At 43.7% G+C, this 72,089-nt stretch overlaps 3 protein-coding genes across 3 annotated transcripts in view; all 3 read left to right on the top strand.

Annotated features, from left to right (window-relative positions):
* LOC114641623 (zona pellucida sperm-binding protein 4-like) overlaps positions 1 to 4,343 on the top strand; it is an 8,836-nt gene extending 4,493 nt beyond the window's left edge. Inside the window, exons 2-10 of the mRNA XM_028790659.2 lie at positions 444 to 637; positions 2,388 to 2,479; positions 2,552 to 2,710; positions 2,784 to 2,971; positions 3,230 to 3,327; positions 3,402 to 3,529; positions 3,675 to 3,864; positions 3,940 to 4,087; positions 4,260 to 4,343. Coding sequence (XP_028646492.2) covers positions 444 to 637; positions 2,388 to 2,479; positions 2,552 to 2,710; positions 2,784 to 2,971; positions 3,230 to 3,327; positions 3,402 to 3,529; positions 3,675 to 3,864; positions 3,940 to 4,087; positions 4,260 to 4,343 — 1,281 coding nt within the window. The remainder of the gene's footprint in view (positions 1 to 443; positions 638 to 2,387; positions 2,480 to 2,551; positions 2,711 to 2,783; positions 2,972 to 3,229; positions 3,328 to 3,401; positions 3,530 to 3,674; positions 3,865 to 3,939; positions 4,088 to 4,259) is intronic.
* Positions 4,344 to 12,247: 7,904 nt separating this feature from the next.
* On the top strand, positions 12,248 to 33,579 carry LOC114641556 (gastrula zinc finger protein XlCGF26.1-like). Its single transcript, XM_028790593.2, has 3 exons — positions 12,248 to 12,354; positions 26,598 to 27,114; positions 30,162 to 33,579. Exons 2-3 carry the CDS (start codon positions 26,730 to 26,732, stop codon positions 31,721 to 31,723), a joined length of 1,947 nt encoding a protein of 648 aa, XP_028646426.2. The 5' UTR covers positions 12,248 to 12,354; positions 26,598 to 26,729; the 3' UTR covers positions 31,724 to 33,579.
* A 25,512-nt stretch (positions 33,580 to 59,091) lies between these two features.
* Positions 59,092 to 68,394, top strand: LOC114641622 (oocyte zinc finger protein XlCOF6-like). Its single transcript, XM_051927422.1, has 3 exons — positions 59,092 to 59,180; positions 63,405 to 63,914; positions 65,544 to 68,394. The coding sequence occupies exons 2-3, from the start codon at positions 63,509 to 63,511 to the stop codon at positions 67,226 to 67,228; spliced, it is 2,091 nt and encodes a 696-aa protein (XP_051783382.1). The 5' UTR covers positions 59,092 to 59,180; positions 63,405 to 63,508; the 3' UTR covers positions 67,229 to 68,394.
* Positions 68,395 to 72,089: the final 3,695 nt, after the last annotated feature.

Here is a 72,089-nt window from a genome sequence, read left to right as displayed (position 1 = left end):
AATTCCGCATTTCACCAGGGGTGGAAGGCCAGAGGGACCTGAACAACGTGACGGATCCGCCATCTTAAGCAACATTAGAGTTCAAAAATCCCCTTTATTCCCCTCAGCTAATGAGAATGTCAGAATAACTGGAGACACTGCATGCTGATACACTGGTGCGCTACTGGATACGTAAAAATGCCCGTTAATCGTTAGGATTCGCCGTTGTCCGGAAACGCACGCTTAACACCGTCGTTTCTGGGCGTAGGCTGCCCAGGCAAGGGACAAGAGTGCCCACTAGTGGTCAGGGCGCATTACTGCAGCCATCAATAGAGATTTCTATGTTTATTTTGTTTAGAAAAAATTGTCCGGACCAGAAAACGAAGACATGTTTCTGTTCTGCGGCTCAGCATGGCCCGCACTGTCTGCACTCTGCACAACACAATCTGTCTGCTGCTTCATAGACTTGTGCAGGTAGCGTGCCAGGCATCTCGTGCGACGTGCGCGTGACCGTGAAGCAGAGACGCAGTGAGCCGCGGCCGGGACCAGGCGTCAGGATTCGCCCCCTGGTCTTCCCACGTGACGCTCAGCCTGCCACACAGACACACAACTGGGTCCGAGTCCCCTCCTCCTCATCTCCAAGTGTGGCGGGCGAAGGGTAAGTGACGGTCAACCAAGGTGCAGTGAGCGACTAAGTCCTGGCAGCTTCCACACCCGTCATTGTTCCTCGGGTTGGGAGGAACTAAGGTGAGACCGAGAGTGAGCCTAAGGAGAGGAGGACATGGAGGCAAGAGCACTGGCACTGGCAGGGACACTGTGACCACGACACCAGGAATTTGTGAACAATACAAACACTGTGGGGGGACATTATGCAGGGTCATGTTATAGCGCCACGCAAGCACAGTGCCAGTTGTCCATAAAGACCCTGGTGGTGATGCTGCAATGACCAGTCAGACTGTGATGGGAAAGCACTGGCACAAGAAATTGATATTTCCTAACGCTAACATATCCACACTGGAACAGTCATCTTTCTTACAAGAAACTATTTACATGAAATACATCCAAATACGTGGAGAGCCCTCAAAGCTGCATCCACCAGGAGCTTCTGCAGAGAGAAACGTCTCGAAAGTGAAGCTCATAAAAAATAACTTGAGGTCTACGATGTCACAAGATGTTACAGTCGTCTCAATGGCCTTCAGTGATGAGCATCGCCAGAGACGCGTCTAGAAATGTGCGATATGATATGGTGAGGTGAGGTCAGGGATGATTTTGCTGCCAGAAAGTCAAGGCGTGTCCTACTTTAAAAAGAATTTTATTTATAATGTTAAGTCCCTCCGTTTAACAGCGACGTGTTTCTAATATTATTTATTTGGTGTGCTTCTCTTTTCTGTATAAAGTGTGTACATCAGTTATTTACATGCAAATTGGTTCTATTCTGTTAATTTATTGTACTGTATACGTTATGAATGTTTTTATACATACACAATTTACATGCAAAAAAGTTCTATCCATCCATCATCCAACCTGCTATATCCTAACTTCAGGGTCACGGGGGTCTGCTGGAGCCAATCCCAGCCAACACAGGGCGCAAGGCAGTAAACAAACCCCGGGCATGGCGCCAGCCCACCGCAGGGCACACACACACCAGAGACAATTTAGAATCGCCAATGCACCTCACCTGCATGTTTTTGGACTGTGGGAGGAAACCCACGCAAACACGGGGAGAACATGCAAACTCCACGCAGGGAGGACCCAGGAAGCAAACCTGGGTCTCCTAACGAGGCAGCAGCGCCACCCACTGCGCCACCGTGCTGCCCTCAAAAAAGTTATATTATTAATGTTATTTTATTTACATTTATTTTGTTTGAATTAAATAAGTGATAATCCGTGTTAGTAGCATATTATGTGTGTGTTGGGGGTTAGTTACAAATTTTAGTTTAAAAACGGCCCTGAGGGCATCCTTGTTAAAAATTGAATTTCAAATAAAACAATTAATCTATACATTCTACTCATTTATTTTCAAATATTCATAAATCATATTAACACGTTTTGTATTTTGTAAGGACCCTCAGCCAGACCTTCTTAATCTCGGTGTATTTTTGTATTTACATAAAGAGTCATTCTCAAACTGTCTTTCTTACAAAGCCCGTACACTAGTTGTCACGTTTCTCCTCTTCTTTTCTTCCTTGATGTTTCCTGATTTCCCTCAGACACATCGCCCCGCAGAGCGGTCACTTCTACACGGTCTTCGTTCGGACGGATCAGTCAGATGTCGTGACGTGCTGATTGGTCAATAAAGCCGCACGAGCAGAAGAAGTGACGCTGATTTCCCGCGCTCCCTTCTCGCGCGAGTAGCGCCGTTGGTTGCCGATTTTAATTCCTCTGTGTATCTTGTATTGTGGTTTGAGCCTCTCCTGTTCTCTTTACGGCTCCCAGTATGTCGTGATCATTGCCTTTGGATCTCGATCAAATGTGAAAACCTACACGTGCCCAAAGCCAGGTATGCTTTTCTTCTGGGTTGGCACCCCGAGTGTCTCTCCCATCTTCAAAATGGTCTTTTTGCCCATCGCAGCTGCCCGATCTGTGAGTGTTGCTGAGAGATGTGCAGTTACAGCCAGTGAGAAGCTCCCTTGTGGAGGGTCTTCATCCATCACTCAAGCTGACTGTGAAGCCAACAACTGTTGCTACGATTTGAGCAGCAGCACCAGTCCATGCTACTATGCCAATGATGGTGAGTGGTTTGGGGGGTGTGAGTGAACAAAGGTGGCTGCTACTGGATATTCATGCTTGTTTGCTTTGGCCAGTGACTGTGCAGTGCACCCTGGATGGCCAGTTTGTGGTGGTGGTGTCTGAGAATGTGACCCTTCCTCCCCTGGATCTGGGGTCCCTCCAGTTGGTGGACAGCAGTTACCCCAGCTGCAACCCTGTGACCAGCCTGTCCAGCTTTGTTATGTACCAGTTTCCAGTCAGTGCCTGTGGCAGCACAGTTCAGGTGAGACTCCATCTGGGGATGTTCAGTAGCTAGAGAGCAAACTATTAGATCACTTAACAGATATTGTCAGTTTAAATCTGAACAGTCCTCATTTAGTCTAATCGCCAAAGCAGAGAGATCTCTTAATTTTGTTTTAAAATTAAATACACCTAACCCAAACCTCATCCCTTTAACAAAGTACAATATTTGTTGGTCACCTAAAGGTGATGAATCACTGCTGGCTGCCAAATAAGGGTGGTTGTAATGTTCCTGTTTCAGCTGTCTGGTGGCAATGTGACCTACCAGAACACCATGTCTGCTGCCATCACTGTGAGGAGTGGTCCAGAGGGCTCCATCACCAGGGACAGTGTCTACAAGTAAGGCTTCTGCACCTGCTTCCTCTAACCCTAAATGTGCTCTACCTGCTATGATGTGGTGTTTCTCTCCTCAGGTTGTTCTTCCAGTGCACCTACTCGGGAAGCCAGGATGTGCAAGTGGAGGCTGAGGTGTATACTGTGGCACCACCTCTTCCAGTAGTAGAGCAAGGGCCATTTGACTTGGAATTAGTCATTGCTACAGGTAGTCCAGGGGGTGGGGTCCCTGTGGGATTTGACAGACTTAACAAAAGGTATCAGTTGTCCCAAAGTGTGGACTTCACACTGAGGATCATTTCTGGTCAAGCTGGAATTCAGGCCTAGAATTTTGCCCTCCTTTCCATTCCCAGATTCCTCCTATGGCTCCTGCTATGTGGATGCTGACTACCCAGTGACCAAAACTCTGAGGGATCCTGTGGCTGTGGAAGTGCACATTGTGAACAGGACTGACCCGAACCTTGTGCTGACTCGTGGGGACTGCTGGGTCACCCCAGGACCTTCTGCTTCCAGCCAGCCCCAGTGGAGCCTTCTGGTGAATGGGTAGGTGCTCCCCCAATTGTGCGTGGGGAGTAGTGGATGGCTGCTCAGTGCTAACTGGGGGTCTGCATTTCCCAGGTGTCCATACACAGGGGACAACTATTTGACCAGCTTGGTGACGGTGGACAGCACCTCTGGAGTGGCCTACCCAAGTCATTACAGGAGATTTGTGTTTGAGATGTTTGCTTTTGTGGATCCTGCAGCTCAGCAAGCCTTGGCTGAAAAGGTGGGAATACTGTGGTTTCTTAAATCTTGTGGTTCATGAAATTCTCCTGGCCCTCCATTTTTGAAGAGTAGCAGATTCCATCATCCTGTGATACAACGGAGTTGTAGGTGTCTGGTTTTGAGTCTTCTTGGAAGTGTTTCCACCCTCCTGTGCTTCCCCTTTATCTCTGTAGATCTTCATCTACTGTGTTGCTGCTGCCTGCTATCCCTCTGCCACAGACCCCTGTAGTCAGAGCTGCCCTGCAAGAAGTGAGTAGTCTACTTCAAACACCTTGACCAGAGAAGCTGTTGTAATAGATAATGTTCTACCAAGCCACTAGACAAGTATGGAGTCAGTCATTTTAACGAGGAGTGTAAGCAGTTGGTTTTCTTAAGATGGCTTCTATTGACTAATTTGAACTAATCCTCCTTCTCTTGTACGCAGGATCTGGCAGAGCTGCGGAAAAGATCGCCGAAATGGCTTCAAGGAGGAGTGTACTCCTTCACAGTGGTGCAGTTGTGGTGATGGCTGACAGTGTGCCAACATCCATGTTGGAGCAGCAAGGTATACAGTCTTTGTCCCAATTCCAAATTTTAGACCATAATGCTGCTTGGGTGTTTGGTTGATCCTTTGTCTTAATCCTTCACTGTATTTCTTGGGGAGTAAATGTCCTTTGTTTTCCTCCGACAGCCCCTCTTCCCACTGGATACCTGGTTCTGGGAGCTGCAGCTGCCCTGTTGATGGTGATGCTGGTTTTGGCTGTGCTTGCCATGAGGAGGTTCAACTGGCAAAAAGTGAATCTGAAATTTTAATCTTTGCTACTTTGACTGGCAGTCTTTTTTTTTTTTTTCTTGAATGTCAACAAGATCCATCTTGGGTAGAGGGAGAAATTCAAGAGGGTATAAAGTTAAGGTAGCAGCTCAAAGGGGTGTGGCTGGAGTTGGGCCTTCTACGCAGCAACATCTACCATTACTGATCACTCGCGATGGTCCTACTTTGATAGGTGCAGATATCCCCAGTGCATCATACCCTGCTCATCCTGGTTGCTAACTATTTGCTCTCCTTGGCATTTCTCCAGAAGTGTTCAAACCAATGATGTTTTATAGTGCCAATGGCTATTTGGAGTGAACTGAAGGATTTCTCTAATTTTAAGTGCACTTATTTCAAAGTAGGAAGTTCCTTTTAATATCTGACATGCCTTATGGACACAGTAGTATTTCAGCAGTGCCATTAAGGTTACTGGATTAACAGAAAATGCAGAATAATAAAATTAGACAGGTGCATAAATGTGGGCGCCCCCACACAGATATGACATTAATACTTAGTTGAGCCTCATTTTGTAAATCTAACAGCCTCTAGACGCTGTCCTCATATAGCATTTGAGTGTCTGGATTCTAGATGGAGGTATTGTTCACCATTCTTCATACAAAATCTCCATCAGTTCAATTTGATGGACAGCCTGCTTCAAGTATCCCATAGGTTTTCGATGATCAAGTCAGCGGACTGTGACGGCCATTCCAGAACATTGTACTTCTCCCTCTGCATGAATGCCTTTGCCTTTGTAGATTTCCAACGGTTTTGGGTTATTGTCTTGTTGGAATATCTAACCCCTGCGTAACTTTGACTGATGCTTGATCATTATCCTAAAGAATTTGATATTGGGATGAATTCCTCTGACCCTCAACTTTAACAAGGGCCCCAGTCCCTGAACTAGACACACAGCGTGATGGAACTGCCACCACATTTGACCGGAGGTAGCCGATGTTTTTCTTGGAATGTGGTGTTCTTCTTCCACCACACAAAGCGCTTCTTGTTCTGACCCTATAGCTCCATTTTTGTCTCATCAGGCCAAAGCACTTTGTTCCTAAATGAATGTCTTGTCTAAATGAGCATTGGCATACAACAAGCGGCTGTTTGTGGCATGAGTGCAGAAAGGGCATCTTTCTCCTCACCCTGCCATACAGATGTTCTTTGGGCTAATTGTGCTGAATTGTAGAACAATGTCCAGATCCATCGTCCGCAGCAAGATGTTCTTGCAGGTCTGTGGAGGTGATCTGTGGGTTGTCTGTCACCATTCTCACAATCCTGCTCATATGCCGCTCCTGTATTTTTCTTGGCCTGCCAGACCTGCTGGATTTAATAGCAACTGTGCCTGTGGCCTTCCATTTCCTGATTCCATTCCTTACAGTTGAAACTGACAGTTTAAATCTCTGAGATGGCTTTTTGTAGCCTTCCCCTAAACCAGGAGACTCAACAATCTTTGTTTTCAGATCTTTGGAGAGTTGCTTTGAGGATCCCATGCTGTCTGTCACTCTTCAGAGGAGAGTCAAAGGGAAGGAAGCACAACTTGTAATTGACCACCTTAAATACCTTTATATCTTAGGATTGGACACACCTGTCTATGAAGTTCAAGGCGTGACGAGCTCACCACACCAAGTAAGCAGCATTGACAAGTGACAGGCATTCAAATCAGCAAAATGACCAGGGGACGACCCACATTTGTGTACAGCCAGTTTTTCGCATTTCATTCCGTACAACTAAATACTGCGTCACTAAAAATCTTTGTTCAGAAAACACCGCAGCACTCGGATGTTCCTAGGAAATGAAAGACAGACCACTTTTTTGTTGAAAGTAAATTTATTATGCAGGCTGAGAGGGGTTCCCAAACTCTTTCATATGACTAAATCCCACTACTGCCACCAATGTGTGATCTGCCCCAGTTATAGTTCAAATCTTTATATTGGATAAAGAAGTGACTAGCATGTCTGTCATGAGGAGGCTAGTCATGGTCCAAAATCTCTCTTCCTTGGAATTCTTTTTAGCTTTGCTTGTGATTGCTGCACCCATAACCCACACTTGGAAGAGCAGCAGAACAGCAAGTCTAGCAAAGATGTCCACCTGTACCTTTCCTTGCCCCCTTCCTCCAACTCTTCATGCAGGATTGTAAGCTATTACTAGGCCAACTGAGACTATTTCTGCAGTATGTCCTGGGTCTTCCCCTATCTTCCTGTTAGGAGGCACCTAATCTAATGTCTGAACCACCTCAACTGCCTCCCTTTTTCAGGTGGAGGAGCAGCGGCTCTACTTTGAGCCCCTGATCTCTAAGGTGGAGACCTGACACCCTCGGAGGGAAGGTCCTTTCTGCCATGTGTATCCCTAATCTTGCTCTTTTGGTTACTACCCACATCTTGGTTCCATACATGAAAGTAGAAATTGTAGGTAAATCAGTAAAGTGAGATCTCTCCCTTTTAGCTTCACTCCCTCCTCCAAGCCTGGCCCATAGGATGTCTTCATGACTGCAGCTGCTGCTCCTCCTATCTGCCTGTCAATCCCCCCAACTCCTGAACAACTTCCTTAAACTCTTGAGGTAATGCCTTATCCTTAGCCAGGAGAGGGCACTCCACCATTTTCAAGTCGTGATCCATGCTCTCTTGAAGGTGATGATCCTCCTATTCACCCACTGCACACTCCACAGCCAATTGTCACAATGCAGGTCTAATGTCACAGCCCGATGAAGACAACAGGACCACACCATCCTCACAAATAAGACATGTGATCTACTCCTTGGCTCTGCTTAGAATTGCTGTCCTTGCAAATTTATGATGAGGATTGGTGACAAAGGGCAGCCCTGGTGGCGTCCCACTCCCACTCCAGACAAGTCTGAGTGGCTTCTCAAAAGTGCAAACTAAGCTCTGGCCGTACAGGATACAATAGCCATTCACCCATAGATCTGGGACCCCCATTTTCTGGAAGCACCCCCTCCAGGAGTCCCCAAGTTTATTATTATATTTCCCCTTTGCCTAGGGGTAAGTGTACTCTTCAGGTTCATTTGCTGTGTTGTTCTTCTGTCGCACCTTAAGATTAACCCCTAAACTGCCACATACTTTGGGGTTAATGCACCCCCTGGACTCCAAATACTTTTTTTCTGCACTTTTTCAGTAAACGTCACAATTCACAAAGAAAGAGTGCAATTTAAATGGAACACATTTGTTGTTTCATGCAAAGAGCATCACAATTACTGCCACACTGATCATTTTACACCCTGCTAATGAATTGTAAAAACTGTTTTATACACTACTGGAACAATGTGTAAGAGGTGCAACTGCCACCATTGATGTAATTCAGTAAATCACTGAGCCAACTGCGCTGGAACTGGCCGCACACAAGCACACAGAGGTAAACGCTGATGCCTGCAGGCTAGTCTAGTGCAGCGGCTGAATCTCAGGGACAGTGGTGCTGCGATGCTGTAGGGGGCACCAGAGGTCATGAACTGGCTGCTCAACGAATGGACGGCACGGACTGATCAGCTCTGGCGGGCTGGCAAATTGCACTGGGAAGTGACTGTGGCCAGTTCTGGCAGTTTAAGGGTTAAGACACACATACATATATGCAGTGCATCCAGAAAGTATTCCCAGCGCGTCACTGTGTCCACATTTTGTTATGTTACAGCCTTATTCCAAAATGGATTAAATTCATTTTTTTCCTCAGAATTCTACACACAACACCCCATAATGACAACGTGAAAAACATTTACTTGAGGTTTTTGCAAATTTATTAAAAATAAAAAAATTGAGAAAGCACATGTCCATAAGTATTCACAGCCTTTGCCATGAAGCTCCAAATTGAGCTCAGGTGCCTCCTGTTTCCCCTGATCATCCTTGAGATGTTTCTGCAGCTTCATTGGAGTCCACCTGTGGTAAATTCAGTTGACTGGACATGATTTGGAAAGGCACACACCTGTCTATAGAAGGTCCCACAGTTGACAGTTCATGTCAGAGCACAAACCAAGCATGAAGTCAAAGGAACTGTCTGTAGACCTCTGAGACAGGATTGTCTCGAGCCACAAATCTGGGGAAGGTTACAGAAAAATTTCTGCTGCTTTGAAGGTCCCAATGAGCACAGTGGCCTCCATCATCCGTAAGTGGAAGAAGTTCGAAACCACCAGGACTCTTCCTAGAGCTGGCCGGCCATCTAAACTGAGCGATCGGGAAAGAAGGGCCTTAGTCAGGGAGATGACCAAGAACCTGATGGTCACTCTGTCAGAGCTGCAGAGGTCCTCTGTGGAGAGAGGAGAACATTCCAGAAGGACAACCATCTCTGCAGCAATCCACCAATCAGGCCTGTATGGTAGAGTGGCCAGACGGAAGCCACTCCTTAGTAAAAGGCACATGGCAGCCCACCTGGAGTTTGACAAAAGGCACCTGAAGGACTCTCAGACCATGAGAAAGAAAATTCTCTGGTCTGATGAGACAAAGATTGAACTCTTTGGTGTGAATGCCAGGCGTCACATTTGGAGGAAACCAGGCATCGCTCATCACCAGGCCAATACCATCCCTACAGTGAAGCATGGTGGTGGCAGCATCATGCTGTGGGACTGGGAGACTAGTCAGGATAAAGGGAAAGATGACTGCAGCAATGTACAGAGACATCCTGGATGAAAACCTGCTCCAGAGCGCTCTTGACCTCAGACTGGGGCGACGGTTCATCTTTCAGCAGGACAACGACCCTAAGCACACAGCCAAGATATCAAAGGAGTGGCTTCAGGACAACTCTGTGAATGTCCTTTATTCGCCCAGCCAGAGCCCAGACTTGAATCCGATTGAACATCTCTGGAGAGATCTTAAAATGGCTGTGCACCGACGCTTCCCATCCAACCTGATGGAGCTTGAGAGGTGCTGCAAAGAGAAATGGGCGAAACTTTCCCCAGCTTTTCCTTGACCCTGCCTTGTCTCCCATCATGCTTCACTGTTGGAATGGCATATAGTGCAGGTGATCAGTGGTGCTTGGTTTCCTCCAGACGTGATGCTTTAAATTGAGAACAAACAGGTCAATATTGGTTTCATTGAAAAAGAGAATCTTGTTTCTTATGCTCTGAGGGTCCATTAGCTGCCTGTTTGCAAACTCCAAGTGTGGTCTGGTCACACTGCCATAAAGCCAAGACTAGTGGCGGTTGTCCTTCTCCATCCAGCTCCTCTAGAGCTAAGACAGAGTGACCATCAAGATGTTGGCCAGCTCTCTTAATCTCTTCACAATTGCTCAGTGGTTGTTATAAAGTTCTCCCATTTAAGAATGATGGAGGCCAGTGTGCTCTTGGGATCCTTCTCCAGATCTTTTGACATTTTCACATTTCAGCTTTTGAGCTTTTCAAGAAAATTCTTGGAATACCAGGGCTTGGTTTTTGCTCACCTGGTGGACCTTCTACAGGCATGTGTGTGCATTTATTAGTCAGTGCAATCCGCTGATGTGACCACAGGTGGACATCTCACTGATGACCATTGAAATGGGACGCACCTCAGGCAAGGCTGAGGGCCTAAATGTCAATGGGATATTTCAGGTTTCTTTTTATTTTTTAAATAAAGTTGCTAAAATGTTCAGCATCCTACTTTCACTTTATCATTCCTCGGTGTTGAGTGTTGCTTGATGAGGGGATAAAAAAATGAATTGAAGCAATTTTAGCAGAAAGGTGCAAAAGAACAAAAATGTGAGAAAAGTGAGGGTGGCTGAAGACTTTCTGAAGACGGACGCTCTACGTATTAAGCAACTCCTCGTCCTCAAACTCATTTTCATACTTTACACTTTCGACACACTCCTACTGGATGATTTGTTTCCTGAAAGTCCTCAGTGCTGGTGTGTTACAGAAAGGATGTGTAGCGTTGGTCATAACGGCCCTCGGTTTTGTCTTCATTCTCTCCTTTGCTACGACCTCCAGGTGGTGTCCAGCATGCATCCCATAACTAAGGCTGCCCATTTGAATTAGTGCGTTGCCTTGGTGGGCCTCTCTTGAAGTCAAGTTGCCACTTTACATTTACTTTGGCTTAGCAGGCACTTTTATCCAAAGTGACTTCCAAATGAGGTCAACCTAATCAAGTCTGTGGACTGTTAGGGGGCAAGTGTGACAAGACAAGGGTACGAAACCAATCGCATCATCATCAGTGGAGAACTCACAGTCCTTGTCTTCTTCGATTATGAAGACCTAACTGCTATTAGTTAGACAAAAATTCACCAAAGATGAGGGTCTTCAAATGCTCCTTAAAAACACCAAGAGTGTCAGAATTTTGGATGGAGGTGGGCTGCTCATTCCACTATTCAGGAGCTGCACATGCACAGAGATACCACAAAGAGGTGGCATCAGCAGGTGCTATTCACTAGCAGAAGTATGCCGAGAAGGAGCCGAGGACCTCCATCTTATATAGAGCCCCTGAGTACTCTATTGGACAGCAGCCATGATTTGAACTGAATACGTGTCAATAGATAGTCCCAAAGTATTGATGTGGGAGGAGTGACGTGGGTCCAGACCAGATGTGTAACTGCATTTTGGATCATCAGAAGCAGCTTGGTGACACAGGCCAGCAGAGATAGTTGTAGTCATCTAGACATGATGAGACCAAAGCCTGGAGCAGATGTTGTGCCCTGTGTTCTGTCAGATACGGTCTGATGTTGACGATGTTGTGTGGATGGAATCTGCAAGACCGAAAACCATAGCAGCATGGTCGGTGCAGGACCGCTGGTCATCGCAGATACAGAAGAACTGGAAAGGATGTCACTGTGCACGTTACAGGAGTGCAGTGTCCAAAGAGTCTGCTCGGCCCTTTCTTCACCAGTTCCTCTGTGCAGCTGATGTGGACCCCCAAGTTCTTGTATATTGACAGGTTGGGTGAATGAAATCAACTCAAGGCACTGCCAGGAAGGTCCAGGCGGTTAGTGAGAAGGCCGGGAGTAACGGAATCAGACGCTTCACGCAGACGAAACAGAAGAAGATCTGATCTGCTGTCTGTGTGAGGCTCGTTTTTAGGCCGAGTTACGCTTTTCCGTTTATTTATTATTCAGACTCAGAGCGCTGTGACAAGTTGTCAGGTAAAACGCAATTACAGACTTTACAAAACTACAGACAATAGAATTAGTACACATTAAGGCACAGACACCCCTCTAACACACACACACACACAAAGTCATGTGAAAAGACAGTTTTCCCTCTGGCATTGATAAACTATTTTAAATCAAATCAAAATAAACGACAAGTAGTGTGAAACTAAAGAGGATGGAGGAGGTCGGCAAGCGCTTAAGTTATTCTCACTCCGTGCAGTAGATGGCAGTAATGCACCGATTTATTTATTTTTTTCTTCATACTCAGAGACTCCACTTCGAGTCGCGGTTTGATGACGTTTTTATTGTTCGATTCCACCAGCGGATGGTTCCGACTGTCCAGGTGAGGCGCGTGCCTGAGCTTTACGAGACAAAGACAAGCAAAGGAGAAGCGGCGACTGTCGAGCGCAGACGGGAATTACCAGGTAGGAGAGAAGAGCGTTATGAGGATGAGGGTGGGCAGCGATCTCGGGGGACACACAAAGACAAACAGCGAGGGTGGCGGAAATTCTGCCGCCTGCGGAGATCCATTGGTGTTAGTGGAGTTGAACTGCATTTGTGTCCGTCGTACGCTTTCACTCGCCCGTTCACGTCCAGATAATTCAACAACTAATCAACGGGTAGACATTACCAGGCTCCATTTACGTGAATCAGTTTCGACCACTTTGTTCTCCAGTATGTTTTAACAAATCTGTGCCTTGACGTGTATTTATTTACTGTTTCGTAATGTGCTAATTGCCATAAGAATTTGTCCCAGCGCTGTGCTCCTGCACTCGGTGAAGTGCGCCTTACAGAAATAAACGGAGCTGAATTGTAATAAAGTGAGGCCGCGGTGTGCGCCGCTCGTCCGCCCTGTTGTGTCTTCAAAGTGCAGCGTTTCTCACTTGCTAGAATGCTCTTTATTTTTTAAGTCTCGAAAACGCAACAATCGAAAGTGCCCGCAATTCTCACGCATGCGCAAAACACACATGCGCTCACTTTCCATGCGCGCATGCAATTACCATTACAAACATCATGTTATCTAACACGCCCGTCCCGAATTCAATTGACAAAAACAAAGAGTGGAGTTTCACAGAGCGTTTCCGCGAATATTCAATACAATGAGAGCAGTCGGATATTTTTGTCGAGATACGTCAAACAGATGCGTGCTCACGTCATCGGTACAGAAGACTTAAAATCAAGTACAGTATATACGTCGGAGGTTCGATCCCCGTAAAGGAAAGCAACAAGAGCGTATACCACAATGTTATATGCAATGTGCGCATACCAGCAACCTAAGTGTTTGAAATGGGAGGAAAAAAGACAGCGGGGGGCTCCGCAGTTTATCAGCACAAGTCCAGCCTCCGATTTTCGAAGCTGATACGATTGCTGATTTCGACTCCGCGAGGTGAATCGAGTGCGATTGTGACACAAAGCACGAACGTCCGAGCGGTAATCCACCGCGACCCAGCACCACTATAAACAGTAGCAATTCGCGACTCCCACTCTTTAAAACATTGGCTCTGTAATGGAACTTTTCGGGGTTTCGCAGACCCTATGCTTGATGAAGTAACGCTGAATAGTGAGAAGGGCTCTTTGCATATGAAGTTGGTTCTTTGGGCTTTAAACAGCTTCGCAGACAAAGCAGAAATGTTTTAATGTTACGGTAGGCTGCCTCAGTAGGACCATCTGAACTGTGAGACCGAGTGATTGTACCCACTTTGGTATTTCACACATCTTGGATCAGTTCCTGACTATTTATGGTGTCTGTTAACGGACATACTCTAAATAAATAAAAGGGTTCAATTCAGAACCTTCATGTGGATGGTTCTTTTGGAAACCAAAAAGAAAAAAAGGTTCCCGTGCGCGACATCGCTCTGAAGAACGCACCTTTCATTTTAAGAGCACACCGGCGACACAAAAGCGGTCCGCAATTCCGTAATTGAGAAACACCGATAATAGGTTTCACAAAAAGCGCACAAAATGTTATTGGACTGGGAAAAGATGCATTTCTCCTGTTTGCTTTTAATTAGCCTTACCAGGCGCCCCGTACTTCTCGGGGCAGTCACGTGTTTCATTTCCCAGTTATCATTAATGTTTTAAATCCTTAGTTGTTCCATAATTGGGAGTCATTTGTCATTTCATCTACAGAGGAGTAGGCCCGTCTTTTTAGAAGGACCCCCCTTTGAGCCAACATCCTTCAATGGGTTGTAAATCACATTTCTATTTAACCCTTTAACCGCCAACTCCCTAAATATTCCCCACGCCAGGCGAAATCTGAACAATTTTAGTTTTTTTACTTTTTTACATTTTTTTTACATTTTTTACATTTATTCAAGCAGTATTGACCACTAAATGTTGTGCAAGTTGCCAGTGTATACACGAAATCTATAAATGTAACCTGAATTCTCAGCTAAGCAAAACATCTTGATACCAAACCGTGCCCTTTTCAATGGTAGATACTGTCGAAACTGTAAGCGGCCCTTCCACGACAATAAACTTTCATCAACTGCAACTGACGGTCCTGGCATGTAGGGCAACTGAAATGCTTCAAATAAATGATCAATCAAAGGACGTAGCTTGAACAAGTGGTCGCGGTTTGGATCTTTCTTATCTGGCTCGTTTCTGTTGTCATTCAAATGAAAGAATTTCAGCAGCAAAGAGAATCGGTTACGTGTCATGACAGCTGCAAAAATAGGTGTTGCATACATAGGATCTGTAGACCAGTACATCTCAATATCTGGTTTTCTGATTATTCCCATCAACATCAAAATCCCAATGAATTTTTTCATTTCGTTTACATCAGTGTCAAACCAAGCACGAACACGGGAATGTGGAGGTAAATTGGGATTTTTCTCAATAAACTGTGCTGCATACAGATTTGTCTGATGAACAAAATGTCTAATCAAATCAGGTGACACAAACAGCTCATAAAACTGCTCAGCAGTGTAATTGTTTACATCAACAATAAAGCCACACGTTGCCTCAAACGAATGCAGAAAAGGTAGTTCACCACGGGCAGCAGCCCAGCTGAGATGCTGGGGATACACCCACTCATCGCCGTCATCCGATGCGTCTTCATTCACAATATCATGCAGCGCACGTTGCTGCTCATCACTGTCACTAAAATCTTCTTCAGAACTGCTACAATCATGATCAGAACTGTCCAAAATCGCCTGCAAAGCCTCACTTGAAGTCAGTTTACGTTTCGCCATATTCACAGCTGTTACATGCGAATCACGTCACATGACCGGCCAAAACAACCACAGACTTGTCGAAATACAACGTAGTAATAATACCCACGCCAAACCGTCAGTTATACTACTTGCCAGGCATTCATATAACCACAGGCAAATGTGCCGGATAATTCCGGCAGTATGGCGTTAGCATTAAAACAACGGTGCCGGATATATCCGGCAGAGGGCGGTGAAGGGGTTAAAAACGGGCAATAGCGCAACAATCGGGTATTCTGTATTGGGAACTGCACAGGCGTCAGACAACGCGCTGATATCTGAGAAAGCCCAGCTAAATGACCCCCTGGAGTCGTGCCTGGGCTAAGCCCCCTCCCCAATATTAACATGTCAGTCACCCTATGAGCGTGACTGACATGCAGAGTGAGAAGTGGGGGCAATTCATCAGGCAGAACTTTGGTGTAACTTTTTTTGTACCATTATCTATACTAATAAAAGGCAAAGCACTCACTCACTGACTGACTGACTGACTCATCACTAATTCTCCAACTTCCCATGTAGGTGGAAGGCTGAAATTTGGCAGGCTCATTCCTTACAGCTTACTTACAAAAGTTAGGCATGTTTCATTTCGAAATTCAAAGCGTAACGGTCATAACTGGAACCTCTTTTTTGTCCATATACAGTAATGGAGGAGGCGGAGTCGCGTATCGTGACATCACGCCTCCCACGTAATCACATGAACTGAAAACAAGGAAGTGCCCCAAAGAGCGCTGAAGAAAACATTCATTACACAATTGAGAAGGCACAAGAGAGCGGCTCACGTGAACTGACTGAATGCAGCACGAGTGATCACTTCGATACTGCGGAAACAAAGCACGGTGTAAAACGTAAGTTTAAATTAAGTTTATAGAAACGCTACCACTGCCGTTTGCAATACCATATTCGCGAGATACAAGTTTAATGAGAAGACACGAGGTATAAACGAGACTTTGGATGACTTTGTAACGGATTAAAAATTGCTGTAGCGAGAAACTTTTAAGTGCCGGGTCTTAGCTAACAGCACGTAGAACATAGCACGTTGGACACAAAGCACCGTGTAAACCTAAAGTTTAAATTAAGTTCATAGACCTACAAAAGGTTGCCATTAATTTGAGGCAAGATTGCTTTTCTCCTGTACAACTATACGTTGCATTCTCAAGAGTAAGCTTGCATGGCTTGGTCATATTACAACCGGAGTGCTGAACTGACAATGTGGTATACAAACAGAACTATAACAATAGTAATAAGCGAACAAAAAAACAGCGAAGAACTCGTGGATTAAATAAAAAGGCTGCTTCTGTTGGCGAAGCAACGAAAAAGGAAGACCTTATATGGCGTTTGTTTATAAAACAGCGGAGAGGCTGTGTGAAGTCAGCTTCACAAAAAAACAGATCCTTAACAAATTGTTATTGGGATATTTTCCCTCAGTTTAAAAAGGTTTTCTTTTCTTCTTAATAAAAATTTAAAAGCAGTACTTCGCGGGGATTTAGATCTATCTATCTATCTATCTATCTATCTATCTATCTATCTATCTATCTATCTATCTATCTATCTATCTATCTATCTATCTATCTATCTATCTATCTATCTATCTATCTATCTATCTATCTATCTATCTATCTATGTCTATATATATAGATATGTAGATATGTATATATATATGTGTCTGTATGTGTGTGTATATATATATTGTGTATGTGTATATGTAGATATGTATGTGTGTATATGTATGTGTATATATATGTTGATATGTGTATATATATGTGGATGTATATATGTATATATATGTGTATATGTAGATATGTATATATGTTTATGTATATATATATGTTTACATAGCCTCTTTAACACACTACTTCTCCGCTGCGAAGCGCGGGTATTTTGCTAGTGAAATAATAAAGTTGAACCCTAAGAGTTACATTGTTGTTAGCATTATTTTTATTGTTATTAATTCTGTGGGAAAAGATACAGAGGAGGTTGAATTGTTGGTCTTATTTGGCTGATAACTTCGCCCAAAGCAACTTATAACATTTGAGATACAACTGATTCCATTTCTGCAGGTCAAGTGACTTGCATAGTGGTGTCAGTAGTGGGATCTGAATCCACAATCTCAGGGTTTGAAACCCAAAGCCCAGCACACTACCTATGTATCTGTCTAGGTATTACACAGGGCCTTTTCTACCTACCGTATTGTCTCTTAACACACTGACAAAAAAGTATAACCTCCAATCAACTTAAAATAATTAAGGTAATGATTCACACTTAATATTTTCAATCTGAGCCAATTGTGGGAGATGGCCCGGACACTGACAGGTAGACATTGTTGCAAAACACCACACATTTATTTACAACTATTATTTACACAAGTGACACCGCACACAACCCAATACTCCCCTAAAGTCCAGGCCTCACACGATTCCTCTCTCTCTCTCTCTCTCTCTCTCTCTCTCTCTCTCTCTCTCTCTCTCTCTCTCTCTCTTCCTGGTCCGCCTCCACTCCTCTCCTCCTGAGCTCCGTCTTTCTTCCTCCCGACTCCAGCCATCGAATGGAGGGAGGCAGCCCCTTTTAAACCTACCCAGATGTGCTCCAGATGCCTCCCAATGAGTCGCAATGTGTCCCTGGTCGTCTTCCTCCCAGGTGTGGCGGAAGTGCTGAGTGCCAGGGCTCCTCAGGCATTGGGGTGCCCCCTGGCGGGACCACGGGCCCCTATAGGGTTGAGCTTCCAAGCCCCTTTCACGTGGTCCCCAAAGCAACCAGGGCGGTCGCCCCCTTGTGGTCTGGAGGAGGCGTAATCCCTCCTCCGGTCCTTCTGGGCGTCCCAGCTGGGTACCACCCCCAGCCTCTTACCACACAATATCGTTCTTTTCTTTATCTTATTGAACCCACAATTTTTAAGTTGAGGCAAATCATTTAGAGTGATTGGGTGTAAATCACTTGTTTTATACTGAAGTAAATCTATTTTTTAAGTTGTTACAATTTAAAATGGTTTATAGGTCGTAACCTGTTTTTATGTTATTAGAAATAGATAGATAGATAGATAGATACTTTATTAATCCCAAGGGGAAATTCCCATACTCCAGCAGTAGCATACTGATAAAGAACAATATTAAATTAAAGATTGATAACAATGCAGGTATACAGACAGACAATAACTTTGTATAATGTTAACATTTCCGCCCCCCCCCCCCCCCCCCCGGGGGGTGAGTTGAAGAGTCACATAGTGTGATGTATGAATGATCTCCTCAGTCTGTCAGTGGAGCAGGACGGTGACAGCAGTCTGACGCTGAAGCTGCTCTTCTGTCTGGAGATGATCCTGTTTATGGATGCAGTGGATTCTCCATAATTGACAGGAGTCTGCTCAGCGCCCGTCGCTCTGCCACAGATGTTAAACTGTCCAGCTCCATGCCTACAATAGAGCCTGCCTTCCTCACCAGTTTGTCCAGGCGTGAGGCGTCCTTCCTCTTAATGCTGCCTCCCCAGCACACCACCGCGTAGAAGAGGGCGCTCGCCACAACCGTCTGATAGAACATCTGCAGCATCTTATTGCAGATGTTGAAGGACGCCAGCCTTCTAAGGAAGTATAACCGGCTCTGTCCTTTCTTGTACAACGCATCAGTATTGGCAGTACAGTCTAATTTATCATCCAGCTGCACTCCCAGGTATTTATAGGTCTGCACCATCTGCACACAGTCACCTCTGATGATCACGGGGTCCATGAGGGGCCTGGTCCTCCTAAAATCCACCACCAGCTCTTTGGTTTTGCTTGTGTTCAGGTGTAGGTGGTTTCAGTCGCACCATTTAACAAAGCTTAACAAAAATATGAACAGAACACATTCCAATGCTGTACTTTTTACATTGATTTAAAAATCTAGTGCAACTACACAAGCATTTTGCAGTGTAAATCTTAAATATACAACAAAAAATTATTAAACGTTCCTGCAGCTTTCTTGAAAGTGTGTTTTATTACGAGTTCTTGTACTTAAAATGAACAGTTGAGAAACAGGGTTACTTACCAGAAATCCTCCGTTATAAAAGTCTGCTGCTGAAAATGACCAGAGCTGTACAGCCACGTCCACTCCGCTCGGGAAACTGTTCTTCTTTTCTGGCAGTTGGAAAGTCAGCACACTGGAAAGTTCTACCGGAAGAAAATACAAACGGCACCTCGCACACAGCACATGGGCAACCTGAAATATTAGGATAACTGAAATAGGATTTTTATGTTTATTCCCTCCACCATAACTTAATTTGGTACAATTTTTTTTGTTTTACTTTGATTGAGATCTGAAACCAAATATTTCAAGCTACACCACTATGTGAGTAATCTTAAGTTGCTTGAAAGAGAAAATTTACGTTGAATGAACAACATCAATGTTATACTTTTTTTTGGTGCATTGGACTGATGCTTTTTCTCAAATGGTTACATTCCCTTTGCTTCATCCCAAGGGAAATTACAACAACTTTTATCCAGTTGGTGCACAGACAGGTGAAGTGACTTGACCACAGTGTCACTAGTGAGCCCACAGCCTCGGGTTTGAAGTCCAAATCCTTATCCCCTGCATCCCACTACTAGCCTTACATACCCATTTAGTGTCGTTTCCATTTATTTATTTTAAAAACTGTGAGACATACTGGAGTGGTGCTAGACAATTTATGAAGGTAAACATGTAATGTAATGAATGTGAAGAGTATAGGGTGGTCCAGTTCTAATTATGCAACTTTTAATGCAATGCAAGCCAAAAGAATTGTTCGTCTCCCTGCCATTTTGGACTGCAGGGCAGGTGCTGCCATCTATCAGCAATACAAATATTTTTTTTGTGAATTCTCTATGTAATAAACTTAATAAGTTATAGCATAAGGAGAATTGCATAATTAGATCTGGACCACCCTGTACAGTCCACCAGTCATTGACGGGGTGAACAGCAGAGAATGAGCTTTTCAGAGCTTTAATGTAAGCTTACAGTGCATCCGGAAAGTATTCCCAGCGCATCACTATTTCCACATTTTGTTATGTTACAGCCTTATTCCAAAACGGATTAAATTCATTTTTTTTCCTCAGAATTCTACACACAACACCCCATAATGACAACATGAAAAAAGTTTACTTGAGGTTTTTGCAAATTTATTAAAAATAAACAAATTGATAAAGCACATGTCCATAAGTATTCACAGCCTTTGCCATGAAGCTCCAAATTGAGCTCAGGTCCATCCTGTTTCCCCTGATCATCCTTGAGATGTTTCTGCAGCTTCATTGGAGTCCACCTGTGGTAAATTCAGTTGACTGGACATGATTTGGAAAGGCACACACCTGTCTATAGAAGGTCCCACAGTTGACAGTTTATGTCAGAGCACAAACCAAGCATGAAGTCAAAGGAATTGTCTGTAGACCTCCGACACAGGATTGTCTCGAGGCACAAATCTGGGGAAGGTTACAGAAAAATGTCTGCTGCTTTGAAGGTCCCAATGAGCACAGTGGCCTCCATCATCTGTAAGTGGAAGAAGTTCGAAACCACCAGGACTCTTCCTAGAGCTGGCCGGCCATCTAAACTGAGCGATTGGAGGAGAAGGGTCTTAGTCAGGGAGGTGACCAAGAACCTGATGGTCACTCTGTCAGAGCTCCAGAGGTCCTCTGTGGAGAGAGGAGAACCTTCCAGAAGGACAACCATCTCTGCAGCAATCCACCAATCAGGCCTGTATGGTAGAGTGGCCAGACGGAAGCCACTCCTTAGTAAAAGGCACATGGCAGCCTGCCTGGAGTTTGCCAAAAGGTACCTGAAGGACTCTCAGACCATGAGAAAGAAAATTCTCTGGTCTGATGAGACAAAGATTGAACTCTTTGGTGTGAATGCCAGGCGTCACGTTTGGAGGAAACCAGGCACCGCTCATCACCAGGCCAATACCATCCGAACAGTGAAGCATGGTGGTGGCAGCATCATGATGTGGGGATGGGAGACTAGTCAGGATAAAGGGAAAGATGACTGCAGCAATGTACCGAGACATCCTGGATGAAAACCTGCTCCAGAGCACTCTTGACCTCAGACTGGGGCGATGGTTCATCTTTCAGCAGGACAACGACCCTAAGCACACAGCCAAGATATCAAAGGAGTGGCTTCAGGACAACTCTGTGAATGTCCTTGAGTGGCCCAGCCAGAGCCCAGACTTGAATCTGATTGAACATCTCTGGAGAGATCTTAAAATGGCTGTGCACCGACGCTTCCCATCCAACCTGATGGAGCTTGAGAGGTGCTGCAAAGAGGAATGGGCGAAACTGGCCAAGGATAGGTGTGCCAAGCTTGTGGCATCATATTCAACAAGACTTGAGGCTGGAATTGCTGCCAAAGGGGCATCGACAAAGTATTGAGCAAAGGCCGTGAATACTTATGGACATGGGATTTCTCAGTTTTTTTTACTTTTAATAAATTTGCAAAAACCTCAACTAAACTTTTTTCACGTTGTCATTATGGGGTGTTGTGTGTAGAATTCTGAGGAAAAAAATGAATTTAATCCGTTTTGGAATAAGGCTGTAACATAACAAAATGTGGAGAAAGTGATGTGCTGGGTATACTTTCTGGATGCACTGTATTTGAGAGACGCTTAGACTTTGAGTTCACTGCTTAAGGCCGATGTACTTCAAAGTTTACCGTTGCTCTTGTGCTGGTCCTTACAGTTTACTTTGCCACCTCTGTGTCTACTGTGCCAGCGGCTTACAGACTCAGTCCTGGGGACCCCAGGTTTTTGTTCCGCCCCCGCCCTTTCTGTTTTTAGTTTGGCTTCTTTCCTCATTAAATCTGCTGTTTGTTTCCAAATTTTGGTGTCAATGCAGAAATTACAGAACTAAGCTTGATTAATTTTTAAATCAAAACATACTAAGCAGTTATATGGGTACCAGCAAAGCTAACCGTCTAGGACGACTGGGATTATCTAAAATGAGCAAAGTAGACCTCACGGTTAATGACTGCAGTGCACCACATGTTGGAATTTAATTTGTAACACATCTATATATATATATATATATATATATATATATATATATATAATTCACTAAGGCACGCAAGACAGAGCCAGAGCCCCGCCCACCAACAATTCACTAAGACGGAGCCACGCCCGCTAACTCACAGAGACCCGCCCACCAACTCTAAGACCATGGGATACCCCTCACAAACTGTTTTACACGCTGCATACAGCGATGCAGATCCGTGACAAACATGCATCTTCTTAGATGGTCCTGCCGTGTCCACCCTCGCTCTTGAAGCATACACACTGCCTGGTCATGTGCCCGCCCACTCGCAAGCGCTCACCAAACACCACCCCAGTATCTTTTGTCTCTGCTACAGTCCACATGCACCTCTGAGACACGTTGACTTTTCATTGTTCTTTTCGGTTTCCACTGCTTTTGTATATATAATCCACCACGTCGCCTGACCATGGGAAACGAACGACAGAGCCCTGCCCGTCACCTCTAACCCTACACCCGGGACATCAGGAATGCCCTCCCACGTCCACTTTTACTTTTGAGGCACTGCTTGCTCTTGTGCCCGCCCCCCCACACCTCACCAAACACATCCTCACTCTCTTTGGTCTGTGCTACAGTCCACATTCACCTGTGAGCCACGTTGACTGTTCATTTGACTGCCATGGCCACCGCTTCGCAAAGCTGAAACTTGACTCCCTCCTGCTAAATAGTTACGTGACCCCCGAGCGGTCGGCGTCCAACTTCTTAGCGTGACAAGTGGCTTTCAGCCACGTGAGATTGAGCAATAACAGGTCTGTGATGCCCTTAGATGTCCGGTGCTGCACACGCGCTACACTGAATTTGTTAATTTCCCCCTGGGATTAATAAAGTATCTATCTATCTATCTATCTATCTATCTATCTATCTATCTATCTATCTATCTATCTATCTATCTATCTATCTATCTATCTATCTGTCAGTATATAGTGCCTTTCATATCTATCTATCTATCTATCTATCTATCTATCTATCTATCTATCTATCTATCTATCTATCTATCTATCTATCTATCTATCTATCTATCTATCTAATCTATCTATCTATCTATCAGTATATAGTGCCTTTCATATCTATCTATCTATCTATCTATCTATCTATCTATCTATCTATCTATCTATCTATCTATCTATCTATCTATCTATCTATCTATCTATCTCTATCTGTCAGTATATAGTGCCTTTCATATCTATCTATCTATCTATCTATCTATCTATCTATCTATCTATCTATCTATCTATCTATCTATCTATCTATCTATCTATCTATCTATCTATCTATCTATCTCTATCTGTCAGTATATAGTGCCTTTCATATCTATCTATCTATCTATCTATCTATCTATCTATCTATCTATCTATCTATCTATCTATCTATCTATCTATCTATCTATCTATCTATCTATCTATCTATCTATCTATCTATCTATCTGTCAGTATATAGTGCCTTTCATATCTATCTATCTATCTATCTATCTGAATGGACCAGCGGGTGTCTACCCGGTGCCAAGAGGCATGGGTAAGCCGTTGAACCGCATTCGTGATGGAGACCGGGGCTTGCAATTGTTCCCCATGAATGAGGAATTCCCAGTAAGTGCAGGTCATACACTCGCACTGATTACATCCCTGCCCTTTGTACACACCGCTTGGATGGTTTAGTGAGGTCCTCGGATCGGCCCTGCCGCAGTCGCTCGCGGCCTCTGGCGGAACACCAAGAAGACAATCGAACTTGACTTATCTAGAGGAAGACAAGTCGTAACAAGGTTTACGTAGGTGATCGCTGCAGGTGGAAGTCCCATTTTACTTACTGTATGTTGTCAAGCAGAGTTGTGTTGCAGTGCAGCAGTCTATTGGCCAGTGAAAGCGCTCTGTAGAAGTGGTCCTTTGTTACAGTTCTGCCTCTGTCCAATCATGATGTCCCGTGACCGCTATCAATCTTTGATTACCAGTACAGCAAATAGTTCTGAGCAGGCATCAACCACAGCACCAACTGTGGTCACCGCTGCTCTTGTGAAATGAATAGAGATAAACGCAATCAACTCGGAGAGGGAGAGGCAAGTTCGTTGTACCGTGTGAACATCACTGACAGAATATAACTGAATAATAAAAAAAAGAGCTAACTTTACATCCATCCATTTTCCAACCCGCTGAATCCGAACACAGATTCACGGGGGGTCTGCTGGAGCCAATCCCAGCCAACACAGGGCACAAGGCAGGAATCAATCCCGGGCAGGGTGCCAACCCACCGCAGGTCACACTCAAACACACCCACACACTAGGGCCAATTCAGAATCACCAATCCACCTAACCTGCATGTCTTTGGACTGTGGGAGGAAACCCATGCAGACACGGGGAGAACATGCAAACTCCACGCAGGGAGGACCCGGGAAGCGAACCCGGGTCCCCAGGTCTCCCAACTGCGAGGCAGCAGCGCTACCCACTGCGCCACCATGCCGCCCTAACTTTTACAAGTAACCAATATTTACACCAGGTGTTACAGACCCGTCGTTGGACGGTTAGGACCTGAAACCTCTCGGGCCCACTTCCCCACCCTCTCTCCGGAGAGGCGGGGGGGAATGGATGTCCTTCCCATCTCCCCCCTCCGCGCCCGACCACTGTCCAGCCCCATCCCTCGCTCTGGGAGGTGAGGGGTGCAGCAGCGGTCCTCCAGTTGTCAGTCACGGATAACTCTCTCCAGAAATGCATCTTTTCATTCACTGACAGTCGTATCCTCAAACCCACACCATTTGGACAACTGTGTCTTTCAGGAAGTGTTCACCCATCAATACATAATTATGTGGCGTATGCTACGCCGTGGGTTGGCTGGTATAGTAATAAAATGCATGGGATTTTTCACTAATTGTATTACTGCAAAGGTTTGTGAAGTGCCATTTGTTGGAATTACTAATGCAAAGCATACATCTCTGCTATATGTAATTTAATATGGGATTCATAAGTGTTCACATTTGTGATGTGCCATCTGTTGGATTGACGGATAAATAGCAGCTGGACAGACACACTGATGCTTCTCTTTTTAGTAAGGTGGACTAGCTGTGCAAGGTAAGACGAGATGAACCCTAAGAATCCAATGTTGACTTCGGCATTAATGTGAGCAGTGCACCATCTACTGGAATGTGTTTTATGCATGTTTTTACCTCTATACATTATATAAGAGTATTACAAATGTTTTGTTTTTTTTGATGTGCCATCTGTTGGAAAGACAAATTCGATGCACATTTTGCATTTTGAATATTACATTTTATTACTACATGTAGCTCATAAAGTTTTTATGACATAGACCTCTGATTATGCTGAGGTCTAAACTGATTACTTAATAATATAGCCAGTGTGTCTGTGTGTATATTTACTGTATGTGTTTTTAATGTATATATGTGTGCGTGTGCATGCATATTCTCACACAGGCCTACATAGAGGAATTCCTGTACCTACATACTGGATCCATAGATAAAGATCTCATAACTGTCCTTCTTCCTATTCATGCGCATAGATGGAATATATTAAGGGTGGTGAGATCTGGAAACCTTGAGAGTCTTTGCAGTCGCTTCCCAAATGACCAAAGACTTGGAGGATGCTTTAGTTATGTGGTTGCAATGTCTCTGTGTTTCCAACATATGCTGCAACATACATTTATCATCCCTTGCATTGCATTTTTTATTCCAACAGATGGCGCCTCACAAGTATTAACACTTCTTTTATGAATCTCTTACCGGGTGGCATATTACAGAGCCACAAGCATTGCTTTTATCATTCCAACAGGTGGCGCATCACAAACATTTGTTGTAATTCATTTTATTACTGCAAATGTTTGTGGTGTGCCATCTGTTGGACTTACAAATGCAATGCATCTCATTACTAGTTGTGTTACAAAGTACATTCCAACAGATGGTGCATTGCAATCACTGCCACTCAATACGCTACGGTTGACATTGATGTTTTAGATTTCAATCCGTCTTGCACGAGTATCACAGCCAGTGACTAATTAAATATACAAGGTCATTTCTTTCTGGCTGGCAGTTGCACTTTGCTGGGCATAGTTGGCATGAACATTTGTGTTGCTCTGTCTGTTAGAATGTATTATGTCATGCATGTAGTTGGTTGTGAAATGTCCAAATAGCCTATAGCTGCTGGAATAGCACACTTCCAATTGAGTTTCAAAGAAGCCTGCATTTTCCATCTTTTACTCTTTCTCTGTTCTCAGCTTTGTCTAAATTAGTAGGATTATATCTGCTTATCATAAAGGCTTTCACTCCAAATCTGCTGACGTGTTAGGGGGACAGGGATTGTTTACAGCACTTCATATCTGTCATAAAGATGGAGTTCGTAGTTCTTTGAGGTTGGTTAAAAAAAACTGGAAGCTATCCCTGAATTGTGCTCAAGTTATTTTTGATGACATTATGAAATAATTTAAATAAATATTTGTTTTATTTTGACAGGTAGAAAGGAGCCTCTTTCCCAGTTGACATGGTGATGCAGTGAAGTGTCTAATAGCCTCCATGTGAGAAGGGAATCTTTAGAAGAGAAGAGAAGACACTTGGTAGTATAGTGAGAAGCGTTTCCCACAGAGCATGGCCTCTGCCAAAGAGGACAGCATGGATCAACGAGTGGCCCGCATTAAAGAAGAGGACTGTGAGTGGGATGCACCCGAGGATTTGTGCGTGAAGCTGGAAGAGTGTGAAGGAAGAATTTCCGGTGTTAAAGAGGAGGAGTCCAAGGGGGAGATCGTCCGGGTTAAAGTGGAGGATTCAAACGAGTTCTCGGCGAGTCCTGAACTGCAAACGTATGACGCTGAGCATATTTTCAAACTGGAGTCTCATTACAGTTCAGGGCCCCAGCTCACTAATAAGGCAGAACCTGTGGAAGTGAAATCTGAGCTCTCGGAGTTTGAGGAGAAAGTGACTGAAGGAAACGGGAGAGAAGAAGAGCAGCAGCCATCTAGGAGTGTTGGAAAAAGTAAGTAATGTGATGACAATTAAAAGAAACTGAAGCTGAGGATGTTTGCAGATTTTGAAGGTGGCTGTCATGGTGTTTTAGATATAAGAGTGGGATAAACGTTTGATTGAATTCAAATAGAGACCTGACGCTCTGTTGAATGACAATCAACAACAGCAACGTCCAGCATGTCATTTGTCACCTGCACAGAGCAGTGCAGCATTTCACCAAATAACAAAGCTGATGTGCTCCATACTTGATTATCAGCAGCAGACGTACCATCAGTGGAATACGAGCACACACCGGGGTGAAGGTGGTGACGCTGCTGTCACTTGGCTCATTCTGTCTGCCGCCCACCGCCACCCGCACCCTCCACACGTTCACTCCATGCCATTCTACACTCGCTCACCTGCCTCGTCCACCGCCTGCACATCTCCATGGAGGTTAGTAATGACCCGATCTGCCTCACTGGTTTATAGTAATAATGAGATCATTTATAGCACACGTGAAATTGTGATGCACTCACGTCAAATGATTTCCCATTATGCCGTACACATATATTGATGTTTTATTATTTCATTTTTTTCTCCCAGGATTTTCTGTCCTTATTTGAGTTTTTAAATATAAGGCTTTGATACATTATGTTGGCTTTAGGTTTTGACAGCTTGGTAAGATTTTGAGAGTTTCATTTTATTGAACTTTTTCAGTTACAACACTGATCTGCTTATAGTTTGACATGAAGGAGTTCCTGTTGGTCAATGACAATTTATATCCTTTGAGATTTATCATTTTATAACAAGTAAATGTAAAAGGGGGTGAGTACTTTTGTTAGACACAGAACATCACATGGTGATTAATTTCGGGTATTATTGATGATGATGATTATTATGTAATTTCCAACATCCCCATGACTTTTATTCTGATTTATGGACGCTCTGGTTATTTACATTTACATTTATTTGCTTAGCAGACATTTTTGTCCAAAGTGACTTCCACAGGAGGTCAATATACTTGAGTAATTACCGGTCTAGAGACCAATTTGAGACCAAGTTTGACAGGACTGGGTGACAGAATTGATCATCACAAGTGAAGAGTTCAAAACAAAACACAAGCGAGTGACAATTCATGGATTCCAAAATCCTAACAGCTAATATCCATAAGACTTAAATTCATTCAACAAGAGGATTGTGAAAAGCTCCTCTACACACACTGAATGAGTCCGCATTACAAATGGAGAGGGGCAGCTTGTTGCACCAGCTAGGGGTACACATGAAGTGTCCTGACTGAGATTTGGTACCACACAGAGGTGATGTCACCAAATGTCATTCAAGAGCAGAGAAGGAGCAGAGGACCCCCACCAAGTGTCTCCCTATATATCGGTGCATACCCATTGACTATTCTGTAGGTGAGGCTCCAGGAAGCCAGTGTAGTGACCTGAAGAGTGACCTGTGCCCACCATGATGGCAGACCACACTGTCCCCAACAGCAGGCAGTCCAGTTTAAGGTTGAATTGTTTGAATTTGAGAGGCACGTCACCCAAGGTGGGAGATGAGAATGGACAATGGGAATCCACTGGGGGAGCTCAGAGTTTGTAAGTTAATTTCCTCAAGGATGACCTTGGCATTCTCATTTGATGTCACATTCTGATTTCTTCACAGTGGATTCAGAAAGTCCTCAGTCCTGTTCACTTTGCTCACATTTTGTTTTGTTTCAGCTTTTGTGTTAAAATCATTTCAATTTTTTTTTTGTCCTCCTCCAGTGACACTCAATACCCCAGAATGACAAAGCAAAAGCTGGAATTTAGAAAATTCTGCAAATTAATTAATTAAAACGTGAATTCTGACTTTGATGTAAGCATTCTGACTCTTCGCTCTGTAATTAATCAATTCCAGCCTGGGGTCTTCATGGTTTGAGGCCACAAGCTCCACACCCCCAGATGTCTTTCCATCCTTCTCTGCAGATCCTTTGGCATTCTGTCAGGTTGGATATAAATGGCCGCTGGACGGCGACTGTCCGCTCTCTGCAGAGAGATTTGATTATGTTCAAGTCTGGGCTCTGGCCTGGCCACTTGAGGACTTTCTCAGAGTTGTCCCTCAGCCACTCCTGTGTTGTCTTCAGTGCAGCCTGAGGTCCAGAGTGCTCTGAGCAGGTCTTCATGAAGGATCTCTCTGGACTTTGCTCCATTCAGCCCTGACGATTCTTCCAGTCACTGATGCTTCCGTCACCAAGCTTCACCATTGGAGTGCTGTTGTGCAGGTGATGAGTGGTTGGCTGTTTTTCTCCAGATGTGATGCTAGTCTCAGTTTCACCAGACCAGAGAATTGTTTCTCACAGTCTGGGAGTCCTTTAGGTACCTTTTGCAAATTCAAAGTGGGTTTCCATGTGTCTTTGACTGATGAGAAGTGTCTGCCTGGCCATTCTAACTGTTGGAGTGTCTCTTTCATGGTTATGGTGATGGTGGTGGTCATGGTGGTGATGGTTAACCTTAATGGGCTAATGGGTGAGCTGCTTTAACCACATTCAGAACAGCAAGTCGGCTTCTCGGGACTATGAACACTTCTGTGTGTGCCTTAATATACCTAAAGTGTGAGAATCGTTTACCACGCCCTGAACAGTAATATGGATTTTCACCAGTATAAGCAGTTACATGTGTCTTAAAATTGCTAATGTCTGCATTTTTTTATTTCCATACTCAAAACTGCAATATGGCTTCTCCCAAGTATAAATGCTTACTTTTGTTGTAATAGGTCTAATATGGGAGAATATTTTGCCACATTTTGAACAGTAAAGTGTGTCCTCAATCTTTTCCTTCACTCTAAAAGATGATATAACTTTCTCCTTGTGTGATTTGTTTGTTTTTGAAGATAGGGGAATTGGGCAAAGAGATTGTGACATTCTGAACATGTTGTCAGAACATGCTGTGCTATAGATAGATAGATAGATAGATAGATAGATAGATAGATAGATAGATAGATAGATAGATAGATAGATAGATAGATCTTTATACTGATATGTCTTGGGTCACTATCAATAGGTTAATTATTATTATTATTTTTTTTTTTATACAGATTTTCAAGATTGTGGCTACTTATCCCCAACAACAGTTGCTCAGAATTTTCCACAGCACAGATTTGGAAAGAAGCTCTATGATAAAAATACAACAGAATTGATGTTTGGGTCAAATGGTATAATACCAGCCTCTTTCCAAAATATCTTCCCAACAGACAGTAGTACACAATCAAGACCAGAAATCATCAACACTCACCAGCAGATGGAAATGCCTGCTCCAGTGCTTTTAGATATCTCCCAGGAGAGTGGAGAAAAACCTAACTCTAATATTGAAGATTTCCAGAGTGTACATGAAGAAAAGAAGCCACATTGCTGTCCTGAATGCAACAAACAATTCTTTGACGAGTGTGATTTTGAAAAACACATTAAAATTCACAATGGAGAGAAACCTCATTGCTGTTCAGAATGTGGCAAACGATTTTCACAAATTAGCCATCTTCACAGTCACAAACGAACTCACACTGGAGAGAAGCCATTTTGTTGTTCTCAATGTGGCAAACGGTTCTCGCAAATAAGTAATCTTAAAAGACATACAAGTGTGCACACTGGAGAGAAGCCATATACTTGTTCTGAATGTGGTAAATGCTTCTCGCACATAAGCCATCTTAATACACACAAAAAAATTCACTCTGAAGAAAAGCCACATTCATGTTCTGAATGTGGCAAACAATTTGCTCAGTTTGCCTACCTTCAGAAACACAAACGCATTCACACTGTGGAAAAGCCATATTGCTGTTCTAAATGTGACAAACGGTTTTCTCAACTGGGTGATCTTCAGAAACATCAAAGGATACACACTGGTGAGAAGCCATTCAGCTGTTTAGAATGTGGTAAACGATTTTCACAGATTAGCAATCTTCAGAGTCACAAACGAATTCACACTGGTGAGAAGCCATATTGCTGTTCGGAATGTGGCAAATGTTTCTCATGGCTGAAAGATCTTCAAAATCACAGACGAATTCACACTGGAGAAAAACCATATTCCTGTTCTGAATGTGGGAAAAGATTCTCTCAAATAAGCACTGTTAAACTTCATGCACACATTCATGCTGGAAATAAGCCTCATTGCTGCTCTGAATGTGGCAAACGATTTTCTCTAATGTCCAAACTTCATAGTCACTTAAAAATCCATACTGGAGATAAACCACACTGCTGTTCTGAATGTGGAAAACGGTTCTCTCACTTATGTCACCTTAAGAGACACTTGAGAATTCACACTGGAGAAAAGCCTCATTGCTGTTCTGAATGTGACAAACGGTTTTCTCAACTTGGTGATCTTCAAAAACATCAAAGAATACACACTGGTGAGAAGCCATACAGCTGTTTAGAATGTGGCAAACAATTTTCACAAATAAGTCATCTTCAGAGTCACAAACGAATTCACACAGGAGAGAAGCCATTTTGTTGTTCTGAATGTGGAAAACGATTCTCACAAATAAGATATCTTAAAAAACACTCAACTATTCACGCAGGAGAAAAGCCTCATTGTTGTTCTGAATGTGGGAAGCGATTCTCAGAAATAAGTCATCTTCATAGTCATGCACATACTCACTCTGGATAAAAGCTGTTTTTATGTGCTGAATGTGGTAACTGCTTCTCACAAACAAACCATCTTAAGACACACAAAAAGTTATTTCAGAAAACCCACGTTTGTCTTCTGAATGTGCCGATCAGTTTGCCTATCTTCAAAAGCACAAGTGAATTTACACAGGGTAAGAGCCATATTATTGTGCAGAATGCAGCAAAACAATTTCATACATTAGCCAACTTAGGCACATAGTGTTCATACAGGTGAGAAGCCATATTACTGTTCTGAATGTGGAAAAAGATTTTCACCAATTGGAAACTTTAATACATATAAGATAATTCAGACTGGGCATAAACCTCATTGTTGTTCACAGTATGGTAAACGATTCTCATTTTTCAGTGATCTTCAAAAACACTCAAGAATTCAGACTGAAGAAAAGCTATTCTGCTGTTCTAAATGTGGCAAACTATTCTCTTCCATAAGTCTCATTCAGGCACATATGAAAAATCTCTGAAAGTGTCAAATAGTTTTCTTGACTTTCTGTTCTTCAGGAACATTCAAGGATGCCCACTGGTGAGAAGTCATACAACTGTTTTGAATGTGTGAAATGGTTATCACAAATAGCAATCTGAATTTGCATTCATGTGTTTACACTGGAAAAAAGCTTCAGTGCCTTTCTGAATGTGGCAAAAGATTCTCAAAATGAAGCTATCTACACAACCATACAAGAATTCACACTAGAGCGTTACTGTTCAGAATGTGGTAAATGATTCTTATGCTTAAGCTATCTTAAGATGAATACCAGAATTCACAAGGGACAGAAGCCACATTACTGTTCTGTAGGGGGTAAATGGTTTGCACAGCTTGGAGATCCTCAAAACTACAAAAGGACTCACACAGGATAAAGACCATATTGCTGTTTGGAGTGTGGCAAACTATTCCCACGTAGAAGCTAACTGAAAGCACATTCAACTGGTCACACGGGTGAGAAACCGTACTCTTGTTCTGAATGCAGTAAAAAAGAAATTCTCACAAATTGGAAATCTGAAGACACACAAGAAAATCCACGCTGTAGAAACAAGTGCATCGCAGTCTGTCAAATCCTATTGGCAAGAAGCCTGTGCGCAGTCGGACCCAGCAGAATAGCTTAATATGTCTTGAAAATATTAAAAACCATAAAGTCTGCAGCTTCCTATAAAATATCGGATTAACCAGACAGTGTAACAAAACATTGATGCCCTGACTGTGTGGGAGGAGACATTGTGTACACACGTACCAAAATGGTGGAGCACATCACCAACTTGAGAGCACCGTTGACAAGCAAGGTGGGATGGATGCCAATGTTAGAGCCAGGATCAGCAAGGCAAGAGCATCTCTTCTCCTGCTGAAGCTGTGTGTGTGTGTTAGGGATGTGTCCATCACCACCAAGATGAGGCTCATCAATTCCAACGCGAAGTTAAGCTGAAACACATAGGACAACAGCAGCCACCTCTCAAAAGTTCCATGCGTGTATTAACGCCTATCTGAGAAGGATCATCCAGATTTGCTGGCCTGATGTTGTCAGTCACTAAGATCTTTGTCATCCAACAAGACAAGAGCCAGTTACAGTAAAACATCGATTATACGTCACTCGATTAACCTTCAGTCTACATTAATATTGGGCACCCCAGAGTCTACCTATTACTACTGCAAGCTCTGCACATTGGGACAACCTCTCCCTTTCGCTAGCATGAAATGTTCTTCCCCAGCAGCACGTGTCCTGCCGCATTTTGAAATCACAGTGTCAGTTACATAACTTCAATAGCATTTCCTAGCTTTTCTCTCTTTTTGTTATAATGAAACTGCTATACATTGTTGTTGTGGCCAATGAACATTTGTGTGTGGTGTTGGAATTGTCACAAAAATGGAACTTGGTAAACGCTTACGAAATGACAAAAGCGCTTCAAGTAATAATAATTCATTACATTTATATAGCGATTTTCTCAATAACAACAACAACAACAACATTTATTTATATAGCACATTTTCATACAAAAAGTAGCTCAAAGTGCTTTACATAATGAAGAAAAGAAGAATAAAAGACAAATAAGAAATTAAAATAAGACAACCTTAGTTAACATAAAAAGGAGTAAGGTCCGATGGCCAGGGTGGACAGAAAAAACAAAAAAAAACTCCAGAAGGCTGGAGAAAAAAATAAAATCTGCAGGGGTTCCAGGCCACGAGACCGCCCAGTCCCCTTTGGGCATTCTACCTAACATAAATGAAATAGTCCTCTTTGTAGTTAGGGTTCTCACAGAGTCACTTTATGCTGATGGTTATACAGACTTCTGGCTTTTAATCCATCCATCATTGTTGGAACATCATGGTGCTTTGGGTAGATGGTGGTGGCACAAGCCACCACCAATAGGACACCGGAAAAGGAAACAGAAGAGAGAGTAGGGGTTAGTACAAATTTTGAATGAATAGTTATTATAATGAATTGGATTTACAGAGTATCAGGATTAAATTACAGTGAAGTTATGAGAAGACCATGTTACAGTAATGTGTTTTCAGTAGTTTTTTAAAGTGCTCCACTGTATTAGCCTGGCGAATTCCTACTGGCAGGCTATTCCAGATTTTAGGTGCATAACAGCAGAAGGCCGCCTCACCACTTCTTTTAAGTTTTGCTCTTGGAATTCTAAGGAGACACTCAGTTGAGGATCTGAGGTTGCGATTTGGAATATAAGGTGTCAGACATTCCGATATATAAGACGGGGCGAGATTATTTAAAGCTTTATAAACCATAAGCAGAATTTTAAAGTCAATTCTGAATGACACAGGTAACCAGTGTAGTGACATCAAAACTGGAGAAATGTGTTCGGATTTTCTTTTCCTGGTAAGGATTCTAGCAGCTGCATTCTGCACTAACTGCAAACGATTGATGTCTTTTTTGGGTAGTCCTGAGAGGAGTGCATTACAGTAATCTAGCCGACTAAAGACAAACGCATGAACTAATTTCTCTGCATCTTTCGATGATATAAGAGGTCTAACTTTTGCTATGTTCCTTAGGTGAAAAAATGCTGTCCTAGTGATTTTATTAATATGCGATTTAAAATTCAGATTACAATCAACGGTTACCCCTAAGCTTTTTACCTCCGATTTGACTTTTAATCCTAATGCATCCAGTTTATTTCTAATAGCCTCATTGTATCCATTATTGCCAATCACTAAGATTTCGGTTTTTTCTTTATTTAATTTGAGAAAGTTACTATTCATCCATTCTGAGATACAGGTTAGACATTGTGTTAGCGAATCAAGAGATTTGGGGTCATCAGGTGCTATTGATAAATACAGCTGTGTGTCATCAGCATAGCTGTGGTAGCTCACGTTATGTCCCGAGATAATCTGACCTAATGGAAGCATGTAGATTGAGAAGAGCAGCGGACCCAGGATAGAGCCTTGTGGAACACCATATAGGATATCATGTGTCTTTGAGTTATAATTACCACAACTAACAAAGAATTTTCTCCCTGCCAGGTAGGATTCAAACCAGTTTAAGACACTGCCAGAGAGGCCCACCCATTGACTAAGGCGATTCTTAAGAATATTATGATCAATAGTGTCAAATGCAGCACTCAAATCTAAGAGGATGAGAACAGATAAATGGCCTCTGTCTGCATTTACCCACAAGTCATTAACTACTTTAACGAGTGCAGTTTCTGTGCTGTGATTTGTTCTAAAACCTGACTGAAATTTATCAAGAATAGCATGTTTATTGAGGTGCTCATTTAACTGTATAATGACTGCCTTCTCTAGAATTTTACTTAAGAAAGGCAGGTTAGAGATGGGTCTATAATTTTCAAGAGAAGAGGGGTCGAGATTATTTTTCTTAAGTAGGGGTTTAATTACCGCAGTCTTAAGACAGTCTGGGAAGACCCCCGTATCTAATGACGAATTTACTATGTCAAGAACATTATCAATAAGCACACCCGATACTTCTTTGAAAAAATTTGTTGGTATTGGGTCAAGGGCACAGGTGGATGGTTTCATTTGAGAAATTATTTTATGTAAATCAGGTAAATCTATCCTAGTGAAAGACTCTAATTTATTTATTATGGAGTACTGGGGTTTCGGGGGATCCTTAGTGTTGGGGAGATATACTATGTTATTTCTAATATCATTAATTTTTTGATTGAAAAATGCAGCGATAGACTCACAGGTTTTACTTGAAGTACTTAGGATGCATTCCTTTGAGTTACCTGGGTTTAACAGACGATCAATCATCGAAAATAAGACTCTGGGATTACTAGCATTGTTATTTATAATCTTAGAGAAATAGCAGCGCCTCTCAAGATGGACTGTGTTATTGTATTCTGTTATTTTAACTTTTAATATCTCATAGTCAATAGTTAGTTTAGTCTTCCTCCATTTACGCTCAGCTCTACGGCATGTTCTCTTTAAATCAGACACTCTTTGGGTCTTCCAAGGTATAACAATGCTAGAAGATTTTTTAACTGTCTTTTCAGGTGCAACTATGTCAACAGCAGCCCTCACTTTAGTATTAAATCTTTCCACCTTACTATTTACATTCTCCTCGCTATTATAGTTGGCACTATAAACGGAATGATTGGTTAGAATGTTTGTAAGTTTTAAAGTTGCTGATGAGTCAAAGAAGCGTTTTTTAACAATATGCTTCTCATGAGTGTTTTCTATCATTATTTCTATATTAAAAAGTAGAAGAAAATGGTCTGAAAGACCGGGAAGCGAACCCACAATCTTCCACAGTCTCCTTACTGCAAAGCAGTAGCACTACCACTGCGCCACCTGTGAGGACAAAGTACTGTTCCAATTTAAGGAGTAGGAAGAACGACGGTGAACGAGATAAAGCGGGATGCCGACAAAACTGAAAAACGTGTCGGAAACGGAAACCACCGACGGTAATGTGCTTCTACATTAATGTTAATGTTCTTCTGCATTGTTGTTTTCTTTTTTATTAAAAGCATTTCATTGAATTTATTAAAAGCAAATAACATTCCTTACAAGCAAGTCAAATTTTACAAAACTACGATCAGATCACATTCTGTTATGTTGGTGTTTTGTTGCTTTAGTGCGGGGGTCCCCAACTCCGGTCCTGGAGGGCACCTGTGGCTGCAAGGTTTTCATTTTAACCCTTTTCTTAATTAGTGACTTGCTTTTGTGTTTTGTATTCATTTTAATTGACTTGTTTTTAAGATTTGTTCCCCTGAATTTCTTCACACTTCCTCTGAATTGCTTTATCTATCCATCCATCCATTTTCCAACCCGCTGAATCCGAACATAGGGTCATGGGGGTCTGCTGGAGCCAATCCCAGCCAACACAGGGCACAAGGCAGGAACCAATCCTGGGCAGGGTGCCAACCCACTGCAGGACACACACAAACACACCCACACACCAAGCACACACTAGGGCCAATTTAGAATCGCCAATCCACCTAACCTGCATGTCTTTGGACTGTGGGAGGAAACCCACGCAGACACGGGGAGAACATGCAAACTACCACGCAGGGAGGACCTGGGAAGCGAACCCAGGTCCCCAGATCTCCCTGAATTACTTAATTTCTTTTGAATTACTTTTATTTCACTTGCTCTTGAAGAGTCCGGCCCCTTGTTTCTTTTTCCTTAATTAGCTGCCAAACAATAATAAGATATAAAATGAGCCAAAACATGATCAGCAAACTGTGTCCATCATACAAGATCTAAATATAAAGAAAGGTGAAGGTCTCAGGAATGCTGATCTGGCTCAGGTCCACAAAACATTTTAACAGTGCTCTTAGAAAAGGGCAAATTTTTATAAATGTCTGCTATTGCACAATGAGAGCAGCAACGAGCCATGGAATTAAAGAATGGGTTTAATTAACGGCGAGCATCGGCGCCTAATTAAGCAACTGGTTGGAGTTTGACGCCCTGACTTCGTTGGTCTTCTGTTGGCTCCCTCACTTCACAATTCATTTCTGTTTGGTAGCCATTTAAGGAAAGAAAGGAAGCAATTCAGAGGATGTATGAGGAAATTCAGGGGAACAAATCTTAAAAACAAGTCAATTAAAAGTTAATTAGTAGCAAAAACAGGTCACTAATTAAGAACAGGGTTAGAATGAAAACCTGCAGCCACTGGGGCCCTCCAGGACTGCTTTACTGTGACGTGCAGGCAGCTTGTGACATGCTGGACTGGGGGAGGAGCTTCGTGTCCGGACGGGGGTGGACACGCCTCTTAGGAGATGAGTGACAGGAGAAGGGAAAGGGAAGTGTTTGTAGTATAAAGAAGACGGAATGTGAGATGATGACTGGTAAGGAAAGCTTTCTCTGATTGCTTTGGAGATCTCACATAATGAAGTATAGGACAGGGGAGCCGATTGAAGACTCCAAGGAAAATGAAGAAAACTCCAGCACCGCTGAGTGGTGTTTGCTTATTATGCTGGTCATTACAATATTTTAGAAATGAATTGATTTTGTTAATATTTTGGAGGTTCTTTTGTAAATAAATTTCCCCATTCACTAAGCCAATCTACTGCATGTCATTTTTATCTCTTCCAGGGGCGACATTTGTCAAAAGAAGGGGTTGAAGGTGGCAATGGTAGGTAAACGGAGGGAAAAAACCCACCATTACTCTTTGCCAGATGGAGAGTTAGTTTGCATTCGATTTTAACCTGCACTCGTGTCAGCAAACAATGGTGAAAAATATGTCCTCAACATCTGGCAAGAGATCAACGCAAACGTGTTAACGGAAAATACTCCACGGGTGATGTTTTTTTTTTTTTTGCATGTTATCGTCGTTGATTTTTTTTTTGATACAAGTGATTGCAAAGAAATGGGCGGCTGATCGGACCCCATCTGATGGTGGTGTTCTGATGCTCCTCGGAGAGGACCGCCAATTAAAATGACTACGGGTACACTGACGACCACAGCACGCAGTGATGGACGTCTTCTGTCGATTTCTGTGCGAAACCCTTACTCTGTGTGCGTTATGGGGGAAAAAATGTTCTGCCCTCAAAGAGTTAACGCAGCTGTTCTGTTATCCGTCTTTTCTCATAACCATCCCTGCTGGCTAATTGAGGTTTTACTGCACTTACTTACCTACAGTCGGGGCCCAAACGTTTGGAGAGTGACCCAAGTGTTGGTGTTCACCAAGTGTGCTGCTTCCGTGTTTTGAGATCTTTGTGTCAGATGTTTCTCTGGTAGACTGAAGTTCAGAAGTTTCAAAGGCTTTTATTGACAATCACGTAAAGTTTATGCACAGAGTCACAATACAGATGTGGCAAACAGATCTAACTATACAATTATTGCACTGCATTGCATTAAAAGTTGCATAGTTAGATCTGGACCAACCTATATTTGCAGGATTGTCCTTTCTTTGATGAACTGGGCGTTAAAAACTGTGGTCATTTTCCATTATCAGGATTCTTAAGAAGTGATTCCAAATGCACAGATTATGCAAACGTTTTATAGGACCACGTGACACGTTTTTGGATAATCGTAGCTCCGAAATATTGCAGCTCTTAATGCCTGAGCCGCTTCATTAGTTTTGTAGAAGTGAGCCCATGAAGACTTCTGGGCCATTGTTGTGCTATGCGGCTCCCCCAGGATCATGGAGTTTGACACTCAGCGTCCCACCAATGCCATCTCACGTGAGAGAAGGGGGGGGGACCTCAAACCCTGCTGCTGACCCTGTTTTGAAACCAAAGGACAGAAATTGGTCAAACATGTTTCTAAAACGACACTGCCGTTTGTGTCATTTAGAAATCAGAACATTAAGATATTTTCATTCCGTCCATCAGATTCCTCCAAAAAAACATCAAGTCGACTTTTGAGGATCCCGAAAGTTTGACAGTCCACCACACGACTTGGTCACTCATTCCCTGTGTCTGCGCGTCCCCTCCTAATGTTTGTGTGACATTTTCCCCTGCACAAGTTTCCACCGGCGTCCCCGTGTTCTTGATGAACATATTTTAAAATCCCCATCTTTGATTCCCTTCATCATTTTAAACACTTCAGTCAGGTCACCCCATAATCTCCATCCTCATCCTGCAGGCACCTAAAGTATTTCAGAGGCCACAGGGTGCTGGAGCCCATCCCTGCAGCAAAGACGTGAAACGTCAAGCTTTCTAAATGAGGTGAGATGTGCAGTTCCAGAACTCCTGAGTACTTGATGAGGCCTGCAGGTTTAAGTCAGGATTGCATTGCGAGGAGCTAAAAAGAAAATGGGGTTCAAGGTCTTGCTGGTATCACTGATACTTTTCTTTCCATGCTTAGTAGCGTAGCCCACAAAGTAGGAGGCCGTTACGTGTGGGCTGTCTTTTGTAAGAGTGACAATAAATGCTGCTGCTGAAGAATGTGAATTTCCCATTGGGATTAATAAAGTATCTATCTATCTATCTATCTATCTATCTATCTATCTATCTATCTATCTATCTATCTATCTATCTATCTATCTATCTAAAGCATCACACACATGGCAGTGTCATTCATTTTAATTGTTCAACCTTATTCATGTGTTCAAAGTCCTGTATGAAGTTACAAACAAGCAGGGGCATACTTGGCATGAAAGTTCTAGTGGGGTAATGTGGACCTAGGAGAGAGACAAGGGGCGGGGCCTGGAAAGAGAGAGAGAACAAGAGGTGTGTCAGAATGGGTGAAGCCTGAAACGAGAGAGAGTGAAAAAGAGAGCCAGTACAAGAAAGGGCGGAGCCTGAGAGAGTGAAGAGGCGGAGTCTGAATAAAATTGAGCGAGAGAGAGAGAGAAAACAAGCGATGTCACAATGGGCGGAACCTAGTAAGAGAGAGAGCATGAGCGTAAGAAAGGGTGGAGCCTGAGAGAGCGAAGAGGCAGAGTCTGAATAAAAATGAGTGAGAGAGAAAAAACAAGAGATGTCACAATGGGTGGGGCCTAATAAGAGAGAGAGAGCACAAGCATAAGAAAGGTTGGAGCTTTAAAAAAAATACGGGTGAGAGAGACGCTGTTAGGGTGGCGCAGTGGTAGCGCTGCTGCCTCGCATTTAGGAGACCTGGGTTCGATTCCCGGGTCCTCCCTGCGTGGAGTTTGCATGTTCTCCCCGTGTCTGCGTGGGTTTCCTCCCACAGTCCAAAGACATGCAGGTTAGGTGGATTGGCAATTCTAAATTGACCCGAGTATGTGCTTGGTGTGTGGGTGTGTTTGTGTGTGCCCTGTGGTGGGTTGGCACCTTGCCCAGGATTGGTTCCTGCCTTGTGCCCTGTGTTGGCTGGGATTGGCTCCAGCAGACCCCCGTGACCCTGTGTTTGGATTCAGCGGGTTGGAAAATGGATGGCTGGATGGAGACGCTGTTAGAAGAGGCGGAGCCATACTGAGACTCCATGTAGAGGGTGAGAGAGAGAGAGAGAAAAAGAAAGAGAGACAATGATGAAGCACTTAAAGAGAGACACCTACAGACCCTGTGCCTCTGCATAAACCTACTGGCCCAGGGACCGGACTGCTGGCGAGTCTCGGGAAAAATCCTGGTTTGCATAAGCTGAGAGATAAAAATGGAAGAGTATTCATTCAAGTGAAATCCATATTTGCATTTTAACATTTTATAGGAGAAACATGTGAGTAGCACTTCTGCAGTAGAGTATGAGATTGATGTGAATATTTGTAGATAGATAGATAGATAGATAGATAGATAGATAGATAGATAGATAGATAGATAGATAGATAGAGAGATAAAAGGCACTATATAATAGATAGATAGATAGATAAAAGGCACTATATAATTAATGGATAGATGGATGAAAGGCACTATATAATTAATAGATAGATAGATGAAAGGCACTATATAATTAATAGATAGGTGGATGAAAGGCACTATATAATAGATAGATAGATAGATAGATAGATAGATAGATAGATAGATAGATAGATAGATAGATGAAAGGCACTATATAATTAATAGATAGATAGATAGATAGATAGATAGATAGATAGATAGATGAAAGGCAATATATAATTAATAGATAGATAGATGGATGAAAGGCACTATATAATTGATAAATATGAAATATGCTAAATGACATACACATAGACATGAAAGGCACTATTTAATAGATTGATATATTAGGCACTGTATACCAGATGGACATCATATAGTAAGTGGGTGGACAGACACAAATGTTAGGCGCTATATATTAGATAGATAGTTTAGATAAATATGAAGTACACCATTAGGCAGATTGATAGGCAGACCCTCTGACTACTCTGTAGGACTGCAGCCAGGATTTGAACTGAACGCGTGTCACTAGATGGTCCCAATGTAGTGATGAGGGAGGAGTGACGTGCGTCCAGACCAGATGTGTCACTGCATTTTGGATCATCTCAATCAGCTTGGTGATACAGGCCAACAGAGACAGTTATAGTTGTCCAGATGTGATGAGACCAAAGCCTGGAGCAGATGTGCTGTGTGTTCAGTCAGATACGGTCTGATGTTGACGATGTTGTGTGGAGGGACTCTGCAAGACCGAGACGCCATAGCAGTATGGTCAGTGAAGGAACGCTGGTCATCACAGATACAGAAGACCTGTAAAGGATGTCACTGTCCACGTTACAGGAGTGCAGTGTCCAAAGAGTCTGCTCACCCCTTTTATCTCCAATTCCTCCGTGCACCTGATGTGAACCCCCAAGTTCTTGAATATTGACAGGGTGGGTGAATGAAATCAACTCAAGGCACTGCCAGAAAGGTCCAGGCAGTAAGTGAGAAGGCCGGGAGTAACGGAATCAAACGCTTCACGCAGATGAAACAGAAGAAGGTCTGATCTGCTGTCTGTGTGAGGCTCGTTTTTAGGCCGAGTTACGCTTTTCCGTTTATTTATTTTTATTTAACGAGTTTCACTGAGCGCAGACTCAGAGCGCGGGGTTCCCTCCACAATAATATGTCAGTCTCCTTCCCACCCACCAAAACACTGTTGGGCTTGGTAAGGAGATGAGGCAGGCACCTCGGGCAGAACTTTGGTGAGCTATAGCATTGACATGTAATGTCCTTTTTTTACTATAACAAAAGAAAAAAAAGTTAATTTTGCACCCTAAGAATTTAAGTCTCTCTGTCTGTTGTAGGTAAAGAGAGGAGAGGTTGGGGGTATGCACTAATCCAGAATTATTATTTTTCTTATTATTACTGTAACTGTATTTGGCTGATGCTTTCATCCTTTGTAAAACCATTGTTTCCTTTTCTTTTTCTAATTGTCGCTCAGGCAGGTGAAGTGACTTGCTCAGGGTCACGCAGTGGTGTCAGTAGTGGGATGTGAACCCACAACCTCAGGGTTTGAAAGCCCAAAGCCTTAACCACTACACTGCACGGCCTACATACCTGGATCTATATAGATATTATACAGTGCTTTCCCTATCTGTTTTATTATTGCTTAATAATAGATTGACATTTTTAAATGACATTTTTCCTTTTGTGTTTCCCAATTGGCTCACAGGCAGGTGAAGTGACTCACTCGTGGTGTTAGGAGTGGGATTTGAACCCACAATCTCAGGGTTGGAATTCCAAAACATTCCAAAACACCCCCACCGCCTGCATGTCTGTCTAGACATTATATAGTGCCTTTCCTAGCCCTCGTATCATTGCCTAATATCATATGGACTGTCCAATGTTGTCATTTGCCTTGGATGAGAATCTGTTATGATCCTTTTGCATTTCCCATTTGGCACACAGGCAGATGAAGTAACTCGCTCATGGTGTCAGTAGTGGGATTTAAATACATAATGTCAGGATCTGAAGTCCAATGCCTTAACCACCACACTGCATTGCCTACATATCTATCTAGATAATACTGAGTGCTTTTCCTATCTATTGTATTACTGCTTAATAATAGACTGACTTATTAAATGTACTTTTTCTGGGATAAGTCCATTACATTCCTTTTGTGTTTCTCAATTGGCGCACAGACCAGTGAAGTTATTCATGGTGTTAGTAGTGGGATTTAATAAAACACCGTTTCAGCATTTGAACTCAAAAGCGTAAATAACTATACACCCCACTGCCTGCATGTCTGTCTAAATAGTATATAGTGCCTTTCCTAGCCAATGTATCTTTGCTTAATATCAGACGGACTGTCCCGTGTTGTTGTTTGCCTTGTATGAGAGTCTGTTACGTTCCTTTTGTGTTTCCCAGTTGCTGCACAGGCAGGTGAAATGACTCATTCATGGTGTCAGTAGTGGGATTTGAACACACAGTTTCAGGGCTTGAAGTCCAAAGCCTAAATATCTTTACACCCCACCACCTGCATATCTATCTAAACATTATATAGTGCCTTTCCTAGTCATCTTATCATTGCCTAATATCAGGCGGACTGTCCAGTGTTGTTGTTTGCCTTGTATGAGAGTCTGTTACGTTCTTTTTGCATTTCCCAGTTGGCGCACAGGCAGGTGAAGTGACTCGCTCATGGTGTCGGTAGTGGGATTTAAATACATAATCTCAGGGTCTGAAGTCCAATGCCTTAACCACCACACTGCACTGCCTACCTATCTATCTAGATATTATTGATTTTTTTCCTATCTATTTTATTATTGCTTAATAATAGATTGATGTTTTAAAATGGGGCGGCACGGTGGCGCAGTGGGTAGCGCTACTGCCTTGCAGTTGGGAGACCTGGGGACCCGGGTTCGCTTTCCGGGTCCTCCCTGCGTGGAGTTTGCATGTTCTCCCTGGGTCTGCGTGGGTTTCCTCCGTGCGCTCCGGTTTCCTCCCACAGTCCAAAGACATGCAGGTTAGGTGGATTGGCGATTCTATAATTGGCCCTAGTGTGTGCTTGGTGTGTGGGTGTGTTTGTGTGTGTCCTGCAGTGGGTTGGCACCCTGCCCAGGATTGGTTCCTGCCTTGTGCCCTGTGTTGGCTGGGATTGGCTCCAGCAGAACCCCGTGACCCTGTGTTTGGATTCAGCGGGTTGGAAAATGGATGGATGGATGTTTTAAAATGTAATTTTTCTGGGATAAGAGTCCATTACTATTCCTTTTGTGTTTCCCAATTGGCACACAGACCAGTGAAGTGACTCATTCACTGTGTCAGCAGTGGGATTTAATAAAACACAGTTTCAGCGTTTGAAGTCAAAAGAGTAAATAACTATACACCCCACCGCCTGCATGTCTGTCTAGATATTATATAGTGCCTTTCCTAGTCATCTTATCATTGTTTAATATGTTGTCATTTGCCTTGGATGAGAGTCAGTTACGTTCCTTTTGTGTTACCCAGTTGGTGCACAGACCGGTGAGGTGACTCACTCGTGGTGTTAGCAGTGGGATTTGACACAGTCTCAGGGTCTGAAGTCCAAAGCCTTAGCCACTACACCACACTGCATTGCCTACATATCTATCTAGATATTACTGAGTGTTTTTCTTATCTTTTTATTATTGCTTAGTCATAGACTGATGTTTTAAAATGTAATTTTCTGGGATTAGAGTCCATTACTATTCCTTTTGTGTGTCCCAATTGGCACACAGGCAGGTGAAGTGACTCATTCATGGTGTCAGTAGTGGGATCTGAAAAACACAATTTCAGCGTCTGAAGCCTCAATAACTATACACCACCTGCATGTCTATCTAGATATTATATAGTGCCTTTCTTAGCCCTCGTATCATTGCTTAATATTAGACTGATTGTCCAGTGTTGTTGGATGAGAGCCATTTGAATTCCTTTTGCATTTCCCGGTTGGCGCACAGGCAGGTGAAGTGACTCACTCGTGGTGTCAGCAGTGGGATTTAAACACACAGCCTCTGGGTTTTGTAGTCCAAATCCTTATCTACCGCTCTACTACATGCCTTTCATACACGTCCAGTGCTTTATTTATTTAATTAATTATTTATTAGATTGTGAAAAATACTGGAGTTGCTCTTAGACACAATCCATGAAGGTGAAACTGTAATGAATGTGAAGAGCAGAATCCACCAGTCATTGATGGGGTTGAACGGCAGAGAGTGAGATTTTGCCGAGTTTTAACTCAAGTTTTAATATAAGCCCGTTTGAAAGACGCTTAGACTTTGAAGTACGTCAGCACCTTTCAGCTTGCGAAATCAAAGTTTACCGTTGCTCTTGTGCGGATCGTTTCAGTTTACTTTGCCACCTCTGTGTCTCTTGTGCCCAGCTGTTCCCACACTCAGTCCTTGTGGGGACCCCTTGTGGCTGCAGGTTTTTCTTCCAATGCCCTTCTGTTTTTAGTTGGACTTCTGGCCTCATTAAATCCGCTTTTATTACCCAATTTCTATATTTCGGGGTCAATGCAGAAATTCCAGGACTAAGTTCAGTGAATATTAAATTAAAACATACCAAGCAGTTTTATACAGGTGCCAGCTGTGCTACCCGTCCAGGATGGCTAGGATTATCTAATTGAGCAAAGTGGACCTCAGCGTTAATGACTGCAGTGCACCACATGTTGGAAAGAACAGTTCTGTGAAAAAGAAAGTACCCCCCCCCCCCCCCCTCCCCTTACAGTTCTGTGGTTTTGTGTATCGGGACATTACAAAAAAAAAAAAAATCATCAGGTCCTTAGCAGGTTCTAAAATGAGTTCAGTCCTAACCTCGAGAGTAAAAGAAGACACAACTGATTCCACCGTGACATTACTGATGTAACAGAAACGAAGGCAAAATGGATAAGTGTGTGAAAAAGTAAGTGCACCCCCACAATTCAGTAGCTTGTGTAGCATTGGCCAAAAGTTTTGGCCGTGACACAAATGTTGTGTTCTGCAAGCTTTGCTGTTTCAGCGTTTTCAGATTCTTCTTCTTCTTCTTTCAGCTGCTCCTGTTAGGGGTTGCCACAGTGGATCATCTTCTTCCATATCTTTCTGTCCTCACCATCTTCTTCTGTCAGCCCCATCACCTGCATGTCCTCTCTCACCATATCCATAAACCTTCTCTTAGGCCTTCCTCTTCTTCCCTGGCAGCTCTGTCCTTAGCATCCTTCTCCCAGTATACCCAGCATCTCTCCTCTGCACATGTCCAAACCAGCGCAATCTCAGCTCTCTGACTTTGTCTCCCAACCATCCTACCTGAGCTGACCCTCTAATGTCCTCATTTCTAATCCTGTCCATCCTCATCACACCCAATGCCAATCTTAGCATCTTTAACTCTGCCACCTCCAGCTCTGTCTCCTGTGCCACCGTCTCCAGCTCATATAACATCGCTGGTCTCACTACAGTCCTGTAGACCTTCCCTTTCACTCTTGCTGATACCCGTCTGTCACCAATCACTCCTGACACTCTTCTCCACCCACTCCACCCTGCCTGCACTCTCTTTTTCACTTCTCTTCCACAATCCCCATTACTCTGTACTGTTCATCCCAAGTATTTAAACTCCTCCACCTTCACCAGCTCTACTCCCTCATCCTCACCATTCCAATGACCTCCCTCTCATTCACATACATGTATTCTGTCTTGGTGGTCCTACTGACCTTCATTCCTCTTCTCTCATATCTCCACCTCTCCAGGGTCTCCTCAACCTGCTCCCTACTCTCGCTACAGATCACAATGTCATCAGTAAACATCACAGTCCACGGGGAATCCTGTCTAATCTCGTCTGTCATCCTGTCCATCACCATTGACAATAAGAAAGGGCTCTGAGCCAATCCCTGATGTAATCCCACCTCAGTCACTCCTACTGCAGACCTCACCACAGTCACACTTCCCTCTTACATATCCTATACAACTCTTATGTACTTCTCTGCCACTCCTGACTTCCTCATACAATACCACAGCTCCTCTCAGGCACCCTGTCATTTGCTTTCTCCAGGTCCTCAAAGACACAATGCAACTCTTTCTGGCCTTCTCTAAACGTCTCCATCAACACCCTTAGAGTAAACATTTCATCTGTGGTGCTCTTTCTTCTCATGAAACCATCCTGCTGCTCACTAATCATCACCTCACTTCTTAACTGACCTTCCACTACTCAATCCCATACCTTCATACTGTGGCCCATCAGTTTTATCCCCCTGTAGTTACTACAGTCCTGCACATCCCCCTTATTCTTAAATATCAGCACCAGTACACTTCTTCTCCACTCCTCAGACATCCTCTCACTGTCCAAGATTCCATTAAACAATAAGGTTAAAAACTCCTCTGCCACCTGTCCTAAACACCTCCGTGCTTCCACAGTTATGTCATCTGGACCATCTGCCTTTCCATTTTTCATCCTCTTCGTCGCTGTCCTTACTTCCTCCTTGCTAATCCGTTGCACTTCCTGATTCACTATCTCCACATCATCCAACCTCTTCTCTCTCTCTTGTTCTCTTCATTCATCAGCCTCTGAAATTAGTTTTTCCATCCGCTCATCACACTCTCCTCACTTGTGAGTACGCTTCCATCTTTATCCTTTATCACCCTAACCTGCTGCACATCTTTCCCATCTCAGCCCCTCTGTAGCCCACTGGCCCTTTTCTCCCTCCTTAGTGTCCAACCTCTCATACAACTCATCATAAGCCTTTTCTTTAGCCTTCGCCACCTCTCTCTTCACCTTGTGCCTTATCTCCTTGTACTCCTGTCTACTTTCTGCATCTCTCTGACTTTCCCACTTCTTATTCACCATCTGTATACTCTCCTGTATTTCCTCATTCCACCACCAGGTTTCCTTTTCCTCCTTCCTCTGTCCAGATGTCATGCTAATCACCCTTCTTGCTGTCACCCTTACTACATCTGCTGTAGTTTCCCAGTTCTCTGGTGACTCTTCACTGCCACCCAGTTCCTGTCTCACCTCCTCACTAAACTCCACCTTGCAGTCTTCCTTTTTCAACTTCCACCATTTGATCCTTGGCTCTGTCCTCATTCTCTTTCTCTTCTTGATCTCCAACATCATCCTACAGACCACCATCCTATGCTGCTTAACTACACTTTCCCCTGCCACCACTTTGCAGTCTTCAATCTCCTTCAGATTGACTCTTCTGCATAAGACATCATCTACTTGTGTGCATCTTCCACCACTCTTGTACGTCACCCTATGTTCCTCCCTCTTCTTAAAATACGTATTCACCACAGCCATGTCCATCCTTTGGCAAAATCCACTTTCCTCTGACCTTCTTCATTCCCTTCCTTGACGCCATACCTACCCATCACCTCCTCGTCTCCTCTGTTCCTTTCATCAACATGTCCATTGAAATCTGCTCCAATCACCACTTTCTGTCCCTTGGGTTCTCTGTTCATCACTTCATCTAACTCACTCCAAAAATCTTTCTCACCCATTGCACACCAATCTTGCGGTGCATATGCACTAACAACATTCATCATCACATCTCCAGTTTCCAGCTTCATAATCATTAATTTGTCTGACTCTCTTTTCACCTCCAAAACACTCTGTCCATACTGTTCCTTCTGAATAACTCCTACTCCATTTCTCCTCCCATCCACACCATGATAGAACAATTTGAATTCCCCTCCGATCCACCTGACCTTACTCTCCTTCCATTTAGTCTCTTGTACTCACAATATATCAACCTTCCTTCTCTCCATCATATCTCCTAACTCTCTCTCCTTACCAGTCATACTGTCAACATTCAATGTTCCTACCCTCAGTTCCACTTTCTTTACCTTCCTCCTCTCCTCTTTCCTCCAGACACGTCTCCCTCTTCTTCTTCTTCTTCTTCTTCTTCTCCTTCTTCAGCCCATTTTCCACCAGCACCCTGTTGGCTAACAGTACTGGTGGTAGTCGTTGTTAACCCGGGGCTTGACGATCTGGTGTGGAAATTTGTATTGTTGTCCGCATATTGATTTGGCAAAATTTTACACTGGATGCCCTTCCTGACGTAACCCTCCCCATTTTTCCGGGCTTGGGACCGACAAGAAGAACACACTGGTTTGTGCATCCCGTGTGGCTGGGTTAGCATTATCAGATTGTTATTATTATTATTATTATTTTTTTTAAACAAGTTTCTATGATGTCCTGAAGAACGATTGCAAACATTTAATCATTTTCAATGGCTTTTTATTGGCAGATACATCAGATTTCTGTAAGGAGTCAATATTTACAGTGTGGATCCTGTGGACGCTACTGTCACTGTTGCCCCTTAATCCAAACAGACAGACATGCAGGATGTGGAGTAAAAGCACCAAGAAGATTTTTTAATTATTGTTCTTAAACGGTGCCCTCCAAGCACCACAGCCACAATAAACAATCAAATAGCACCACAATAATCACATCATTCTCTTTTTCTCTTCTCCTCCACCTCTCCCAGCAAGCTTTGTCCACCTCCTCCTGACTCCGTCTCATCTGCTGGGTGTTCCACAGTCCTTTACATAGTCCTTGACCCGGAAGGGCTTCTTCTCTTCTGTCCATGTGACCTGTCAGCACTTCCGGGTCATTCTGGAGAATTCAGCCTGGAAGTACTTGCGGGTTTCCGTCCTCGTGATCTGCTAGTAATTCCAGGCTAGGTGAGAACTTCGTCTCCCGCCATTTTCCCACAGCGTCCCCTGATTCACTCACGGTATCCAGCATGGCTGAATTATCGAACTCCTTGTCCCATAGTTCCCTCTGGGAATCTGAGGCACTGTTGCAGTCCAGGGAAGCTACCATCTAGCGTCCTCAAAAACCTGCCCCCCTCATCCTTTCATCTCATGAGCATCCTGGCTGGCTCGAGCTGCCAACCATCTCTTACACCCTTCATCTTCATAACTTCTGCAGTTCACTCCGCCATGCTGGATATCCACTTCTGGGCCCAATCCTGACCAATGGTGGTCCATTCTGGCCCTTTTCAGTGCTTGGAGTTGATCACAATTTGTGGGCTTTTGCTTGTCCTCCGGTGTTCTGAGAACTGACCACTGGTTCTCAATGGGAGTTTCCTGGCGAACAGGTCCAAACTTTTAATATTCTGATCCCCATGCCACTTAGTCATCACTTTTGCCTTGTGATGTGTGTAGAAACTGGCCCGGACACAGACATGCAGACATGGTTTTAAATCACCCAGCACCTGTTTATTCACAGTCACTATTTACAAGGTTCACACACAACCCACTTCACCCCAAAGTTCGGGCCTCTACCAAAATGCCTCTTCCCCTCTTCAGGCCAACTCCACTCCTCTCCTCCTGAGCTCTGTCTCTCTTCCTCCCAACTCCAGCCATCGAATGGAGGGAGGCGGCCCCTGTTATACACACCCAAGTGTGGCGGAAGTACTGGCTGCACACCAAAAAGCACTCCGGGTATCCCTGGTCTTCTTCCTCCCAGAAACGTCCAGCATGTCATACTGCTGGCAGACTTAATGAAGAGAGAGGGAGGGGCCAGCAGTGGTGATGTCAGAGTGGCCCCACCTCCTGGTGCTCCACCAACAGTGTACACAGAATGGCTGCACATTTAAAGAAAGAGCACATAAATAAATTATAATCGGCAAACTTAATAGAAAGTTTATATGAGAAATAATACAAAGATAACAGTAAATGTAATCTTTAGCCATGGAACAAACCCTGGCTGTAATGTAACACAGAGGGGCAGTGTTCACTGAAATGTTTTCCACCCAACATGGATTTTGGTATTTCAAGGATCTGCTTCGGCTGTGTGACCAATGTATGTACCTTTTTAGAGGGGGAAACAGTAATGTGGTCAGGGCTGGGAGAACACCAGTAGAATGCAGAATAGAACTTTATTGGGAGCAGCCAGGATTGGTGTAAAAATAAAAAAAATCAACACCCTGCAGTGCTTTACGTGCCAGTTCACCTAACCCGCTCGTTTTTGGAGATATGGGAGAAGAGCTGAAGTCTTCTAATGAAAACCTTTGCCGACATGTAAATAACGTGCAAAGTTCAGAGAGCATTTTAGAAAATGAGATATCCACTGCAGGGCCCTGCTAATGATAAGGAGGATAGAAATGAGAGGGACAACAAGAAAATAAGGCGTAGTAAGAGCAAGGGGGCAACATGGACGAGTCAAACTTGAGTTTGAGTTTGGCTTAATCCACAGCTCCACTTGTTAGATTCCATTCATCCATTTTTTAACCTGAGGTAATGGGCAGCCTTAAAGTCAAACTGGATGCCAGTCCACTGCAGGGCACACTGGCACACTTGGTCACAGCAGAACGGTGACTAACACAGCAGACACATCTGTATGATATGGAAGGGAGATGGAGAAATTCAAAAGAAGGCAGGAGAACCTGAACACAGTGGCCGAGGTGAAAATGACACCACATTGGTGGGTAGCAAAACCAATCAGTGTGTTACCATTCTACTTGTAGAATTTTAATGTATTTAAAAAACATTTAACTGTTTCTGTTATTTCAGATTTACTGGCTAATGGCAGCTTCTCCACATTTTCATTTGCTATGAATGTCTTTCAGGATGATAAGAAGATAGAGAAATCAACAAGAGGACCAGAGAACATCACCCAAGCCTTTTTGCAGCACAGTTCTTTATCTGCTGCCAGACAAATACTGGTAGGATATGGCAAAGGTGACCAACAGAAAGTGGATAAATGAGCCATAATTCAGAGTGTGAAGAAACCTCACTGTTATTTAGAATGTGGCAAGAGGTTCTCACAAATTCGCAATCTTCAAACCCATACAAGAATCCATACTGGAGAAAAACCTTACAGCTGTTCTGAATGTGGTAAACGATTCTCTGACAATAGTAGTCTTCGTCAGCATGCACGAGTTCATACGGGAGAGAGGCCATATTGCTGTTCTGAATGTGACAAGAGATTTTCCCATAACGGCAATCTTCAGAAACACATGAGAATTCACACTAGAGAGAGACGCTTTTCCTGTTCTCAGTGTGGTATAGGATTCTCATTTTTAAGCCGGCTGCAGAGGCACACAAAAATTCACAGTGGAGAAAAGCCTTACAGTTGTACTGAGTGTGACAGGCAGTTCTTAGAAACAAGTCAACTTCAGATGCATATAAGAATTCACACTGGAGAAAAGCCTCATTGCTGTTCTGAATGTGGTAAACGATTCTCGCACAGCAGTGCTCTTAATAGACATATCCAAACTCATACTGGAGAGAAACCTCGCTGTTGTTTTGAATGTGGGAAAAGGTTCTTGGAGATAAGCCATCTTCAGTGTCACCTCAGAGTTCATACTGGAGAGAAACCTTATAGTTGTCCAGAGTGTGGCAAATGAATTCTCCAACAGCAGTGGCCTTCGCAGCCATAAAAGCATTCATGCTGATGTAAAACCCCATAGCTGTTCTGAATGTGGTAAATGTTTCTCAGAGAGTTGGAGTCTTCATAGACATGTGAGAACTCACACTGAAGTGAAACCCCATTGCTGTCCCGAATGAGGTAAAGGATTCTCACAATTACGCAACCTTCACACCCACACAAGAATCCACAGTAGTGAAAAGACATTTTGCTGCTCTGAATGAGGCAAATGATTCTCTTACATTAGCAATCTTCAGAAACACACACAGGTCCATAAAGGAGAATTGGCATATAGCTGTTCTGACTGTGGCAAGCAATTCTCTGACAGTATCACTCTTCAGCAGCACACACAAAGCCATACTGGAGAGAAGCCTTTTTGCTGCTTGAAATGTGGCAAAAGATTTTCTCACAATGGCAGTCTTCAGAAACATGCAAAAATTCACACTGGAGAAAAACAATACATTTGGTCTGAATGTGGTAAAGGATTCACATTTTTAGGTAGACTTCATAAACATTTAAAATGTCATAGTGAACAAAAGCCGTATTGCACCGAATGTGGCAAACAGTTCTTACAAGTGAGACAACTTCAGAGCCACATGAAAATTCATACCGGAGAGAAACCTCACTGTTGTGCCCAGTGTGGGAAACAATTTTCACACAGCAGCAGCTTACATAAACATAAAAGAATTCACAGAGGTGTGAAACCTCATTGCTGTTCTGAATGTGGGAAAAGATTCTTACGGAAATCCCATCTTCAGTGCCACATCAGGATTCATACTGGAGAGAAACCTTATGGTTGTCCTTTTTGCGATAAACGATTTTCAGACAGCAGTACACTTTGTAGCCATAAAAGAATTCACACTGGTGAGAAACCTTATGGTTGTGTAGAATGTGGGAAAAAATTCTTACAAACGTGCCAACTTCAATGACTCCTCAGAATCCATACTGGAGAGAAACCCTACTGTTGTCCTGAATGTGGTAAACGATTCTCAGACAGCAGTGGCCTTCATAACTACAAAAGAATTCATACTGGAGAGAAACCTTACAGCTGCTCTCTATGTAGCAAAAAAATTCTCCCGTAACAGTCGTCTTCAAATACACCTAAGGATTCATACTGTGGAGCAGTCATAGTGTGGTTCTGGATAGAGCAAGCGATTCCCACAAATAAGCATGTCTTTGGTCACATACTAATAGCCAGTGTAGAGAACCTGATGTAGTGTTCTAAATAAGACAAGCAATTCCCAGAAATCTTCAGCCTTCAGCCACACAGGATTTCACAACATCAGGCAGTACAAAATGTCATAAAGTTACCTATCACAGTTACAAGGAAAAGCAACCTCTTTGGAATGACCTGGATTTCTTCATCAGTCACTACTAAGATGTGACCCGATCTTCATCTAAGCCAACTAATAACACACAGGACGATGGACTTGTCATGTATTGAGTACATTCAGACATCTTTTTACAGTGATGTAAGCGACCCCTTGATTTGAATTTTTGTAGATCCTCCTTTAGCAGCTCCAGCTTCTTCCACCTAACATCTCCTGTAGCTGCTTGGGAGATGTGCACCATGTTGAGGTTGAACTTTGGACTATTCTTCCATACAAATTCATTACTGTTTCTTGATGGTCTTGACTTCATGTCCTTCTCAGGGGGTTTAAGGTCAGGACTCTGACTTGGCCATTCCACTTTTCTAGCTGTTCTTTAGTTGGTGTGCTTGTGTGCTTTGGGGTCCTTGTCTTGTTGCAGTCCCCCATCTCACTTACGTTTGGGGACATGGACTGCTTCCCTTTTCAGATGGGCCTATCTGTTAAGGTTTCTCCATCTTTTTCTTTTTCTTCTTTTGTTTGGATTCATTTCAAAGCCTACTGTTGTATTGGCGTCATTCATCATAATTGTTTGAGTGAGTTGTATCCTGTTGTAATGGTTTATTCTCCACTAAAGAGAGAGGGAAAACAAAAGAAACACTAATGTGGAAGAGATAACAAAGCTGTGTGCTGTCAGGCTTCTTCATTATATCGAGACCGAGGACGTGTGAATCAATAGGTAGGGATGGTTTCAAAAACTGGACTGGGGTGTAACTCTTTAAAATAGCTTCTTAAAAAGAAATAAAATACAGTATATATTGTAAGTGCCATGGAGGAAGGTGGGCATCCTGGCTGGAATGGAAGGTGATGTCTTCCCTAGCCAGGATGCCCTAATGGAAAGATGGCAGGAGTAGAGACTTAACCCCACCAACACCCCTGGCAATCTTCATCCCGATTGGAACAGAAGAATAATGGATGGTCTGGGTGAGCAGTTAATTTACCCCCCCAGACAGCAGATGGCAGTGTTCCTCAGGGCTGAACCCAGTTAGGAAAACTGCAGGGTGTCATGGGAATTGAAGTCTGGATACACAGCCCTGTTCAGGGTCCTTGGGTGCCGTCAGAGGGCTGCCTTGATGTCCACACAAAACCAGAAGTGCTTCAGTTGACCTGTTTGTGATGCCAAATATATATATATATATATATATATATATCGATCCATCCATCCATCCATTGTCTCCCGCTTATCCGAGGTCGGGTCGCGGGGGCAGCAGCTTGAGCAGAGATGCCCAGACTTCCCTCTCCCCGGCCACTTCTTCTAGCAATTCCGGGAGAATCCCAAGGCTTTCCCAGGCCAGCCGGGAGACATAGTCCCTCCAGTGTGTCCTGGGTCGTCCCTGGGGCCTCCTCCCGGTTGGACATGCCCGGAACACCTCACCAGGGAGGCATCCAGGAGGCATCCTAATCAGATGCCCGAGCCACCTCATCTGACTCCTCTCGATGCGGAGGAGCAGCGGCTCTACTCTGATTCCCTCCTGGATGACTGAGCTTCTCACCCTATCTTTAAGGGAGAGCCCAGGCACCCTGCGGAGGAAACTCATTTCAGCCGCTTGTATTCGCGATCTCGTTCTTTCGGTCACTACCCATAGCTCATGACCATAGGTGAGGGTAGGAACATAGATCGACTGGTAAATTGAGAGTTTTGCCTTTTGGCTCAGCTCCTTTTTCACCACGACAGACCAATGCAGAGCCCGCATTACTGCGGATGCCGCACCGATCCGCCTGTCGATCTCACGCTCCATTCTTCCCTCACTCGTGAACAAGACCCCGAGATACTTGAACTCCTCCACTTGAGGCAGGATCTCGCTACCAACCCTAAGAGGGCACTTCAACCTTTTCCGGCTGAGGACCATGGTCTCGGATTTGGAGGTGCTGATTCCCATCCCAGCCGCTTCACACTCAGCTGCAAACCGATCCAGAGAGAGCTGAAGATCACGGCCTGATGAAGCAAACAGGACAACATCATCTGCAAAAAGCAATGACCCAATCCTGAGCCCACCAAGCCGGACCCCCTCAACACCCTGGCTGCGCCTAGAAATTCTGTCCATAAAAGTTATGAACAGAATCGGTGACAAAGGGCAGCCCTGGCGGAGTCCAACTCTCACTGGAAACGGGTTCGACTTACTGCTGGCAATGCGGACCAAGCTCTGGCACCCAACACAATAGCAGGATGCAAGTTGCAGTTTTTTCTTAAAGGTTTCATTCCATTTTCCAACCTCTACAAAGGGCTTCAAAACACACCATTCAAACACTAGATCATTCTTTTGTCACTCCTGTGCTCCTCCAAGCAAGCTTTGTCTTCTTCCTTTCAACTCTGGCTCCCTGTACTGAGGTAGGCTGCTCCTTTTAAGTAAACTCCGGGAGTATATCTGGCATCCTGAAACTGTGGCTCAGGAGTTAGGGTATGGTCGAAGCCCGACAAAGTAGAGCTCTCTAGTCCCCTCAGTGCCCACATGGCGGCACCAATGGAATCCAAAAGGGTTGACCTAAAGAACTACAATTCCTAATATGCCCTTTGGGTATCTGTCAATGGTACCATAACCCATGGGGGAGGGGTGTTGGGGCTGCCTCCTCATGTCTTCCATGATATTAACATCCCTGCTGGTTAAGGATTCAAGTTCAGCTCCGGCTGGGAGGCCAGTCTCAGAGTGACCGCTCTAAATGTATATATATATATGGAGAAAGAGAGAGAGATACAGTATGTCTATGTGTGTATATATATGTATGTGTGTGCGTATAAATATACATATATATATATATATATACAGTACTGTGCAAAAGTTTTAGGCAGGTGTGAAAAAATGCTGTAAACAAAGAATGCTTTCAGAAATATAAATAATGATTGTTTATTGTTATCAATTTACAAAATGTAAAGCGAGCAAACAAAAGAAACATCTAAATCAAATCAATATTTGGTGTTCCTACCTTTTGCCTTCAAACCAGCATCAATTCTTATAGGTCCACTTGCACAAAGTCACGGATTTTGTAGGATTCTAGTCAGGTGTCTGATCAACCAATTCTACCAAACAGGTGCTAATGATCATCAATGTCACACGTAGGTTGAAACACAGTCATTAACTGAAACAGCTTAAAACTGGGTGAGGAACAGCCAGACTCTGCTACTAAGGTGAGGTTGTGGAAGACAGTTTCATGTCATGGCAAGATTGAGCACAGCAACAAGACACAAGGTAGTTCTACTGCATCAGCAAGGTCTCTCCCAGACAAAGATTTCAAAGCAGACTGGGGTTTCAAGATGTGCTGTTCAAGCTCTTTTGAAGAAGCACAAAGAAACGGGCAACGTTGAGGATTATAGACGCAGTGGTTTCCTTGGTCCAAGGAAACTTAGTGCAGCAGATGAAAGACACATCAAGCTTATTTCCCTTCAAAATCGGAAGATGTCCAGCAGTGCTATCAGCTCAGAACTGGCAGAAACCAGTGGGACCCTGGTACACCCATCTACTGTCCGGAGAAGTGGTCTTCATGGAAAAGTTGCAGCCACCGACGTGGAAACAAGACCAAGTGACTCAAGTATGCATGAAAACATAGGAACTGGGGTGCAGAAAAATAACAGCAGGTGCTCTGGACTGATGAGTCAAAATTTGAAATATTTGGCTGTAGCAGAAGGCAGTTTGTTCGTCGAAGTGCTGGAGAGCGGTACAATAATGAGTGTCTGCAGGCAACAGTGAAGCATGGTGGAGGTTCTTTGAACGTTTGGGGCTGCATTTCTGCAAATGGAGTTGGAGATTTGGTCAGGATTAATGGTGCTCTCAATGCTGAGAAATACAGGCAGATACTTATCCATCATGCAATCCCATCAGGGAGGCGTATGGTTGGCCCCAAATTTATTCTGCAGCAGGACAACGACCCCAAACATACAGCCAAAGTCATTAAGAAGTATCTTCAGCGTAAAGAAGAGCAAGAAGTCCTGGAAGTGATGGTATGGCCCCCACAGAGCCCTGATCTCAACATCAGTGAGTTGGTCTGGGAATACATGAAGAGACAGAAGGATGTGAGGAAGCCTACATCTACAGAAGATCTGGGGTTAGTTCTCCAAGATGTTTGGAACAGCCTACCAGCCGAGTTCCTTCAAAAACTGTGTGCAAGTGTACCTAGAAGAACTGATGCTGTTCTGAAGGCAAAGGGCGGTCACGCCAAATATTGATTTGATTTCGATTTCTCTTTTGTTCATTCACTGCATTTTGTTGATTGATGAAAATAAATGAATAACACTTCCATTTGTGAAAGCATTCTTTGTTTACAGCATTTTTTCACACCTGCCTAAAACTTTTGCACAGTACTGTATATGTATGTATGTGTGTGTGTGTGTTTGGGGTATAGCGGTGCTGAAAAGTCATGGAATATTACATATCTTGATTTACAAGTCACTGTTTGGTACATTTTCGGCACAGTGAAAAAAATAACATGCAAAACATCAGATATTTTAATTTTTTATGAATTTAACACACACACATACACATATAATATATATGACATATATGGTATATACTTATACAAACTTGTAAACTAATTTCCTAATCACATATGGAATGCAAATATAGACACAAAACCTGCGGTGGGTTGGCACCCTGCCCGGGATTGTTTCCTGCCTTGTGCCCTGTGTTGGCTGGGATTGGCTCCAGCAGACCCCCGTGACCCTGTGTTCGGATTCAGCGGGTTGGAAAATGGATGGATGGATGGATGGATGGATATAGACACAAAACTTTCTTTATTAAAAAAAACATATCCATGCCTATGTGTTATTAAAAAAAAATAGAATAATGTGTAAATAGCATTACTGCTCCAGAGCGATGCCCGGTCACACCATGGTTTAAGGTTTCAGCTGTTGGCAGAGTTAAGCCGGCGCAAATAACGACGATTGTGCATTCAGTGAACTCCAGGGACTTGGAGGCGGCTGCAGAGACTCGATGGTCACGTGTCCATAGTCGCCAGTTGATGACGTCTTTTAGCCGTGCCTCGTCCGCCGAGTCTATTGCGCTCCTCTTGCTGCTAATTCAAAGCACAAGAAGAGACAGACAGTGTGGAAGATGAGAACATCTGGGACAGGTGAGGGATAATGCGACATGCTGGGGGGAATTAGTGGTGATGCACTTTAATAATCGCTTTGGTTTTGTAATCTTCTCGAGCGTGTCGTGACGTCTGTTTTATAAACGCTCACTTGGAGTTTATGTGCTGTGGGACTTTTTTTTTTTCTTTTTCTTAGGCAGATCTCGCTCTCCACCTGGAATCCTCCGAGCGCTCCGTTTTTCCTCCCCGCAATCCAAAAAAGACGTGTAATGTAGAGTTAGGTGTATCGGCGTCGCTGAACTGAGTCTGTGTGTTCACGCCCGCGATGTACTGGCGTCCCCGTCCAGGGACTGTCGGTGCCTTGTGCCCTATGCGCACTGGGGTGGGCTCCAGCTTTCGACGTCAGCATGCTCGACATAAGAGGGTTTACAAAAGAGATGGATGGAGTCGCGATTGCCCGGGCGCACTTTGGAGTTTTGAGTTTTGGTTTATCGCGGCCGTCGCTCCTTCTGTTTTTCAAACCCGCCGATAAGCCTGCGTTCGGGTTTTTTTTTTGCTTTTTTTGTTGTTCTATTGTTACGGAGGCGTTGAATAATTAGACCCCAGATGTGACCTCATTGATTCTTTAGAGGAAGTTCTTTATAGCAAGTGCAATCGCCACAGGCTGTCGGATAAGAACAGTCAGAAAGAGATTGATGTCCAAAAACTTATTTATGAAAATACCGGTGCATGCCAGTCCTATCTTCAAGAAGCTGATTACACCAAGGCTAGATGAGGATGATGTGAATGATATGAGTGTGTTTGTGTCTATGGTTTCCTTTAACCAAACAGATGTGGTGGGGGGGGACGGACACGAAACATTCATTTAACATTATTACCCTCTTCTTCTTTCGGTTGCTCCCGTTAGGGTTTGCCACAGCAACGTAACTTTCTGTAATCTGCATCTTGTGCTGTTATCATTTAGAACTGCTGTAATAAATAGAAGTAAACACTAAAATCGTGACTGCACTAAATACTGTACGATAATAAGGCAGAGAACAAACGGCAATGAACAGCATGATACTGTGAATAAAATGCTAGCTTATGCACCCGGCACTGTCCTTAAACCAAGTTAGGAGACGCGCTCTTCGTGAACTGCAATATCTACGCATACGCAGTACTGGTTACAAATAACAAAATGTTTGAAACTACAACTATCTGAGCACTCAGTAATACATGAAATAACATACAGTGACATTGATTAACTATTATGGTATACACTCTCCGGCCACTTTATTAGGTACACCCTGCTAATACCGGTTTGGACCCCCTTTTTGTCCTCAGAACTGGCATGGATTCAATAAGGTGCTGCTAACGTTCCTCATGGGTTTTGCTCCATACTGACACGATAGCATCAAACAGTTGCTGCACATCCATGATGCAAATCTCCTGTTTCACCTCACCCCAAAGGTGCTCTACTGGATTGAGATCAGGTGACTGTGGAGGCCATTTGAATCACGTGAACTCCTTGTCATGTTCAAGGAACCAGTCTGAGATGATCTGAGCTTTGTGACATGGCTCATTATCCTGCTGGAAGGAGCCATCAGAAGATGGCGGTCATGAAGGGATGGACATCATGGTTGGAGCCTCTTTTGCCTTCACAATTGCCTTAATTCTTGGTGACATGGATTCAATAAGGTGCTGCTAACATTCCCAATGGGTTTTGCTCCATAATGACACGATAGCATCAAACAGTTGCTGCACATCCATGATGCGAATATCTTGTTCCACCACAACCCTAATGCGCTCTACTAGACTGAGATCTGGTGACTGTGGAGGCCATTTGAGTCACATGAACTCCTTGTCATGTTCAAGAAACCAGTCTGAGATGAGCTGAGCTTTGTGACATGGCATATGGAGATAGCCATCAGAAGATTGTGGTCATAAAGGGATGGACATGGTCAGCAACAACACTCAGGTAGGGTGTGGCATTTAAATGATGCTCATTTTCTACTATAGGTGCGCAAAAATGTGCCAGGAAAATATCCACCACACCATTAGACCACCAGCAGGCTGAACTGTTGATACAAGGCAGGATGAATCCCTGCTTTCATGTTGTTGATCCGACCATCAGAATGTTGCAGCAGAAATCGAGACTCGTCAGACCATGCAATGTTTCTCCAGTCTTCTGTTGTCCAGTTTTGGTGACCCCCGTGTGTGAATTGTAGCCTAAGCTGTCAGGAGTGTCACCCGGTGTGGTGTCCTCCTGCTGTAGCCCACCTGCTTCAAGGCTTGACGTGTTGTGAGTTCAGAGCTGCTCTTCTGCACACCTCGGTTGTAATGAGTGCTTATTTGAGTGCCTGTTGCCTTTTCTATTACCTTGAACCAGTTTTCATTTTCCGGACCACTCTCTGTAAACCCTACAGATGGTTGTGAGTGAAAATCCCAGCAGATCAGCAGTTTATGAACTACTCGGAGCAACAACCAGGCCACGTTCAAAGTCTTCTTCTCCATTCTGATGCTCAGTGTGAACTTCAGCAGGTGGTCTCGACAAGGTCTGAAATGCATTGAGGTGCTGCCATGTGATTGGTTGATTAGAGATTTGCGTTTTTGAGCAGTTGAACAGGTGTACCTAATAAAGTGGCTGGTGAGTGTGGGTGCCACTGTTCGGTAATAATAATAATTCTTTACATTTATATAGCGCTTTTCTCACTACTCAAAGTGCTCTCCACACAGTAGTCATTAAGTGAATGACTGTTGCCTGCCATCTTCGGAATAGGAACAATGCAGGATATTCTCGACAACAGTGGCACTTTTTGAAGCCTTAGGGACAGACTGAGCAGGTGACAAAGGACATCACAAAGTCCGGTAAGAACTCGAGGATGGACTCCCTCTGCTCCCGCAGCTTTTCCTGACCTTCAGTTCTGGACAGTGATGGTCGGAGGTGGACTCCTCTCACAAGCCATTCCAGTTGACGAGGTAGAAGTTGTTAATGCAGTAGGGATGCCGTGGAGTGACTGGTCATTGATAGAAGATGGCAGTTTTGTGGTTCCAATTAAATGGACCAAATTGAATTTTTTTTTTCCATGGTGCCATCTTTGTCTTGCGTGAGGGCCGCCATTTTACGATGCCATTGTTAGGATTGGGGTTCTTGTTGCTGGTGGGGTGGGGGTGGTCACAACGTTGGGCATCTATTACGTGAAGGAGTTATGCTTCATTCCTGTGCTATCAGACAGCAGTGACTCCATATCTATAAATAGGAGATTGCACACGGACGCCCTTATGGGCTCAGGTCAGACAATTTTTTTGGATGGTGGGGACCCAAATCTACCCAAATTCTCTGAGTTGTGACATAACGCTGACCCGTCAACTTGGTCAGTTGTCTAAAATAAGCAGACTTTTTGGGGCTGAGTTGCGTTTGGAGTAAAGTGATGTACATTGAGCGCTCTTTGTACTGACTTGGGGGAACTCTTAGAGGGGTTACAGCTGGTGTCACACTCAATGGAAACTTGAGAAAGGTTAGCGAAGAGACCACCATAACCCCACGACCATTCTAAAGAATACCAACTCTCAAACCACAGAGTGGTTGAGAAACATGTTGTTAGAGCACAGGGTCAACTGGCAGACGTGAAGAGGAATAAACAAGAGGATTGATAAAAGGAGTGAGAGGAGCAGTGGGCAGGCTGGCAGTGCCACCCCATCTTACAAACTGGGATCAGACAGGGGCCCAGTGAGGCTGTAGGCTGCTTTGTTACTATTTTTTTAAAAATATGTCTTTATTGATTTTAATTATTGAAACATTCCATATAGTTAAATTTAACAAGTCACGGTTTGTTACTATTCATAATGGCCACCATACATCACTTGTGTGCCCTAAACGGGTTTTCTTTAATGACCATTTGTGTTATTTTCACTGTAATTAAAGTGTGACATATCGGCCCACCACAGGTCGAAATGGTGGTCTCGGTTTAGGTTAAAACTGACATTTTGAATATTTCACCCTTGTATTTGGTCCAGTCCTGATTGGACCCGTGCTGTCAGTATGAAATGTTTCCAATGTCCAACAAAGCATACATTTTGAAACGTTCTCGGCTTTGTCTGAACTCCATATCTGCTGAGCTCACGTTAGGCTAACATGGAGGGTTCACAGCATTCAAAATCTCTTAAGAACTCGGTGGGCAGCTTTCTAATAATTGTGACATAAACTGTAAGTTAATCCTGAAATGTGCTCGGGATATTCATGAAGACTTTTTGAGGTACTTCTATTGCTTTTATTTTCTACAGGGGAATAAGGAGAGTCCTTGCCAGCCAACATCTGTCTTAGTAGCTTCAGTGTGAGAAGGGAATCTTAAAAGTGGACATAGAGAAGAAAGAGTTTACCACAGAGCATGGCCTTAGTCAAGGAGCATAGCATGGATGAAAGACTGGCACTGGTTAAAGAAGAGGACTGTGACTGGGGGCAACCAGAGGATTTGTGTGCAAAGCCAGAGGATCGTGAGAGAATTTCTGTTTTTAAAGAGGAGGAGTGCAAGGAGGAGATCAGAGAGGTTAAAGTTGAGGACTCCAAAAATCTCTCGGTGAGCGTTGGCCTGCAAAAGCATGAAAGACCGAAAACTTTCAAGCAAGAAATCAGTGAAGCGTCTCATTCCAGTTTACAGCCCTGGTCCAGTAAAAGAGGAGAACCGGCCCCCCAGCAGAATTCCATAGAGCTGAAATCGGAGTCTGAAAGGAAAATTACTGAAGGAGATGGAAAAGAAGGAGAAGAGCAGCGGTCCTCCAAGGATACTGGCATAAGTAAGTAACAGGATTAAATGTATAAATGTGGTGAGGCTGCGAAGATTGTGATATATTCTCTGGTATGTTTAGATTTCTGTACTGTTGCTTTAAAGGTGTTAATGTTCCGTGTTCTTTGTGGGTGGAGCCCCCAAGAGGCGCGGCCACGCTGACATCACCACTCCTGAGCCCTCCCTTTGGATGTTTAGTTCATTTGCAGAGCAGAGCTCAGAAGTGGGGAGTTTTACTAGCGCTGTGGTGGGTGGAGGACGTACAACTCTGAATTGTTGTGAGCTGCACAGATTCATTATCTGTAGAGAACAACCTAAAAGTTTGAATATATGGGAAGGTATTATCACAGAAATAAGTCAGAGTTTGTTACAACTGAAAATATGGGAATTGTGGTGCGGTGGTTGTTGATTCCAGCACGTATCAAAGTAGAACATTAGAACAATCTGGACAAGAACAGGCCATTCAGTCCAACATAGCTCGCCAGTCCTATCCAGTTAATCACTCTTAAAAAAAATATATCAAGTAGAGTTTTGAAGGACCATAAGGTCCTACTGTCCACTGCACAACTTGGTCTCTTATTCCAAGTGTCTGTGGTTCTTTGCGTGAAGATAAAGTTCCTAATGTTTGTGTCACACTTTGATCCGCTGCAGGATTTGCACTTGTGTCACATGTCACTTCAGCTGTTGAATGTTCTTTGAGGCCAAACCCATTGCCAGACCAACATCTCATCATTAAGTAAGTACATAATATAGGACCAAAGCCACCATATGGAACTGGTGACTAGGCATCCACTCGTGAAACCGGCTGGAGGGACATCATTGTGACACTGGACTTGTAGTGAATCAAGTTCAGGAGAGATGGCAGTTGCTTCCAGTGGGTTCAAGTCAAAGGACATTGGACAAAAAAAAAAAAATTGAGATTGGGGTACAAAATACACCAGCACGGGTAGTTAAGAGTTTAAACAAACTTCTGTACTAAGCACTTTAATTTCAATAGATCATTTAAGCATATAAATCACACCATAGAAGACAAACCCCCTAAATTGGCATTGCTGTGGGTGTTTTTTGCCCACCCAGCCCCTCTCTGATTCTCCACAATGTGGAGGTGAATGGCAGCTAAGCCAAAGCCCTGGGGGCCACATCCATCATTGAAGATGACATATCCACTGCTGAGAAGGATGAACAATGAGAACATCGAGGATTAGTAAGAAGTCAATAAGGGGACAGTCGCGACAACGGGGCATGGAAGGGCCTGAACTGCAGCTTGGCAGACACTTTGTGAAAGTCACACTTCAGTTTCTCCACTTGTCAAATCCCATTCTCGTTCACCCACCCATTTTCTTATGCTGGGATGATAGGCAGCTTTGAAATCAGTTCACTGCATGGTACACTGGCACACATACACACACATACACACACACACACACACACACTCGGTCCCACCAGACGCTGATTAACACATCTGGGGGAGGAAGATGAATAAAGTCAAGAGAGACCAGGAGATCAGGCAGAGTCCATACACACACACGGGGAATGAGGTGAGAGGCAGCAACAGCAATCCGCAAGCCAGCATCTTCCTTAATATATATTGTTGATTTTAAACACCAGTCCTATAACTAAACTGTTTGTGTTATTGCAGATGTCCAAGAGAATGACAGCTTCTCCTCATCTTCATTTGGTCAGATGTCTCTTGGGTGCAGACAGATACATAACCAGGAACTGGAGAAGATAAAGAAATCAACAAGAGGATCAGAGACTGTGACAGCAGCCTCTTTGCAATGCAGTTCTCTTCCCGCTGCCAAGCTAACAAAGACAGATTTCATCAATCCTGACCAACAGCCAAGGAATGACACGGATCAGGAGCCTTTGTATGTCGACCAAGAGTACGGAACATTTTTCAAAAACAAACCGGAGTGCAAAGATCAGATGAGAATTTATATGAGACCGAAACCCCATGCCTGTTTGGAATGTGGCAAACTATTTTCACAGAGCAACAATCTTCGCCGACACAAACGGATTCACACTGGAGAGAAACCGTACTCCTGTCCGGAATGTGGCAAGCGATTTTCTCACCGGAGCAGTCTCAAAAGACACAACAGCATTCATACTGGAGAAAAGCCATACAGATGTTCTGATTGTGACAAACAGTTCTCCAGGAGTAGCTCTCTTCAGCAACACACGCAGATTCACACAAGAGAAAGGCCATTTGGCTGTCCGGAATGTGGCAGAAGATTTTCCCGCAAAAATATTCTTCAGAAACATTTAAAAATTCACACAGGAGAAAAACCTCATTGCTGTTCAGAGTGTGGGCAAAGATTCTTGGAAGTGAGGCAACTTCAAGACCACATCCAGGTTCATGCCTGGGAGAAAACGTATTGTTGTACTGAATGTGGCAAAGAGTTCCTACAAGTAAGCCATCTTCAGAACCACATGAGAATTCACACTGGGGGGAAAAAGTACTGCTGTTTGAAATGTGGGAAACAATTCACACACACTGGTAGTCTTCACAAGCATAAAAGAATTCACACGGGAGAGAAACCTCACTGCTGTTCTGAGTGTGGAAAAAGATTCTTTCAGATATGCAATCTTCAACGCCATATCAGAATTCATAGTGGGGAGAAACCTTATTGTTGTTCTGAATGTGGGAAACGATTCTCAAACAGCAGTGGCCTTCGGAGCCATGAAAGAAATCACACTGGTGAGAAGCCTCATAGTTGTTCTGACTGTGGCAAGTGTTTCTCGGACAGAAGGAGTCTTGACAGACACGTGAGAGTTCACACAGGAGAGAAACCACACAGCTGTCCAGAATGTGGCAAACAGTTTTCACAAATAAGCACCCTTCAGCGCCACACGAGAATCCACACTGGAGAAAAACCTTACTGCTGTTCCGACTGTGGGAAACGATTCTCAGGCAGCGGTGCCCTGCAACAGCACATACGCAGTCACACTGGAGAGAAGCCTTACAGTTGTTCTGAATGTGGTAGGCGATTCTCTGACAGTAGCAATCTTCAGAAGCACACACAGATTCATACGGGAGAAAAGCCATATTGTTGTGCCCAATGTGGCAAAAGATTTTCGCGCAGCAACAGTCTTGACATGCACAAAAGAATTCACACGAGGGAGAAACCCCATTGCTGTCCAGAGTGTGGCAAACAATTTTCACAAATCCGCAGTCTTCAGAATCACATTAGAACCCACACGGAAGAAAAACCCTTTTGCTGTTCTGAATGTGGTAAACGATTTTCTGACAGTAGCAGGCTCCAAAGACATATAAAAATTCACACTGTTGAAGATCCACATGAATGTGGCAAACGATTTACATAGAGTAGTGCTCTTCAACAGCACATACAACGTCATTCTGGAGAGACGTACAGTGCAGGTCATGATGGATTCCACAGAACTAATCAAAAGAAACATTCATGCCCATCCTGACTTCCTACTGATAACCATAACGCCATATGGACTTCAAAATAGCAACGTCGGTGGCACACACAGTCATCACTGCAAACTTAAGGGAATAAGAGTTACAACAGAAACATTGTGACTAAAGAGTGAGGTTCACTCCCATCCTGATACTAAGCACTCTAAGAAACTCTGGAGAAATTTATCAAGAGAAGCCCTGGAAATATTAAAATGTCAATGAATATGTGGCTGTTCAGGTCAATCGTACTATCAATTGTTCTATACGGTTGTGAAACCAGGATGTTTAGGAAGTACTGAAGAAAGGAAACTTCTAGTTTTTTTAAACTCTCCATGTACATCTGCTGGAGAAGCTCCATGACCAAGACATCAGGAAGAGTGTAAACCAGAGACAATAATACAGTTGGTACATCTCGGACAACACCGGTTTCTCTGCACACATACTGTGAATGTACTTGCACTTGTACTTCATGGCCATGTTGAAAGAGGGGAGGATGTCCAAGGAAAACACGGTTCCAGTGGGCACTGGCACAATAACAATGGTATTAACCTACATTTTGAGGAATGCACAATACAGAGCTCCATGGCATCACATTCAATTTATGTGAGAGCCCACGTCAAAGTGTAATGACCATATCATACAGAGAGAGGGCAGAGAAGAAGTGGGGCCACAGATCTGTTGTGAAGTGTGGCAAACAATTCCCACAGTCACTCAAAAATTCCCACTAGGGAGAAACCGCACTGCTCCTCTTAATTTTGGAAGAGATTCTCACAGATATTGTTTCCTGTTTGCCATGTCAAAGTTCATATTGCACAGACACCTTATTTTGGTCTTAGATTTGGTAGGAAGCTTTCAAACTCAGTTGGACATCCTGCCAACTACTATTAGTGCTGAGGAATTACACAAAAAGGCAGGCCGAGGACCACACTGAACTCTCGTGGCATATTTAAGAGAACAATAAAAAAAAAAAATCACAGCTAATGATTGAAATTCACTTCTAGCCACTTCTTCTTCTTCTTCCATGGTCAATTTCCACGATTGCGTCTATTTCATGAAAGCAATTGCTTCTAGGAAGCCAGTAGAGTGCCACCAGAGCTTGGTGATGAAATTGGTGCCCTCTGCTGAGATAATTGTTTCCCACTGTAGATTTGGAGTATGTATGTGCTGAGGGGGTCTGAGTCGTGAGAGAAGTCATACTGGCGAGAAGCCTCTTAGTTGTTGTCCAAGTTCCATTGACACCTTGTTGAAGCGGTGAGGCCCGTCCTCTTGAGGTGTTTATCGAGGCAGCAGATGGAAGTCCTTCCATTTTGTGTTGTGCTGTTATTATAGCAGAATCTTTGCTTCAACATATGAGTTGGAGATCCAAGACTGGGGAAGCTGTTCTCCTCTTTTGACCAGACTACTTCTTCACTTCCAGCAATACCAACGTGGTCTGATATCCACTGAAGTACAACCTAGTTGGTCTCAGGAAGGTCGCAGAGGCTGCTGTGAAATCGTATGACGGATGGGTACGAATGTGTAGGGTGCTGGAGATCTGACAGGAGTACAATGTCCTGCTGTTTGCAGCTTTCATCTATCGGGCAGTGTGCCGTAGCTCTGAAGTTGTGAGGGGAGAGAAGGAGGTCGCGGTTCAGTTCCACTCCTGAGCTTTGTGTGAAAATGTACATCCCGATTCTTGAATCCTGTCTGGTGTGACCATCTTGTGGATTGCTGGCAGAGCGGTGCCCCGGGGGCAGCGTGCAGACCAGTGGTCCTGAGAATGGGACCACTGGTTGATCTGTGAGCATATGCCGGATGGGCTGTAGTGGGGGAGGGGGGCCACCAAAGACACCCACCAAAGGGGGGTCCCATCTGACTTTCTTGTGGATGGTGACAGCTTGTATTTACTTCTAAGCTGGCATTGTAGCTCACAGAGAGGCGATACAAGAATGAGCCCCCAACACAGAAAGGGACAAAGGAGTCTGACGAAGTTCTGTTCAGGGTTTTTCTTGAGGAACCTTCTAGAAGCTTCTCAGCATCAGTACTAGTAGTAGGAGTAGTTCAGGCACTTAAATTTTTTTTTTTTTTTTGTTCTTTGTTTCGCCTTATACAATTTCTTGTATTAGGAATTTGGTAGTTTTCGCATACCCCTTGGGGTCAGAGCGCAGGGTCAGCCATTGTACAGCGCCCCTGCAGCAATTACAGGTTAAGGGCCTTGCTCAAGGGCCCAGCAGAGCAGGATCTCTTTTGGCAGTGACGGGGATTTGAACCGGCAACCTTCGGGATACCAGCGCAGATCCTTAGCCTCAGAGCCACCACTCCGCCCTGAAGGTGGTACTTTCTGACAACCAGCCTAATACTGTCTTAGTAACCCAGGATTTGAATCTCGGATTGATACATTATTATTAGTGGTAGTAGTATTTGATTTATTTAAAAAAAGAGTGTGATACTTGTAACACATAGAATTTACAGAAGTGGGTGGCTGTTGGAGATCCATGACATTGACTTATTTGGCTGACACTTTTTATCCAGGTGGCTTACAACATTTATGATACAGTTGGTTCCATTTCGGTTTTCCAATTGGAGCCCAGGCAGGTCAAGTGACTCGCTCAGGGTCACACATTGGTGTCAGTAGTGGGATCTGAACCCAAGACCTCAGGGTTTGAAGTCCAAAGCCTTAACCCCTGTGCCACACTGCCTGAGACAAGTGGTCCTCCATATCTCTGACTGATAATATGGTCTTAATTAGTTTGACTGCCACTTGTCCAGACCAGTGGTTTGACTTGTGGACTGGCAGATGACTGGGCGAATGTTTGGGAAACGGGGCGATGGAAAATCTTAACAACTGACTTAGTGTGTATCCCAGTTTGGCCAACTAGTGCCTAACTTACAAGAAGTGCCTGTACTGTTGTTAAGTAAGATGTCAAAAAATAAACGAGAGCACAGGTGGGCCCACCTGCTGGGCATTTCTGCCTGACGCACCTCAAACAGTGCCACCTAACTGGCTGCAGGGGCAACAGGCGGGAGCCCCCTCATTTACTGATGATATGCTCCTTAAATCCTGGAGTCATCTTAAGGAGGTGAAGGAGTGATACGGGCGTCACCCTGCCACCCCTGCAGCCCCCTCTTAGGATCCTTGTCCCTCCAAAACCAACAACCAGCCCCAACGCTTGAACTGAACCTGAGCCAGAAGAAGTTCAGGGGAACAAATCTTAAAGAAACAAGTCCATTAAAATGAAAGGAAAGGAAGAGGAGTTAATTAGCAACAAAAACTGGGCGCCAATTAAGGAAAGGGTTAGAATGAAAACCCGCAGCCACAGGAGCGGAGTTGAGGACCCCCTGCTCTTAGAGTTTTGAGTATCCATACAGAACAGAATGAGGTTTTTCATGGACCACCCACACTGGTCAATGGACTTGTCACTGGCCAGACATTAACTCTTTGAGGGCTGAATATTTCATTCCAAAAACAGTTTTCTAAAAGCACCGAAAGCAAGAGTTTCACACAGAAATCCATGACATTGATTTATTTGTCTGACACTTTTTATCCAAGGTGGCTTACAACATTTATGATACAGTTGGTTCCATTTTGGTTTTCCAATTGGAGCCCAGGCAGGTCAAGTGACTCGCTCAGGGTCACACATTGGTGTCAGTAGTGGGATCTGAACCCACGACCTCAGGGTTTGAAGTCCAAAGCCTTAACCCCTGTGCCACACTGCCTGAGACAGGTAGTCCTCCATATCTCTGACTTTGATAATATGGTCTTAATTAGTTTGACTGCCACTTGTCCAGACCAGTGGTTTGACTTGTGGACTGGCAGAGGACTGGGCGAATGTTTGGGGAACGGGGCGATGGGAAATCTTAACAACTGACTTAGTGTGTATCCCAGTTTGGCCAACTAGTGCCTAACTTACAAGAAGTGCTAGTACTGTTGTTAAGTAAGATGTCAAAAAACAAACGAGAGCACAGGTGGGCCCACCTGCTGGGCATTTCTGCCTAACGCACCTCAAACAGTGCCACTTAACTGGCTGCAGGGGCAACAGGCAGGAGCCCCCTCATGTACTGATGATTTGCTCCTTAAATCCTGGAGTCATCTTAAGGTGGTGAAGGAGTGATACGGGCGTCACCCTGCCACCCCTGCAGCCCCCTCTTAGGATCCTTGTCCCTCCAAACCCCAACCCAATGCTTGAACTGAACCTGAGCCAGAAGAAGTCAAGGGGAACAAATCTTAAAGAAACAAGTCCATTAAAATGAAATGAAAGGAAAAGGAGTTAATTAGCAACAAAAACTGGGTGCCAATTAAGAAAAGGGTTAGAATGAAAACCCGCACCCATAGGAGCGGAGCTGGGGACCCCCTGCTCTTAGAGTTTCGAGTTTCCATACAGAACAGAATGAGGTTTTTCATGGACCACCCACACTCTTCTCTGGACTGGTTGCTGCCCAGACATTAACTCTATAAAAGCTGAATATTTTTTTTCCAAAGAACACAGTTTTCTGAAAAGTACCCAAAGCAAGAGTTTCACACAGAAATCATCCTAAACCATTTGTTGCCTAATGTTGTGGGAATGCACGCCAGGCTCTTTTCGTGTGATGGGAGTGGCAGTTATGGTGCATTGCAATCTGATTTGTGCCTCTTGCCATTGTAAGTGGTGGTCATCCCAGGCAAACGTTGCCAGCTACACGAACTTCTTCAGCTGATGCTGGTACCTCACTTTCATTTTTTGATCACTTGTATCAAAATTCAGAGTCTGACGAGTCAAAGTCCAGTTCAGAGATGATATGCAAAGC

Source organism: Erpetoichthys calabaricus, chromosome 5, assembly GCF_900747795.2.
Source record: "Erpetoichthys calabaricus chromosome 5, fErpCal1.3, whole genome shotgun sequence".
NCBI lineage: Eukaryota > Metazoa > Chordata > Cladistia > Polypteriformes > Polypteridae > Erpetoichthys > Erpetoichthys calabaricus.
This window is presented reverse-complemented; position numbering and strand designations above follow the sequence as displayed.

Coding starts and splice junctions, on each gene's coding strand:
- LOC114641556 (XM_028790593.2), top strand. CDS start 26,730: ATGGCCTCTGCCAAAGAGGACAGCATGGATCAACGAGTGGCCCGCATT. Junction 27,115..30,161: donor ATCTAGGAGTGTTGGAAAAA/GTAAGTAATGTG, acceptor TTTTTTATACAG/ATTTTCAAGATTGTGGCTAC.
- LOC114641622 (XM_051927422.1), top strand. CDS start 63,509: ATGGCCTTAGTCAAGGAGCATAGCATGGATGAAAGACTGGCACTGGTT. Junction 63,915..65,543: donor CTCCAAGGATACTGGCATAA/GTAAGTAACAGG, acceptor GTGTTATTGCAG/ATGTCCAAGAGAATGACAGC.